This window comes from Acanthaster planci, linkage group LG06 (assembly GCF_054643075.1).
Source record: "Acanthaster planci isolate LZ-2023a linkage group LG06, COTS_SCS, whole genome shotgun sequence".
In the NCBI taxonomy this organism is placed as follows: Eukaryota; Metazoa; Echinodermata; class Asteroidea; order Valvatida; family Acanthasteridae; genus Acanthaster; species Acanthaster planci.
In genome coordinates this window covers 15,737,530-15,809,618 of record NC_141782.1, presented here as the reverse complement: position 1 = coordinate 15,809,618, position 72,089 = coordinate 15,737,530, and the positions used below count along the sequence as shown (strand labels likewise).

The 72,089-nt window shown below is 42.0% G+C and overlaps 3 protein-coding genes across 4 annotated transcripts in view; all 3 read right to left on the bottom strand.

Annotated features, from left to right (window-relative positions):
• The window catches only part of LOC147798880 (scavenger receptor cysteine-rich domain-containing group B protein-like), a 16,235-nt gene extending 4,781 nt beyond the window's left edge, over nt 1–11,454 (bottom strand). The window contains exons 1-3 of one of the 2 annotated variants that reach the window (XM_087138059.1): nt 11,186–11,454; nt 3,218–3,541; nt 2,505–2,819 (exon numbers count right to left, since the gene is read on the bottom strand). In XM_087138059.1, the coding sequence (XP_086994185.1) occupies nt 2,505–2,819; nt 3,218–3,541; nt 11,186–11,249 (703 nt within the window). In that variant the 5' untranslated portion in view covers nt 11,250–11,454. The remainder of the gene's footprint in view (nt 1–2,504; nt 2,820–3,217; nt 3,542–11,185) is intronic. The other variant, XM_087138060.1, reaches the window with a different exon arrangement.
• A 5,967-nt stretch (nt 11,455–17,421) lies between these two features.
• Nucleotides 17,422–63,048, bottom strand: LOC147798879 (scavenger receptor cysteine-rich domain-containing protein DMBT1-like). Its single transcript, XM_087137830.1, has 17 exons — nt 62,827–63,048; nt 54,828–55,013; nt 54,150–54,287; nt 52,855–53,178; nt 49,334–49,654; nt 47,350–47,535; nt 46,713–46,850; nt 45,598–45,936; nt 42,946–43,287; nt 31,002–31,193; nt 30,293–30,430; nt 29,208–29,531; nt 27,723–28,037; nt 21,794–21,982; nt 21,086–21,223; nt 19,963–20,283; nt 17,422–19,221 (listed from the first exon to the last, which is right to left on the bottom strand). The coding sequence occupies exons 1-17, from the start codon at nt 62,888–62,890 to the stop codon at nt 18,893–18,895; spliced, it is 3,984 nt and encodes a 1,327-aa protein (XP_086993956.1). The 5' UTR covers nt 62,891–63,048; the 3' UTR covers nt 17,422–18,892.
• A 4,540-nt stretch (nt 63,049–67,588) lies between these two features.
• On the bottom strand, nt 67,589–71,260 carry LOC147798878 (vesicular inhibitory amino acid transporter-like). The gene is made up of 3 exons (XM_087138471.1): nt 70,865–71,260; nt 69,539–69,690; nt 67,589–68,984 (listed from the first exon to the last, which is right to left on the bottom strand). The coding sequence occupies exons 1-3, from the start codon at nt 71,067–71,069 to the stop codon at nt 67,908–67,910; spliced, it is 1,434 nt and encodes a 477-aa protein (XP_086994597.1). The 5' UTR covers nt 71,070–71,260; the 3' UTR covers nt 67,589–67,907.
• Nucleotides 71,261–72,089: the final 829 nt, after the last annotated feature.

Here is a 72,089-nt window from a genome sequence, read left to right as displayed (position 1 = left end):
CTACAATTAGGAGGGAAAGGTGGTTGAACCAGTTACTCGTGTGATAAGCCCCGCCTCGCTCGTGCATAGTAACCTGTAGGGCAAGCCAACGCCTTTATCTTCTGAACCTCTGTCGAGCTTAGGGCCCTCATTATAGGGAGAGCAACGCAACGGCACTGTATTACCAGCTATCCAGAGCACGGCAAGAAGTTGAAGAGAACCCCTGGAGTTCCTTATCAGATGCGCAGACTTGCAGCAGAAGGTCTGGCTTGTTTCCTCGGAACTGACTGCAGGCAGGTATGAAGCTGAACAGTAAGGGCAATGTTTCTCCATTCCCTACAGACAGGATTCCGCTGCGAAGGAGCACGATTTGTATCCCAGGACTAAAACATGACAAACAAGAAGCTTCCTGAGAGTCTCAACGTAGCAACCAATCATGAGGCAGAACTCCTCCAAAGACGAATGGATCACAACCTTTGACTGTTTACAAACAGCATCACCAACAACTGGATGAACCTAGACCAACCGAAACCTAGGCAAAACCTCACAAAACTAAGTCCTTCAGCCGATGAAAAGTATAAAGGGAATCGAAAACCCAAGTCGCTTCACTCGCCAGTACTCTTCAAGCAAAGAGAGATAGTCCCATCAACAAGCCGAGTATACCACGTCCTCGGGGTGTAGCTTAAAGATTGGGATGTAAAGAGCAAGTGGTTGGTAACCAGTGCTCCCACTGCTTTCGTCGTGGCGTGTTAGATCATTTCATCCCTGATTGTCCCCATTAACCACCCCAGTTAGGAGTCCCAGCGGCAAAAATGAGTAACAACGTAAGGCTACGGCAAAGGTGTGTGCCCATCACACCCCACAACAGTACCAGTGGGTGAGCTTATTCATTGGGAAATGGTGCATAGAGACATATTGTTTGAAGGGGCAGCAAACGAAGGCCCGTGGACGCTGGGTCATAGATCTCCCTTCCCTCTCGCTCATGGTTCAAGAAATACCTACCAAAGGTGCCCTCTCTCCCCATCCATCATCAGCTAAATGTGAGGGCTGTCAATTCGACTCCAATCCCATTTGATGAATGGGTTGCAGTGGGTTTTGATCTCACAATAACATGGAGATGAAGACCAATCTAGCCCTTTGCAGGTACCAATGCTGGTAACGACAGGTGACACGGATGAATCAGTTATTGGAATTAACGTCATTAAGCAAATGCCAAAGACAGTCATTGGGTATTCTGGAGGCAAAGTTCTCTAAGATGAAATCTGCAGCAATCAGAGTACTAGGCAATCTTATTCGTGGCACTGACTCCAAGACAGATTGCGTGTGAACCGTGAGGATGGAGAAGAGAAATTTACTTATACCAAAAAGGAACAATCAAGGCGGTGGTGTGTAAGGTGAGGGCAGGGCCGTTCCATGAAGACACATAAATTCTGTTTAAACCAAATATTGAGACACCTTGGCCAGAGGATGCAAAGACAGGCAACTGTCTGGTGACAGTGAAGGATCGGAGGGGACATCAGCATGTATTTACATTCCAGTCACTATAAACCGCACTGGTGATTAAATTCTCCTTTGGGGCCGCACTGTACTTGGCATGTTGCAGCAGATCAGATCAGTAGTGATTTCTTAGGCCTTCAATGATGGCCTCTATTGTATCTAGTACACGTTGGGCAAATCAAATTTAAAGTCTTGAGAAGTTTCAAGCACTTACTAAATAACTTTTACGTTAAAAATGAAAAAAAGAATTACTTGAATGCCCAGTGCAAATAGACATTTACATAAAATTCCTTTTAAAGGTGTCAGAAACAGTACCCCGGTGTAGGAATTTGAGTTTCTCAGGCATTCGTTATTAAGCATTATCCAGTCTGTGTATAGACATCAATGGCCCTCACAGGTTGCAATATGTCCATCTGTTAATCCATGTAAACAGGAATGAGAATTACGTCCAGTGTTCTGAATCAAATTCAGACTGGTTTATATGTGGTCATGCAAGTCATGGCAAATGTATGACCATAAGGGAAAGACGGAAAATGAGACTGGTTCCCCTAAGTGTGTTTGCCTACTCCACTGTATATGTTTGATTTTTATCATGCCTTGTTTGCGTAAAAACAACAAAAACTAAAAAGAGAACTTTTTCCTCTGCCGTAAATTCTTTCAGGACACCTTCCCTCTATCCAGGAATCATACCCTCATACACCCAGGTGAGCATGATGTGTGCCAAAGTCGTACTCTCCACGCTTTGCAACAGACAGTTTTGCGCTCGAAATATGCAATGTAAAAATTCATGAACTAAGTACATCAGCAAAGTACTTGGAGAGTGAGGGATTGCCTTCAACAAGGACAAAGAGTGATACCAGAAAATAATGCAATAATGCATTCACAGAAAAGCCCTTTTCCCCAACCCAACATGAGAAAGGTTGGTATCTTCCTCATTGAATACCGTATTTATGTTGCGGTTTTCATATCTGTCAGCAGCATGTCAAGTGGCATAATGCTAAAAACCACAATCTTCTTCATATACATACCAAAACTGAGGCAAACCACTCCTGCGTCTTCATAATGAAAACAGTTTTCCACTCCCCATCCACTGTTCGGACAGTCTTCCAGTCTAGATTCATCTCCTGTACAGGCCACATCGTCCAGCAGAATCTGTCCTGTACCTTGCCCGAACTCAGCTTCACTGACGGCTCGTGCGGCACCCGCGAACCCAAGCTGCCTGCAGACGACGTTAGCATCGCTGATATCCCATTCATCATCACAGACGGTGCCCCATTGGCCTTGGTAGTACACCTCCACGCGTCCTTCGTTGTCATTCTCACCACCAACAAGCCGCACCGTGACTGGTTTTGAGAACAAAAGTAAAGGTTTGAATTTGTGATCTTTCAGTCTTTCAAAAATCAAACACCAATTAAGCGCAAAAGAATATATTCCAGATTTCCACACCCAGGTGGGTAGTCGGATCGGGTGCAGATGTGTGTGAAAAGTGCGGTATCTAAAAACGCCGGCTGATCAGTACATGGGAATGGTACTTAGGGGATAACGGATTACCTTAAACAAGGAATGATACAAGAACACAATGCGTTCAACAAGGAAAAGCCCTTTTACTCAGCCCACTATATTTTTGCCGTTTTCATGTCTCTCAATAGCATGCTATATCGACTGAACTTCAGTTTTTATAGAGCCTAGTGGATAACGTCTCCACGCATAAGCTGCAATTCTGGGTGAAACATGTACTTACTAGAACCATGGCAAACCACTCCTGCATCCTCACTATGGTCACAGTTTTCCACTCCCCAGCCTCTGTTTGCACAGAGTTCCAGTCTAGATTCACGTCCTGAACAGGCCACATCGTCCAGCAGAATCTGTCCCGTACCTTCCCCGAACCCGGCTTCACTGACGGCACGTGTTGCCCTCGCAAATCCGAGTTGCCTGCAGACGACGTCCGCATCGCTGATATCCCATTCATCATCACAGACGGTGCCCCATTGGCCTTGGTAGTAGACCTCCACACGCCCCTCGTTGTAATGGTTACTGCCAGCAAGACGCACGGTCACATCAGGCTCTGAGAATGCCAAAGAAATGTTGCAGTTGTGTTTGTTTTTCAGTATTCTCTCAGTTTGATATCAGTGTGAGATTTAATAAGCAACTGTTTCCAGCAACAGAACATGATACAATTGAGGAGTTCAGAAACACTGTCATATGTTTCCCAGTGGCCATAATGTTTGGCCTTTTTGGCCACTATCAACCTGTTGTATAAATGACTCATCAGAGATCTCACTGATACATAACCAAAGAGTGTTTTGTGTTTCGCTTGTGCCAGAAAAGGGGAGCAACTTTTTGTTCCATGTAAACTCGAACCAGAATTATAGCTAACGTTCTGAATCATATCAACTCTCCCTGTGTTAGGGTCCGGGCCAACCGGTCTAACAACTCCCTCATCTATTGACAAATCACACCGAAATTATTTATAAAGCGCAAATTTCATACAGATGTATGCATTGTACAATGAGGACAATGGCATACGAGGCCTTAGGGCGCCTCAGGCAGCAGCCAAACAACCCATATTCACTTAGATAAGAGACAATGAGAAGCATTTATTACAGTTGTAGAGGAAGGAGGAAAACCCCAGAGAAGAAAGTTCTGGGTAAATCTTATGGAATCAGGTACAGATTGAAAAGCAGATCCACATGTGGACCGAGCCGAGAATTCAACCCAGGCTGCAGAGGCGAAAGGAGAGGAGACAACCTCATGCGCCAACCCGACTCCCCAAACTTTAGCGGAATACAACTGTTGCGGCGGACAGTCAAAAGTGGTTTTCAATATTTGCGTCCGCCATCAAGCCTAAGCTTTCAGGCAAAACTGTCCAAGATAGCAGTGCCACCAGGCAAACACTTTCCAGACCCTAAACCTCTGCAGTTTCCACAACCCGTTTTAGTATGTAGACCATATGGGCTTCGCTTCCAAAATCCTAGACTCCACGAAAACATGAAAACTTGCCCGGAATTACTCCAAAACTCGACTCCTCTGCTCAATAAGATAAGATATTAGCGATTAATAGTACAAGAATCCAAACAAACAACGCAACTCGCTATAATCGAAATGAAACTAAAGAAAATTTTCACTCACAACAGAGTGTTCATTCATCTGAAAAGCAATCGTTTATCCTTTATTTTATCAAACTGAGCATAAAATTCATTTTCCGCTCTAAACATTTTATTAAACCAATACAGAGCAATAAAATCTCCTAATTTGCGCTAAATAATCTGGAAAGAAGTTATGAATGAACATGAACACAACCGAATTCTTAGTCCAAATACACGGATGTCGTCTTATTCGTAGTCATGTTACCTTCTGATAAGGAAGCAGACACTCTGCTTCAAAACTTCGGGAAGTAAGCAATTGGCATCTTAGTTATAGCAAATTAGTAATCTACTGTGTATTAGTATTTTCTTATCCAAACTTAAAGGACCAAAAGTTGAAGATAAGTTTCTATTCTTTCAATCTTTATTTTTACGGTCTTCTTTTAATTTTTTTTTCAAATTGGGCCTATGGGGTATGAGCGCAAGGAACCAGACGCAACCATTTTGAATTTCCCCAACTCTGTTTTTAGTACAGTAAATGCAATTTAATGCACATGGAATGTACAAGAACAGTTGATGTTAAGGGTTGAGAAAAAATTTATACCGTAATATTTCAGACATTTTTATAATCAGAAAGGTGACCAAATGTGCCGAACTGTTACCCAAATATATGGTAAGTGCATAGAAAATGATTGATAGAAAATTTTGCGACACAAAAGTTTATCCAAATATAACTTCAAGAAAATAGCCCGACGGCATTTTCGGAATTTCACCTAGCCAGTTAAGCCATATGGGTCTGGCGATGGTCTTATGTGGTCTTATTTAGCTGTCTTAACTACAATATTGCACCTATGCAAGATTTTCACAACCTCTACCTGCACAAACAAATTGTTGAGGCAAACAAATTTGTGTCTAGGCAAGGCAGGGTATACTCATTTTTTTTAATGCATGCTTTCGTGTTCCATTCTCCACACAGTGCTTAGGCATCATTTCAAAATCCTGTTGACTATAGGAAAGGGCCATCTGACCGCTAACAGTGACTTGTGCTGAGTGAATAATGGAGGGGGCGTTGCTTCACTGAAACCACATAGCCTTGGAAGTAATGCAATAAAAAGACATTTATCAGTTGGAATTGGACACTTGAGAACACTTAACCTGAGAGCCAACCGTTAATAAATGTATGGGTCGGACCGTTTTGTCCGACAGCTACCCGATAAGAATTTTGAAATGGTGCCTTATCCCTCTATAGCAAGGTTGCTTATTTGCTTGCAGGAACCGTGTTCTTTTCGTTCTTTTGTTTTTTTTATTAGAAAAAGAAAAACAAAATTTAAAAAAAAAACAATCGTTTAGAAATGTATAATCATGCAACACGGTATGACGAGATGATGGCTGGAATTGCAATAAAATGACCGCGATCGATTTCGCACGGAACAGCATGTCGTGTCTAATCCGCTTCGAAATGGATCTCCTGATCTATACGGCTACCCGTACCGTCAACCGCGTCTCCACGCACGTGCATAATGTATTTCTATCAGAACGGAGACGTAGACCTAGTTCTAGCCAACAGATTTGAATGCAGTTTGCTGCTGTCTGGTTAGTCTTGGATTCAAGCTGATGAACATTTCTCCGTTATTAGCAACTAGTATATATATAATACGCCTGATCACCGCTGCAAGCCCCTAGCTTCCAAGCTAAGAGTGAAAACCACCTCCTTCCATGATGTTTCACGTGTGCATAATAATGCAAAAGCAACGTCAAACTATCTGTATATGGAAACGAAGTTAAAAGATTGCAATTTTTGGATCCTGGAGAGCACGTTACATGTATTTCAGATAAGTCAGAAAACTATTTTTTCTGGATTTTAATTTAAAACTGAATTTCGATTTTCAGTTTATTTTCTTGACCCACCCACCCCCAACTTCCAAAATTGCCGAAAATAAAAAAAAATTGAAAATTTGAGTGGCCCCCAATGGAGTCCATTTTTTGTGTCCGTGAAAGTGAAACGTGAGCAACACAATCTAAAAACGTGCTTATGGAAAGGCGCCATGAGTCTTTTATTGAATCGGCCGGGTTGATCCAGAACATAAGTAGACCTGAGACATAAGCGTATCCCATCACAATCCTGGACACTTCTTCCATCCCCACAAAAACCGGTTTATCTGGGGCATGATTACTGTTTGCATTTGTTCCCCCACTAAAGAAATATTTCGGCCTGTACCAATGGATTGATTGCAGGGAGAAAGTAATTCATATATGACTTACAACACGCTCACAGATGGGCTACTGTGAAGAGTGTAAGCATTCATGCTTTCAGAAGGGTGTACTGTTACTGAACATAATTAGTACCTGACTCCTGTCATCAAGACTTAAATATTATAAATTACCACTGTTTAGTGTTATTTACCGTAATCAAACCGGGAATGGCTGTGTTCTCAAGTAAGAAACTTGACACAGATGCTATTTATTGTTCTCTAAAGTTTCCACGACATCTGTTCATTGCTGTCATGGCCTGACGTTTTATGGCAATTTCAAACTTAGGAAAACACGGTGTCTCGCACACCCGATCCTTTGGGTGATTCGAAACCTGTAAGCGGAATCATGGTAGAATGATGCAGATGGCAGTGTCCTAAAAACGATCAATCCCTGGGTTAACGACATTCGCATCTAAATAAACTTAGTGACGAAAATTTCGCGTGCAGAGTGCAACTGCCTGCAGAGTGCAAGTTTTGCAAGTGCTATATCAGGACGAAATGACACGAGTGTATAATGTAATCACAACGATGTAAAGGGACTCGGGCACTCACCCCCAAAGTGCAGGAGGGGGTACAAATTAAGTGGATGGTGACAAGATATTAGGGGGTTGTCGACTGCTTTCCAAAAAAATACCAGATTTACCGCTGACTGACAGACTGAAATTTGCATCTGTGCAAGGCTCAGTTTGCAGAGCCTGGTTTTAGTTTAGCATGATTGCATGATACAGTGCGACCCAAAGAAACACAACAATACCAGAACAAAGGCTGAATTGAACCAAGTTGTGTGTTGAATGACCATGGTTTGTCAAAGACTTAGAGCTACATGCTTTCAAAGGATACTTTAATGGCTTTCCTTCAATCATTCTTCACCGATTTGGGAAAATGCATGTCGAAAATCCATTTGCGACACCCGCCTTAAGGAATGGTGTTTCTGGGATGGTGAGTAAATGGTCTTCATTTATAACATCTCCCGTCCTACAATTGATGAACCAATCCGAATAACTCATAATTAAGCAACATTGATCGCTCTTTACAAACAACACTACACCATTCTCCACCTTTATATCGAATTTCAGTGATCACCTTCTGATTATTCTCTTTGTCCCCGACTTAACTTTCCCGATTCCCTATTTTCATGTCTAATTACACAGAATGAGCTTAATGACTTTATCAGTAAAATTCAGAGTAAGAAGAGTATGAGTCAAGATGAACTTGACAAAAAAATCTTTTCATGAAGAATATTTCTCCTTTGAACATATTTTGAAAAAAAAATTAAATTGGTATTTTTTTGGATCTTTCTAAGGCGTTTGATACAACTGATCATGATATTGTAATTAGTAAACTTCACAGATATGGTGTCAAAGGTATTGCATTAGGGTGGTATTGCATTGGGGTGGTTTCAAGATTATTTAAAATTTAAAAAAAAGAAAACAATTCATTGTCTGGCACAGCAAAAAGTCTAATTACAAATCAATCACCCGTGGTGTACCTCGGGGCTCTGTCGTAGGGCCGATCATACTTCTTATTTATATTAACGACATTTTGTAGCTCGACTCAACTTCTGAAGTCCATCTTTATTTGCAGATGATAGCAACACATTCTACAGTGGTAAACACCTAATTGATGCTGCTGACTTGATAAATAGTGAGCTTAATAAAGTGTTCGAATAATTTGTTTGCTGCAAATTATCCTTGAATTTTAAGAAAACACATTTGATTACTTTTACTAACTGAGCAGTAGATAAAAATGTTAACATCCATAATAATTGAAAAGGTTTATTCCTTTAGATTTTTGAGTGTCATTGTTGATGACAAATTAAAATTAACATAGAATATGCCTTTCCAGAAAGCTCCTACACTTATTTAACGCAACCTTGGTGTTCTTATTGTATTCTCTTTGCTGGGGTCAGAGCCGATACAAGCCCCAGCTTCTGTCGGGCCTCCCATACTATTACAAAGAGTACCGTTAAAATTTTTCCCACATATATTCAAGTACATATAGTAATAAAAAATGAACCTGAACGTGAATATTCCTTTTAAGTGATTAATGTGCCAAATAGAATGCTACTGTCTTATTTGGTCTGAATAACGATGTTCGTTCCGTGGGACGTGTGGCCTGATTTTACAATAGCTATTTACTTTTGAGACAGTAGGGCGATGCATTGGTGAATGGTATTCATGCACATTTGGAACCATTTGGCCACTTGTTTAGCAACTGTTTGTGACATTACCCAGCTTACCATTGAGCAAAGAGTGTTTGCTGTGGCTTAACTGTCTTAACATAAGGACGTCCGTTGTTAATTCAACGGTTCTTCCTTTCTGTTTTACTTTGACGGAGGGTCGGTCTGTCAGGGTAAAAAAGATGGACAACAAACTACCGGTACTTTCTTTCCAAAGGAATTTATTCAGGTAATCACTTTTTTCTTATAGGAAATCCCGACAGGGTCAGCAGTATTAAAAATGGTATTTTTCTCGATGGGAACTAATAAGGGACATGTATGAGAAATGTGAGCCGTAGGCCTTACCATGGAAACCCTAATCAGCTTATTTCTTGTGTTTCAAAAGGTCATCTTGGATGTGATCATGGTGTCTTACCCTAAGGCATTACAAATAGACATACCATTTTCAAAACAATCGTGATTAGTTAAAGGAATTCCAAAAAACACCTCATGGCACTTTACTCCTACTTTATAGTAAACATAGTTATACCTCGCAACTTGGACCGATTAACCCTTTATAACAGAATCCTATTTGTTTTTCTAGGACACCCTGTACCTAAAGGGACGCATATAGGCCTAGGCTATTGCTGTTAGTTGTTCATGATGTCCAGAAAAAACCAAACCAAAGAAACCCAAGGCAAACAGCGTGTGGATATGGGAAACTGATGGGGGCAGCCAGGGGAATGGGAAATGAAGGATACACCCAGAGAAGATAATAATGCTGAAGGAATTCGAAACTGGACGTAAAGGTACGCTATATTAAAGAAACGTCGACTAGCATGAGCAATCGCGGGAGAATCTCAAGGACAGGACTTTCTCAAAAACTCGTCAACACTACTGACAGCTTCAGTTTTGCGCTCACATAAGAACAACATCTTCACCAGCTGCGCTTCCTTTAATGCTTAGTCACTGGCACACGAGCAGTGCGAGTGGATGTATTCGCTGGGCTGTACACGTTTGTTTTGCTTATATGTCTCTTGCAAGAAATAAATTGAACTGACGTAGTTTTGTTGACAAAAACAATTGTGGTGCGCAAACAGGCATTTATTCCTAAAAGATAGATGTATGTATCTCTATTAGAAACAGAAATATTTCTACTTTTGGATTGGCATGCAAGCCTGAAAGAATTAGAGATGCTTGTCTCAGAAAATAAGAAATATTTCTGTTAACTAGCCTACTTGGTAAGCCAAGAAATATATACACACATAATATTTGTCAGAAATTTAGATTTCCTTCGTTACGGAATGAAATGTTAGATTTGCACAGCATTTGCACAGCATACAGACGTGCTTTTCGCTGGTCGTTATAAAGACTTCAGCCTGAATGCAGAACAACTCGTTTGCCAATGTGGTACAAGTCAAGTCGTACGAGTCTGCAAATTTGGATTTTGAATAGAATTGGTCTGAGTCGATCATTATCGGCTGTAGCTCGATTCGAAAGGTCCTCCAAAGTAGATTTTAGTGGACTAAGCTCGGCTTGGACGCGACAGTGACAGCCTCGAGAACGACTCAGTCATGCGCAGTTTTTGACAGCAATTTGTGGGGAGCAGAATGTACATAGTGTTTGGGAAGACATCTGGCACACCCTTTCTCCAGGCAATGACAAATCCTGGCTTGGGGTAAGAGGTAAAACGGGGATTTTTTAACGACAGTCAAAATTTTTATCTGTTAAGGATCCCCCTAAAAAAAGGGGATAGTACTGTGTTTAAAGTGTGAGAGCTTTCGATTCTTCAGAAAGGCAATAGGTCTACAGGGGCACCTTAAATCCCCCCCACACACACACACGAAGCCAAAAATATCCATTTTCGCTGGCAAATGCGTCAATTGGGGAATCGCAATGGAAGAGGTCATCCTCTTTAGTCTTGCATGTTACAACAATATAGTAATTTTAAAAAATCTGAGTATTGTTTTAATATATACATATTTACACGAATTAAATCCCGCAAATGAATGTAAAAAACATCAAACATGACCCAGGGTACATTTTTATGGAAAATGCAGGACGCAGAAACTCGAGGAAAGTACAGTCAAAATACCAGGAAACGTCGTTGATCCTTTGGTGCGGGAGGACTTTGCTGGCAACCCACTTAAGAAAACCAACACTATCAACGGCTAGTATAGATATCAATGCTACATGTCCCCATTTCTAACACTTACCAGGTATGCCCCCATGTCCAAACACCACTGGAAGGATCAGCAAGAACAGCGTGAGAGTCTTCATTGTGTTGGAGGTCCTGTCTTCGCCAAATGATCAACACAAAAGTGACACTTTACACCAAGTTATGCTCGGAGTTTCTCTCTCCTAGTGCGCCCCAGAGAGCAACTGGCTATAGATCGGAGTTTCTGTCTGGTTTTAAACTATACCTCTTTGCTCGCTCAGGTCAACGATCGTGAACGCAGGCAACAGCCTTTAGCTGAAACATAAATCAATTTTCAGCGTATGTTTCAGCTCGACTTTTCAATTACGCATGCCCACTTCTGGAGGTTATTTGTTTGCATCAGTGGGTTGCTGAAATCGCACATCGGAAGCTGTAGTGTCCCATTCCATGAAATTATCCGGTGATGAGTATTAAAACTAGTCTCAAAATACGTTAGACTTGAATCCAGTCAGACTAACGTCAGTCTTTCCCCAGTGAGCCATCTGTTCACTGTACACAGTGCGCGGTCGTCGCGCTCAGCCACTCGCATAACTTCTTATAAAAGCGCCCTTTTTTAATAGCCGTACGTGTGTCACCAGTCAGTAAGTCAAACTTGACAAATAAGCCAATCACTGCAGACCCCCGTCGGTAATACATAGTTATTCATAATTGCATGTTAACAACATGAATATTCAGGCCTGTACGGAATTTACACCGATCAAAGTAGACAGAACTGGAATTTCCACCAATTAAAGAAGTCCGACTCGTTCATTATAATGGAGGTGTTAACGATGTAAAAACAAGCCTGACATTGGCTCCTGCTGATTGGCTGCTGCCTTTTTTGGTAGATGAGCTAATTTGCTGTTGACAAACGGTTGGCAGATTCGTCAAGTTGGCATTTTTCAACTTTCATTGTCACCCAGTGCACAGATTTTAGAGAAGGAAATGCGTCACACTAAGTCACAGCCAACGCAGTGCATTATGGGTAATTTCTGTCAGCCACCCGCGCTCATTCAATGCGGCGGTTGCCAATTTGATAATTTTTTTTCTACCTCACTGCTGAAAATATTCTCACTACTTCATTAGTTCATCCAAAATTGATCAAGATAACCAATGATGTGAAATATGTTGCTAAAACACACGTGAGCAGTGACACTTGTGAGAAGATAAGTTATCACGCTGTGATTGTACCAAGGCCATGTTTTTGTGATACAGCCGACACTTTTGTCTATACTTTAAAGCATTGCCATTGACGAGCTACAAAGAAATACATAATTCTTCTTAAACAGGAAGTGATAAGTCGTGCACAAGGTAGCAAATCACAGTACAAAGTCATCAGCCCTTCCCAGCGCACTGTTCGGGCATTGGGAGACGAGCAAATTACCAACTCTCAGTAATTAGTGGACACAAGAGGGCGCGAAGCAAATAACACCCCGACAATCGAGGCGATCACACGGCCGGTGACGAGGTTGAGAGATCCACCATAAGCAGGGCGAGCGGGTAGCGGAGTTCAGAGGTTGATATAGAGAATCACTGGTACGATCTATTATGGGTGATAAAGATGAGATTATGAAGAGAGAGAGAGAGACGTCTTAACATCGCTCGATCCCCTAGCTTGCTGGGATCAGCTGGCCGGTCCAAGTCAGATGTAGTAACGGGCACCGCAAACTATTTCAAGATGTACTTTGCGTCGGAAAGAAGTTAATTTTAATTTCAGATTTTGCCCTTACCCGACGTGTATTAATGGGCACTGTATACTCAGTGTATGTCCGAGAGCTTGCAAAAAAGGAGACGCTGTCGGACATGCACTGTGTGTACAGTGCATGTCCGAATATTAGCATGTAGTTCATGTTATCATACTCCCCCTTTTCAGAAAAAAAGAATGAACTTTTAACCGTATAGGCAGATAAATTGCAGTTGCTTTTTGTAATTTCTTCAGTTGCAAAAGCGTGGGTTATTCTCAAATCTAGAATGGTAAGCTATACGCTTGGTTGAAAGGTTCAATGCGTTTCCAAATCCAGTGTTTTGACAGATTAAGTTCTTTATGTCACGGATTATGTGCTTTGCGATTAAAACAAATTTGTTGAAATTATCTTTTGATACATTAAAATGTATGAGATTCAGCTTAGCACTGTTGACGAGATGGATGAACTAATAATAGAGTTCAGAGAATTCGCTAGGTCGTAATGTAAGGTCATGAATATTAATAATCGATAAGCGTCTTCAGAAATTTCGCCTTTCTTCTCACCTTTCGGGAAGACATGCGCGCGAGCGCCAGTCACAGTTCTGCCTATTTTTGTTGGATTTTAGCCTTGTCAGAGGGAAGGTATTCTGCCGTGCGTTGGCTCATCCTTGTTTTCAAGGAGTGCTAAGTATTAATATTCCTTTTAGAATCATTTTACAAATACTTTCATGTGAAAATGGGGAGCTTTTCTTTTCCTTGGTCATCATTATCCTAAGTCAGTCATGTACATGTATATCGTGCATGCATTGCTGTGACACGACAGTGTACATCTACATGTACGCTGTGGGTAATTCGTAACTTTCCCTCACCTCTGACCGGGTTGCTTGCGGTCTTGCCATGCATTACGCATGTATCGGGATTTACTGACTTTGTATGCACATGACCTGTCCCTGGTAGCTGGCCTATGTGGGTCCCATATGAATCTTGGATGCAGCCCACTTGTGGTCCCGTAGGAGACACATATGGACTGGCCCATATGGGACCCATATATATTATTTTTTAAATGCAGACCCATATAGGTTATCTGGGCTAGCCCATGTCGGTACCATACTCTTGGGTGCAGCCAACCTGTGGTCCCCTATGAGACACATATGGGCTGAACCGTATGGGACCCATAATATTTTTTAAATGCAGACCCATATGGGTAATCTGGGTAGCTCGTATGGGTACCATATGAGTCTTGGGTGCAGCCCACACGTGGTCTCATATGGGACACATATGAATAAATTATTTCCCATGTCTTATTTCATCATAATCTAATGCATATTTTATTGTACTTTTTAAGTTCTGTGACGAAAGGCCAAATGAAGTGTAAAGTGAGCCTATAGAAGTAGAATAATTACAAGTGAAGTTTAGTTTGTTCCATATGATTTCCCATATGGGCCAGCCCAAGTGGCTCCCATGTAGGTGTGCGCTTATTTTTCCCATGTACTACCCATGTGCATTGGCCCAAGTACTTCCCATGTGGGTGTGCCATGCATGTTGGTCCTATATAATACCCATGCGGATCGGCCCAGGTGTATCCCACATGTGCCCACGTTTCTCCCATATGATACCCACATGTGCAGGCCCACGGAGTTCCCATGTGGGTGTGCCCACGTTTTTCCTATTATGACACCCATATGGGTCGGCTGTAATATAATTTTTTATGCCTGTGTTCTTTTTTACGAAGTTTTCGTGTTTCATTATTTTACCTCGCCCGGACGCCATCGAACTTTTGCATTCTGTTCGAGTTGTTACGTAATAGCTTCCGCGCCATGCTGTTCCTTTTAGCAAACCCTGTAATTTCTTTTATTTGTCGATATCACAATAACATGTCTTTTGTGTACAATGGTTATGGTAATTCACTGTTTCTTTTTGCGGTCATCGTCTGTTGGTTCCTTTTTGTGGTTGTAATGGACGGTATGTAATGTTCAGGTGTAGATACTTTTCGGGGTTGGTATAAATTGATTGTGTGGAGTGTAGAGTGAGAGAGAACCATTTTGAGAGTCGTCGTATGTCAGTGTGACAGAAGTCTTTGGGTCGCCATCACCCTAGTCACCAGGCGAGTGGAAGCAGCCACCGCAGGCAAGAAGGCCGGCCAAATGCAAGTTGTCGAGGCCGTAAGCCACCGCATTAGGGGTTAATTCAGGGTACAGTTGTACTGAACCCCTTTGCTTTACGACGCTCTCCTAGTCTGACCAGACATCAAGAGCAGTTGGTCGATTGTCCAACTCCTCGATTTCCCCGAATTACCGTACGTTTCATTTTGTCATGTTTAAAGCAAAACTGTTGTTGTTGTCGTCGTCGTCGTTGTTGTTTGTTGTTGCTGTCGTTGTTGGCGCTTTCAGCAACTCGGACTATTTGCGCCAATAACAGTGATTGATCAGCATCACATTACAAAATGCAATATCTTCAAAATGCATCCACCGATTTCAGCCAAATTTGGATTTTGAATTTAGCTTGGCCAGAGTATCATATGTAACGACATGCATGTTTGGCCAATAGTCACCGAGTGGTCGCTAATGGTCATTCTTTTCAAATACAAGATGCTTCTTATACTACAACGCCGGTCCAATTATTGTCAAACGTGGTCAATGATATCTGTGGACCTAGTGTCATAAATGTGCACATAGAATTTGGCTGGTGGTCACCTAGTTGGCACTAACAGTGTTAACTTAAAAATACAAAATAACATTTCTCATCCCAGTCATGACTCAATCAATCTCAAATAAGGGCGGTTACGTCTTTGCAGGAAACACCATGTGGGTGGTTAACCACTTGCTGCCGGTTGTTTTTTTTAACCGTTAACAGAATTTGGCTGATGGTCACCTAATGGTCAGTGGGAGTCATTTTTTCGAAACGTTCTTCTATTGGTTGTCCAAATGTAAAACTTGATCGTTTTTATCTCTGCACTTAGTCTTGGTCAAGACGTTGCTGTGTCGTTGATACGGAGGGCGCTCACAAGACGAATAGCTGGAACGCACGAACCACAGCTGGCCACGCCAGTACGTGTAATATGTAGAGAATTCTGTGCAAAGCTCGTTTCCCGAACCAGACAATACACGATTTGCACAGGCCGCGCCTCTGCAATACGGACCGCAACATCCGTCCAGCTAACTAGCCACCTTGCTATGAACGCTAGACATGGGCGAACCTTGTCATTTCCGCTAGTAGGCCCCTATGACACAAAGACCTAAGCATTCATCAGTTTTAATATGCACGAAAATCTCTGCTCTTAAATCCTTTAGCACATTTCAGCCAGTTTTGCCAGTAGTCACCTTGTGTGCACCTTTAACATTTCCAAAAGCTGTTCACGGCTTCCGTGCTTCCTTGCTTCTGAAGCACATTAGCTCTAGTTGTAGGTTGTTGGTCTTTGGTGTCTAAGAACTGAATCTCAAAAATAGGCTCGGTATCGGACTTCGGGACCAGCATCAAATGGTGTGTATTCCTCTGGCACTCTGAACCTTGTATGTTAATTACATAGTGGTAAGTGGACACGTTTTGCTAAAATACTTGCCGAACGGGACTCATCCTGATTAAGTGCAGAACCAGATGTCATCGCCTTGTTTCTGCTCGTCTGTAGATGTTCTGCACCGTGTCTCCGGATAGACTACAGTCCTGACACGTTTAGGCTTTACTCCATCATCTGCTTCCTTCGATCGCTTACGGCTCGCAAGCTCAGGACAAAGATTGAATGGAAGTATTGGAAATGTGGTGCGCATTTCACTCCCCATCACGATGAAGAAACAGTCAAAGCTGGTATTGGAGTGGAATGGTAGTCAAGGAAGCTTGAACTTGATCTGGTTGTACAATCATTTTGGAAATCTTCTCTCCCTTTCTACTTCCTTGGGGATAGTAAGGGCTGCGGGGATCCAATTTCGTGAAAAAAGACCAAAAGGTCTAGTAACTGATGAAGAATATTTCTGGACCTTAAACAATTTTATATGATCTTTGCCAGAAATAAGAAAACAAACAAACAAATTCTGTTAACGTGTACACAAATAACAGTCATACAATGTATTTTTGAGCTTTGTTACTTTTCACACGCAAAAAATGTTGACTATAATTTTGTAGCAAAATATTTCGTGCATCGTGCGTGCAGCGTCTACAGGTCTGCGGCAGCAGGCATACTGTATTGATAATGTATTGAGGTTAGTATCTTGCACGTTTTACTTTTAGCAGGGCACCTTTCCACAACAAATGCACACAGAAAGGAGTTTGTGTCGGGTACCAAATCCCATTGGTTGACATACAATTTTCAGCACATAGGTTAGCACGCTGTTACACGGATCCCAATTTCAGGGCTGTGCTTGTGATAGCATTATTAAATAGTGCCAAAATTGCTTGGGTAAGAAAAACCACACAAAAGGACGAGTAACATTTGGATACCACTTTGTGGCACTTTTAATAAAACTGGAGGATTTAAAGAAATCAAAGGATGCTTTGACGGCCCTTTGAAGGTGGATGTGCCCTTTGAAGGGCTAGGGAGCTTCCGTAAAACACAAAAACCACGCATTCAAAACCCAATCTCAATTTAAAATTGCCTCAGCTACTTTATTTCCAAACTAAAATTACCATCATTAAAACACAGTCCATAACCCAAATGGAAAACCAATTTGAAAACAATTAAATAAACCAAAGGAGAAAATGACGTCAAGCGAAACAATGATTTCAACAAGAAGGAAAACAAACACATCGCCAGACCTGTGATTAAAGTTGCTGCTTTCAGAGGGGGATAAACCATTTTTCCCCCATGGTTTTACAAAACTGACTAATTGAGGGATTTAGGATTTAGTGCAGTTTTCATTGTTTTTGATGTTTAGACCACTGTTTTGAGCAAAATCGAGAAAAAATAAAGCGACCTTTTCAACAGTTACATCGAAGATCCCGTAAATGATCATGCGAAAAATCCATGAACTACGGAGCGGTTTAAGTAAAGAAACAGCGTATCGGTGGATGCAGGGTTTGACTGTATGCATTAAAAAACAGGTGCTCTTGCCCTTTAAAAAGAGCAGTTTTCCCATGGCCAAGAGTATTAATCAGTAAACTTGCCCAAAAGTAATCCGCCAACAACGGAGTTACTGGGCATACAGTGACTTCAGTCTTGTGCAACCTGTTTTATTCACCCAAAACGTGTGCTGCTGTTGACCACAGTAGCTGGGCAGGGCAGACGTAGCGGTACCAGACCAGCTACACCGTCAACGGACAGAGGCCCTCTGCCGGCCGTATCGCGGAACGGCATGCCTTCGTCCGTGATTACTCCACGAACTGTGCCGCGCAGAGCGATTTTGAATACCCCGCCAGAACTATCGGTCGTTGGCCGATCATACTCGCTGTCCTTAACTATGGTTTTTAGACAAATGACGACTTTTACAATGATCAAGCCTGGAAAATAGGGCCCTTAAATTAATTTCTGAAATTAGCCAATGACAAAATCATGGTTATTTTCGGTTAACGGTGTTTTCAGTTACACATAAACCATACTGTCCTCCATTGTTAATTTCAGCTTGAAAGCGAAACAATTGATAGCATTCCTTAGTTAACCGCTATCAGCTTAAGAACAAAACTCATGCACATCAAAATTTATAGTCTGTACTTTAAAACAGAAATGGTTGAAATCTTGTTTACGGTAACTAAGATCCCTAAACGATGGCAGGGCAACAATCAATAAATAAACAAAACCCAAAGGCTACACTAAATTAATACATCAACAACTTTTCATTCTTAATCGCAGAATTCACCAAAGCTGTCCTAAATGAAAGTTTTCAATTCGAATGTGAACAAATAATGAAATTTGATATATTAGGTTTCATCGAATGTGACATAAATGCCTTAAGTGAATACAAGACTTGTGGAATATACGAGAGTACCATATTGTGAAAAAAACCTCATTAAACAAACTTCATCTCCAAAATACCAACCTGTAAATGCGGGCTTTGTTAATTTCATTTAGGAAGGTGAATTGACGCACTTTTAAAAAGCATGACACCTAGCCTGCATTTAGTTTGAACAGACAACCCCTACGTCCTCAAAGTGTCCACAGTCATTCACTCCCCACCCAGCAAACGGGCAGTCAGCAAGACCAGCCTCGTCGCCTTCACAGTAGACATCGTCCATCCAGATTGGACCCTCTCCCTCCTGGAAGAATGCCAGCCGCTTGACCTCTTCGACCCCGGCGTATCCCAGCTGCCGACAGACCACCTGAGCATTGTAGTCTGTGTACCAGGTATCATCGCAGACCGTGCCCCACTGGCCTGCGTGGTAAATTTCAACGCGGCCTTCATGGGGGCCATTCGGGCCTTGAGCTAGACGGACTGTTCCTTCAGCGACTAAAAATCAAAATATATGTAACAGAAAAATGTGTGAGGCAATCAACATATTCCCATTCGGATCGCTTTGGGATCGGGCATTAGTCGCGTCCATTCTCCTGAGTCGGTATTACACGCACGTTTAAGACCGGCCAAGCACATAGGTATTCCCTTAACATAGCATGTTGCGTACGTTGGGCTCAGATCGTTTGATTATAGATGTTACTACTGGTGGATATTTATCACGACAAACTCTGCATGTTCATTCCACAGAAGGTGGAAAATTTCTTTGTACGTATATACGAAGTCAGGGGGACATACTCTCCACACCTTGGTGTGTATCATGCGCTAAGTTCTAAACCAGATCCTCACTCCCCGCACTTTGTAACAGACAGATCTGTGTGTATAAAGTATTTCCCTTGTAGTTTTCATGTCTTTCAACAGCATGCTCTTTCAAATGAACTTTCTTCTTCCTTGATGGAACATGTTGTTGTTATTTTGTTTTAATGGCGCTTTCAGCAACTCGGGCTATTTGCGCCAATAACTGTACGTTTATTCATACACTTTATTAATCAGCATCACATTACAGAGTTAGGAAGAAGGTCCAGTTTTAGAGGCAAGAGGAAAGCGAGTACCCGGAGAAAACCTGCGAGAGCGAGTATGGACTGGAAACCAAATGCCTTTAAAGCCTGGGCCAAGCCAGGACTCGAACCCAGGCCTCATTGGTGCAAAGCGAGGAAACTTGATGGAACATGTACGTACCAGAATGACAAACCACTCCTGCATCCTCTCTATGGTCACAGTTTTCCTCTCCCCAACCTCTGTTTGCACAGAGTTCCAGTCTAGATTCACGTCCTGTACAGGCCACATCGTCCAGCAGAATCCGCCCTGTACCTTCCCCGAACCCGGCTTCACTGACGGCACGTGTTGCCCTCTCAAATCCGAGTTGCCTGCAGACGACGTTAGCATCGCTGATATCCCATTCATCATCACAGACAGTGCCCCATTCGCCTTGGTAGTAGACCTCCACGCGCCCTTCGTTGTAATGGTTACTGCCAACCAGGCGGACTCTCCCATTAGGCTCTGAGAAGACCACAAAATGTTGCAGTCTCTTGGTATTCTTTCCTCAGTTTAATAACAGTGTGAGATTAAGGAACAAGTGTAGTGTATCCAGCAGCAGGACATGATACAATAGAGGAGGCCACTGCCATGTTTTCCCCTGTGGCTACAAATTTCGGCTGATTCTTGAACACTCCTAACTTGTTTCATACATGTAAATGCATCAGCAAGCGGCATATCACCGAAACAAAATCAAAGCGTTTTTGTGCGTGTTTTGCTTTTTGTGCCAAAAAGGAAAACAGCTTCCGTTGCATACGCTGCAGTATAGTTTTTCATGAGCCTTCAGACGTTTTATGGGTAACTCCTCCCAATTTTGTAAGCAGAAATTAGGTTTATAACGTTTTTTCAGAGATTTAGTTATGACAAATGATACAATATGACATTTTGGGAAATGAAAGTGGCAAATGTGTTCTCCTTTTAACATTCCAGCGTGTATTTTTCATCATTCCTCACTAGCATATGAAAACAGCAAACACTATAAATATTTCATCTTCAGTTTTAATTCCTTAGGAGAGTAACCTTTTTATCCTAGCTTTGTAAGTGTGTTCGATCTCTTTGTAATGTTTAATTATGACATGTAATTTTGTTCTATACGTAAAATTTGTCGAAAGATTATTGACAAAATGTAAGAAAAGGCAAGACTGTCAAGTTCACATGCATTGAACAGGGCCTCTCATCCAATACACCACCTGTCTACAAAGCCGAAAATGGTCATGTTTCTTGAAACAACTTTCACAAAAGTCTTACCTCTAAAACCTTCACCTACCTTCATATGGCAGACAGACTACGCCAGCATCTTCATCATGGTCACAATTCTCAACTTCCCATCCTGGATTGGGGCAATCTACAAGTCTGCTCTCTGTGCCAGCACAAGCAACATCATCCAGGAAGATCGGGCCCGCGCCTTCAAAACAAGCATGTTTGTAATGGTTTTCATCGACACCTTCTTTTCGTCTCAGGCACAAATCATTTCTAGATCTTTTTAAAGAATTTCCTTGGTAACTGTCTTCCATATTTATCCCAAACACAAACCCAAGGCTTGCTCACATTTAAAAAATCTGAGGCTTTACAAGTTGCAGCTTAAAAATCTCTTGTGTGAACTAATCTGCTCCTAGGGTTCAAGTGCATCACCAGAAGACTTCAGGCGAGCCAATTTGTAGATGTCCAAAGGTTAACCGGCCTCTCACGAAATGCCCACCAAACAGTTAGTCCCATCTGATATATAAGTGGACGATAGCCCAGGAGTACAATACCTAATGTTGATAGAGTGCTAAATTCATCACCTCTTTCTAGGTGCTGGACATAGAAAACACAATTGTGGTCCAAGTTTCTCGAGGTAGAATAACAGTTTTCGTGGAAATATAAACAGCCCTTGCATTTTAAAGGCATCAGCGTGCATTATTTGCTGCGGCATAGTTCCCCGATGAGCTAAACATCGTTCCGGTAATTAAAACTCAATCCCACACTAGTGTACCTTCACCAAATTCAGCAGAGCTTGCAGCTCTTGCAGCCCCGTTAGTGAAGCCCAGCTGTCTACACACCACAATGGCATCGTCAATGTCCCAGTCGTCATCGCAAACGGTCCCCCAGATGCCGTTGTGGTACACCTCGACTCGCCCCGCATTGGGGTCCGGGCCAACTAGTCGTACGTTATTCACATCTGCTGACAAATCAGAGCAGAAACAGCTGTCTCATTCATGTCAGCTTGTCTAGCAAACGAATTAACATACAGTACACAAGTGATAAAGAATACACAGGTCCTCGACAGAGTGAACAAAGGCACACCATTTCCCGAGCCAATAACTGTTTGAGAAAAAATGGTACCTTATGTAAATCTCAAACATTATACATCCCTTTTGCTGTTTTGACATTTCTGGTTGTACATAATTGTGGTGGAAAACCGAAACTGGGTTTCGATACTCGCGTTGACCAGAAACCATTTGTCACTGTTCTGCTGAAATGTTGAATCCCTAGATGATCTTCACAGTGAGGCGCATGCCTACCTACAGTCTGCAACTGGAGAGTTTATCTCTGCTAAGATTATGCACTGAGGTTGGCCTTGAAGGAGATTCAACGACGACCCCTGCCCTTCTCCAGCATGTTTGGAGATACCTAAGCAGTGATGAGGTGGAAGTAGATGAAGGTCTGTCCGTACTGCTAAAGATGCTGCAAGCGCTGACGACAACCCGAACCACTGAAATATTGGGAACTGTTAAGCCAGTGGAAACACGAGATTGTAGCAAGAAGAATGTTTCCACACTCAGCGTAGATGTGTCGACTGAGCCAGTCTTCCATCGGGAATTTACGTTCTTCGGCTAAATTGGATATACGAGATAGAAACACAAGATCACATTTCTGTCTCTCATGCATCAGACAGCGGCAGGCCCGTCAGGGGCTACAATTAGGAGGGAAAGGTGGTTGAACCAGTTACTCGTGTGATAAGTCCCGCCTCGCTCGTGCATAGTAACCTGTAGGGAAAGCCAGCCCTTTATCTCCTGAACTTCTGTCGAGCTTAGGGCCTCATTATAGGGAGAGCAACGCAACGGCACTGTATTACCAGCTATCCAAAGCACGGCAAGAAGTTGAAGAAAACCCCTGGAGTTCCTTATCAGATACACAGACTTGTTGCAGAAGGTCTGGCTTGTTTCCAAAGAACTGACTGCAGGCACTGAGTTCAGGCATAAAGTATGAAGCTGAACAGGTAAGGGCTATGTTCCCCCACTCCCTGCAGACAGGATTCCGCAGCGAGGGAGCACGAACGGACATGTACGAACTAATACATCTCAGACAAGCTTTCTGAGAGTCTCAACGTAGCAGCCAATCATGAGGCAGAACTCCACCAAAGACGAATGGATCACGACCTTTGACTGTTTACCAACAGCATCACCAACAACTTGATAGACCTTGACCAACCGCAACCTAGGCTAAACCTTCCAAATCTAAGTCCCATAGCCTATGACGTACAAAGGGAATCGAAAACCCAAGTCGCTTCACCCACCAGTACTCCTCAAGTAAAGAAGTATAGTTCCATCAACAAGCCGAGCATACCACGTCCTCGGGGTGCAGATTAAAGATAGGGATGTCTAGAGCAAGTTGTTGGTAACCAGTGCTCCTACTGCTTTCGTTGTGGCGTGTTAGATCATCCCTGAATGTCCCCACCAGGCAGGAAACGAGCAGGAGTTCTTGCCAAGGGATGGGCATTGACCATCCCAGTTAGGAGTCCCAGCGCCAAAATGAGTAACAACGTAAGGCTACGGCAAAGGTGTGTGCCCATCTCACTCCACAACGGTACCAGCGGGTGAGCTGATTCATTGCAAAATGGTGCATAGTGACATGGCGTTGTTTGGCGGGGCAGCAAACGAAGTCCCCGTGGACGCTTGGTCACAGATCTCCCTTCTCTCTCGCTCGAGGCTCAAGAAATATCTACCGAAGGTGCCCCCTCTCCCGAAGCATCAGCTCCCGAGGGTGATCAAGCTAAACGTGAGGGCTGTCAATTCGACTCCAATCCCATTCGATGGATGGGTTGCGGTGGGTTTTGATAACACTGTAACATGGAGATGAAGACCAATCTAGCCCTTTGCAGGTACCAATGCTGGGAACGACAGGTGACACGGATGAATCGGTTATTGGAATTAACGTCATTGAGCAAATGCCAAAGAAAGTCATTGGGTATTCTGGAGGCAAAGTTCTCTAAGATGAAATCTGCAGCAATCAGAGTACTAGGCAATCTTATTCGTGGCACTGACTCCAAGACAGATTGCGTGTGAACTGTGAGGGTGAGAAAGAGAAATGTACTCATACCAAAAGGAACATTCAAATCATTGGTGTGTAAGGTGAGGGCAGGACTGTTCCATGAAGACCCAGAAATGTTTTTAAACACCGAGACACCTTGGCCAGAGGATGCAAAGATAGGCAAGTGTCTGGTGACAGTGAAGGAGGGGACATATCAGCACGTATCTACTTTTCAGTCACTTACTGCAATGGTCATTAAATTCTCCTTTGAGGCCGCACTATACTGGCTGGTTGCGGCAGATCAGATCAGTCCTGCCATGCCAGACATACAGCTATCCTACCGGACAACAGCCTGGACCTCATCCTTGGATTTGAATCATTTAACAGTTGAGCAACGTCAGGCTGCTGAACGGATAATGAGGGAGGAAGCTGGAGCCTTTGCAAGGGATGAGAACGACCGGGGCTGCATCAAACATCTGCAAACCCATATCCGGATTCATCATGGCGCCTAGCCAGTTCAGAAAAACGTGTGCACAGTTCCGAGTCCACTTTATACAGACGTAAAATCAATCCGCACGACGTAATCAGCAAAGGGTGATTTGCCAAATTAGCTCCCCTTGTTCCTCACCCGTCTTGTGGGTGCAGAAGGTTTAAAAGCTGATCTAAGGGAGCAAAACGGATCCCGATCAACAGCCCACGTGCATTCCTCGGATTCAAGGCGTCCTTGACAGCAGAGGTTTTTCTACCTTGGATCAAGAAAAGCCTATTACCAAAGTTTCAAGAGAGAGAGAAGAAGCAATCTACAGCTTTCATTACACCATGGATTCTGTATGAATGATTCAGGATCCCTTTAGACCGACGAATTCCCCAGCCGTTTTCCTCGGTGCGTGGAGACTTGCCGTGAGGGCCTAACAGGAGAAATAGCTGCCATGTACTTGGATGACAAACTGGTATAATGTACATCGTTCGAGGCCCACTTGGCAAACCTTCGTCGATTCCTCCTCCACCTGCAACAGCATTGCACAAGCTGAAAGCAGAGTTGAAACGAGTAACTTCAATTTTTTTGTGACTCGAGTCGAGTTTTAAGTCATTGTAACATAGTGACTCAAATAGAGTCGAGTCACTGTAAGGTAAAAAAGTCGAGTCGAGTTTAGTATTTAGCCCAAGTCAATTCGAATCACCAATGTTTGAACACAATACGATAAATAAAACAAATGAGAAAGTCATTTGGGGCATTTAAAATTTACTTCTTGGTTTCTGCATAGGGTCGGTCACATGTAATAATGACATGAACATCATAAACCTCCACTGTTAGTCACTGCATTTGTTTTAAGAAGTTTGCTTTCATTTTTGAGACTCGGGTCTTATTAACTTTACTAGATTTGGGTCTTCTGTTGAAGATTGCAGTTGCAATAAATTTTAATTTAATTGGCTCACAGTGACTGGAGTTGAGTCATTTGTCCGTCGGGACTTAAGTCGAGTCGCTAAAGCTTGTGACTTGAATGGCCGCGAGTCGAGTTATCGACTCCGGTCGTTATAATTCTGGACGAAATTTCGAGCTTTTCCATACCAAGACTTTCATACTATATGCCGACAACAACCCCCTCACGTATTTGCTTTCCTCTGGTAGATTTAGTGTCACAGGATACCACTGGGGGGTTGAGTTGTCAGACTTCCATTTCAAAATCAAAAACAAACCAACCGTGGAAGTTGACACACTTTCAAGGTAGCCTCTGGACTTTGAAAAGTAGATGTCGATTGTACGATCGGAGACAACTCCTGCTACAATGCTACTCTCAACGCAGTCGCCACCCAGATTCCAGAAATGTCATGGTTTGCATTGGTGTCAACTACAGCCCCAACCGAAGAAGTCATCAATAACAGCTGGACCAAACAAGAATATCCACACCGCAGCAAGCTGATCCCGGGGACTGGCAAAGCTGGGCATACATAGCATACAAACACATCCCCTTCATGAACGGTGGGAGCTGATACTCAAAAGGTGGGACGGGTACCATGATTCTATAAAGAAGCATCACATTATTGAGTTGATGAGCGCTGTCATTCCAACTTAGAAGGCATTAAAGAGTTAAACTTTACCCAAAGGGGTCCAAAGCGTGGTGACCAGAAGCCCTGATAATGAAATTGTTTATCTGTACTTGAAGTTGACCAAATTAAATAGAAACTAGTAGGGCCAAGAACATTTTTTCTGGTGCATATTTAATGAGTGCTCTCTCAATCCAGTATTTTTTTCAACGGCTTCTTTTAATTTAACTTGCGTGAAAACACAGACCAGCGGGGAACAACAATTCAAGTGCCATTGTATCTGTAACCTTGTTTCCTGAAATTGTACAATCCATCTGGTAACTTCCTTGACGTTGTAATTTCATTTTCTTTTCGAATGACAATGATTGTTAGATAGATTTTATTGATGTTGCATTGCAATTGATAGATTCGTTGTTAATGCAATCAACAACTTGTGAGCAGCGTGTGGATAAACACCATCTGTCGGGTTGTATGCAACAAGCCTATGTGTGTATCACTTCTCCTCTTTTTCCAGGAGTTAAATCCCTTCCGAAGCTGGGTCTACATAAATGCAGTGCTATTAAATGGAGGCAGACAATGTAAGGCTATACCAAAATGGCTGACTGCAACTTGCCGGTGCCAACACCACTGATCTCCAATAGCTAGCTACTTATCACTGCACTAAAAAGACACATTCGGGGCAGGATTTCGTATAGGCTTTAAGGGATTGCTGCTATTGTTTCTAGTACACGTTATGTAATTCAAATTTAAAGTCTTGAGAAGTATTAAGCATTTACCAAATAACTTCTAGGTTAAAAATGAAAAAAAACCTTTACTTATTTTACTTATATTACATTACTATTTGCCCAGTTCAAATAGAAACTCACTTAAAATTCCCTTAAAGGTGTCAGACACAACAGCCCGGTGTAGTATTTTGAGTTTCCTAGAAATTCATTATTCAGCATTATCCAGTCTGTGTATAGACATCAATGGCCCTCACAGGTTGCAATATGTCCATCTCTTATCCATGTAAACAGGAATGAGAATTACGTCCAATGTTCTGCTGCACATGCAGATTTTTTTTGAGTGGTTATGCAAGTCAAGGCAAATGGTGAAATACTGCAAAGAGACTGGCTCCTAGTGTATTTGCCTACTCCATTGCATTTGTTTGACTTCTATCATACCTAGTTTGAGGAAAAACAACGAAACTAAGCGAGAGAGCTGTTTCCCCTGCCATAAATTATTTTCTGAGGATATCCTCTCATCTCACAATAACGAAGCTGGTTTTGTCCCTGTATCCAGTAACCACACTCTCTACATCTTGGTGTGCATGATGTGACCCAAATCCCTACTCCCCACGCTTTGCAACAGACAGATGTGCGCTCAATTGTTATGCACTATGGAAGAAAGTCATGAGGTCAGTACATAAGCAAAGTTCTTGGACGGTAAGGAATTGCCCTCAACAAGGACAAAGAGTGATACAATGCGTTCAACGTGGAAAAACCCTTTTCCCAATCCATAACGAGGAAGGTTCTTATCATCCACATTGCATTCCATACTTCTGTTGCAGTTTTCATAACTGTCAGCGGCATGCCACTTGATAAAGTGGCACGCTCCTAAAACCACCATCTTCTTCATATACATACCAAAACTGAGGCAAACCACTCCTGCGTCTTCATGATGAAAACAGTTTTCCACTCCCCATCCTCTGTTCGGACAGTCTTCCAGTCTAAATTCATCTCCTGTACAGGCCACATCGTCCAGCAAAATCTGTCCTGTACCTTGCCCGAACCCGGCTTCACTGACGGCTCGTGCGGCACCCGCGAACCCGAGTTGCCTGCAGACGACGTTAGCATCGCTGATATCCCATTCATCATCACAGACAGTACCCCATTGGCCTTGGTAGTAGACCTCCACGCGTCCTTCGTTGTCATTCTCACCACCAACAAGCCGCACCGTGACTGGTTTTGAGAATAGAAGTGAAGAGTTGCAGCTGTGATCTTTCAATATTTCAAACTTAAACACCAATTAAGCGCAAGATAATATACCTAATTATTCCATACTTCCACAGAGATCTTCAAGTACAGCTGGTACAACAAAGGTCCGAATAACGGACAGTTGCAGATCACTTGATTAAAATAACACGAATTACTTCCAGTCTGCAATACAGCCCCTTCCATTGTAATTCTAAAGTCACTCATGCAGGACGACATTGGACTATCCGTGGTGGCCCATTGTGAGGGTGACAGCAAATTTGCCAGTTCCCTCGCTATATTGATCCCTCTAAACTGACTTGGCCCATATGGCTGAGCACAAACAAGACACCTGTGGGGCAGAATTTCTTGGGCCTTCAAAGATGGCTGCCACAACATTCTGTACTACGGAATGTGCTAATGAAACTGTAAGTTTCCAAGTCTTTGAGCAATATCAAGCAATTACTAAATAATTTGTGATTACAGATATGGCAAAGGTTTACTTTACTTTGCCAGTATGAATTTAAAAAAAGGCAGGAGACTCACCGCCAAGTCTGATTCACTTGCAGACTGACTCACTTGCAAGTCATGGCAAATTGCACGACCACAAAAGGAAGACTGCAAATGAGACTGGTTCCCTTAAATGTGTTTGTCTACTTAAAAGCACATCACGCCTCGCTTCCATGACAACCCCCCCCAAATACAAATATATTATCGCTTTGTTTTTGAGAGAGCTGTGCCCTCTACCTTAAGTTTGCTTGAGATCAACTCCCTCAATCATCAGGTTAGATTTGCTCCTCTGTCGAGAACCCATACTCTCAGCATGGACAAGGTACGAGCCAGATCACTCTGTTACACTCAGTAACAGACAGATGTGCGCCAAAAGTGCAGTATCTAAAAAGCCTGCTGATCAGTACATGAGCAAAGTACTTAGAGGATATTGGATTGTCATAATTAACAAGGAATGACACAAGAACACAATGCGCTCAACATGGAAAAGCCCTTATACTCAGCCCATCAATAGAAAAAAATGCGTATCCACATTGCATATTTTTGCCGTTTTCATGTCTCTCAATAGCATGTTATATCGACTGAACTTCAGTCAGAGGATAACGTCTACCAGCACAAGCTGCAATTTTGGGTGAAACATGTACTTACCAGAACCATGACAAACCACTCCTGCATCCTCACTATGGTCACAGTTTTCCTCTCCCCAACCTCTGTTTGCACAGAGTTCCAGTTTAGATTCACGTCCTGAACAGGCCACATCGTCCAGCAGAATCCGCCCTGTACCTTCCCCGAACCCGGCTTCACTGACGGCACGTGTTGCCCTCTCAAATCCGAGTTGCCTGCAGACGACGTTAGCATCGCTGATATCCCATTCATCATCACAGACGGTGCCCCATTCGCCTTGGTAGTAGACCTCCACACGCCCCTCGTTGTAATGGTTACTGCCAGCAAGACGCACGGTCACATCAGGCTCTGAGAATGACAAAGAAATGTTGCAGTTGTGTTTGTTTTTCAGTATTCTCTCAGTTTGATATCAGTGTGAGATTTAATAAGCAATTGTTTCCAGCAACAGAACATGATACAATTGAGGAGGTCAGTGTTTCCCGGTGGCTTTAAAGTTTGTCTTTTTTTCCCACTACCAACCTGTTTTATAAACGAATCATCAGGCGAGATCTCACTGACACAAAACCAAAAGTGGTTTTTTTTGTTTTGTTTTGTTTTGTTTTGTTTTGTTTTTGCTTGTGCCTATAAAAGGGAGGAACATTTTGTTCTTTCCATGGGGACTGGAATCAGAATTACAGTCAACGTTCTCAGTCATATTCAGACTGGGTTTTTGAGTGATTTTTTGAGTACCACAAGACCACAAGGGAAATTTGGCAAATACATGTGGTTTTTCACTCTGTATTCTCCTAATCAAATACTTGTGTGATTTTCATCATACATAACTGGCATAACAAAAACATTTTACATTTAATTCTGAGGGGAATGAACTTTTAAACTTGATATTTATGTTTCAGCTTTCTATTTTCGTTTGGCCTTTTTTGTGACATGTGATTTAGCTTTATAACTAAATATTGGTTGAAATAAAAAGATTTGAATAAATTATAAAATATTTTTGGTAGTGTTCACATGTATTGAATAGGATCTCTCCCGTTGTACACAAAATGTCTAGAAATAGTCATATTTCTTGAAACAACTTTATACAAAGTTTCTCTTCCAAAACCTTCACCTACCTTCATCTGGCAGACAGACTACGCCAGCATCTTCATCATGGTCACAATTCTCAACTTCCCATCCTGGATTGGGGCAATCTACAAGTCTGCTCTCTGTGCCAGCACAAGCAACATCATCCAGGAAGATCGGGCCCGCGCCTTCAAAACAAACATTGTTTTTGATGATTTTCATCCTTCTGGTTCGTCACGGGCACAATTCATATCCAGATCTTTTTAAAGAACTTCCTTGGCAACAGTCTTGCCTATTAATCCCAAGCACAAATCCTCGCTCACTTAGGCTAAATCTGAGGCTTTACAATTTACAGCTTAAATCCCTTGTATGGTGACACCTCTTCCTACATGTATTATTGTGGTGAACCACCATGGAAATGGTAGGCGATTCGTATACCCTAAGTCTATATCTGCCTTTTCCCTAAATGGCCAATTCCGATAAATAGCCTGAGTGGCCCATTGCAATAAATAGCCTGAGTGGCTCCTGAATTACAGTAAGCAATAACGATAACGTGCCAAGTTCATCACCCGTTTCTAGGTGCGATACATAGAAAACACTAACTTTGATCCAAGGTTTCTCAAAGCAGAAAGAACTGTAGCTTTTGCAGTATTAAAAGGAACTGGACTGCATTATTTGGTTCAGCATAGTTCTCTGATAAGAAAGACACCATTCCTGATACAGTGATGCAAATCAAAACTGAATACTGCAACGGTGTACCTGCACCAAAGTTGGCGTCACTTGCTGCTCTTGCAGCCCCGTTAGTGAAGCCCAGCTGTCTACACACCACACTGGCATCGTCAAAGTCCCAGTCGTCATCGCAGACGGTCCCCCAGACGCCGTTGTGGTACACCTCGACTCGCCCCACATTGGGGTCCGGGCCATACAGTCGAACATCTCCCTCAGAAAAATCTGACCGGAATTATTTATAAAGCGAAAATTTCATACAAATACGTTTAAATGCACTGTACAATGAAGACACAAACGGGGTTGAGGACGCCTTAAACATCCTTGCCCCCACCGTGAAAAACATGAACACTCGTTCCGAAATTACCCCAAAACTCTACTCCTCTGCTCATTGAGATAACGTGAAGATATTAGTGATTAGCAGTACAAGAATCCAAACAACCAACGCAACTCGCCATAATGAAAATGAAACTAAAGGAAACTTCTACTCACAACAGATTTTTCATTCATCTAAAAACCAATCATTTATCCTGTAAGATGAAATGTAAGCACGAAATTAATCTTCAGCTCTAATACATCCAATTGAATTAATACAGAACGATAAATTCTCCTAAATTTCGCTAATTGGGAAAGAAGTTATTGTAGCGTGAACTAGTGGGATCTTGTCCTCCTAATCAGTAACACCAAAAAGGGGGACACAATTCACAGGATTTACGACAAAACTTCCTCTTTAATCCATGAAAAAAAGAGCTTGCAAATTTCCGCGCTGTGGTCAGAACAACCACTGGCAACTTATTAATATATTAGGATATTAGTAATCTATGAGCTTTTTCCTATGCAAACTTAATCAAAGGACTAAAACGGGAAAGAAATAAGGAAAAGATAAGTTTATATTCTCTCATCTTTAGTCCTACAGTCTTACATTAAATAAGGAAATGATCTTTTTTTTTCAAATTGGACTAATGGGGTATGAACGTAAAGAACCACGCAGGGAAACATTTTGAATTTTCCCAAATCTTATAGTACAGAAAATGCAATTTGATGTACATAGAGTGTACAAGAACAGCTAACCATAGGGGCTCACAGAAAACAGTGATATAAAAGAAAATAAGTTTTATAATAAACAATAAAGTTGGACTCATTAGATAGAACTCTACAGGGCGGGGCGTCAATGGAGAACTAGCCTTTAGTCAAGGCGCGCGTGGCACCCTGGATGCTCAGCTCTGAACACCAAAAAAAAAAAAAACAGTGCGAGTGGCGAAACCACGAGCACCTTTAGGCCGCGTCTAAATCACTTGGCTGTGGCTTTAAGTTACGCACAACTTTATGGGAACTGGCTGTGGCCACAACCATATGGTTAATTTTTCTTCCGTTTTTCTTTTCCAGACATAGCTTACCATGCAGTTAATTTCGAATATATCTGGATACAGTTAATTCTATCGTGTTAATGTTAACGTCTGTACTCACGAGTGTTTTATTTATCGTCGGGCTTGTATGGTAGAGTGATTTATCATTGAAATATTCCCACGCATAGGTATTCCATCAAATCAGAAACAATTTGGAAACATAACCTGTAATTAAAAGAGTGCAGGGTGAGGTCTTCAAAAATTACGAAACAGGTTGAACGACACGACTAAGGCAAGAAATCTCGATGTAGGTATTGCAGCCTATAATTCGTCACCAACATCACGAAGTAACACAAATCTGTAGATGTGAGCCCGCTTCAACGTGTATTTTATAGAAATGGGATATTTTCGTTTCCACGAAGAGGCACAAATGTCTTGCGTCACGTGCTCCGTGATTTGCCGTATTCAGAAATCGACATTCTCCTTAATTTACACAGTTACGAGTATTAAGAGCATTTTATTCAGTTTAGTCACCCATTTGCGGGTAAAATAAAATGATTTTAGACATTTAAAGCTTTTTTTTTCTGTGCTATATTAACAAAACACACATTTGTTTTAAAGATCGTTGCGTTTACCCCCGCGAGTTGCGGTCTAGAGTCACGTATGGCCAAATGGGTCAATGAACAACTGAATACCCCCCAACTGGCACCATACTAGATCGCGCTGCACATATCGCGGGAAACGCCGCTCAGGATTACGAAAATCAATTATTCAAGTGCATGTTTTTTCCTCTTTTGTGAGGTTTGTCATAATGAAAATACCTGATTCGAAGAGATCATAACCTGCTCTTTTACATGACATGGAGCTTGAGTTTGGGAAAGCTTAATACTTCAGCCATAAAATTCGTCCTGAAAACGAGACCTCGTCAGTGACTGACGAAACTCTTGTTGTCGTATCGGAGATCAAGTTTCGCGCCAGTCTTACCGATATTTTTCTGTTTCGAGGATCCATTACATCAAGAGAACTCCTGTAAATGAACTTCTGCGAAAGTAACCGCCCCAAATGTAAATTTTCATGAAAACACCCAGATTTTTGAGGCCCCTCTTCGTCGGGTCATTACTAATGAATCATGTGTTTTGTTTGACCTGGCTTCAAAAGTGGGACATGCGCACAACCATATTTCACTTTTTACAATAAAACACCGCCAAAATAGCGGTGGGGGCACAAATTTTAACGTCATTATCTCTCAGCTTCTGCACTTTTCCCATTTTTGTCTTCGATTCAACGCGACAGCGTAAAACAGCCACAGACCGAACGCACACCTACCTGTTGCCGAAATATACGTTCAGTCTGCGGCAAATTATACTCGACTCTACAGGTAATTTTGATTCGATAGTCATTCGTTGCAAGAGTTTATATGACAGTACAGAGTATGGAAAAATAGGGAATCGTGTGTTGAGAATAACGTATACCGCCCTCCAAATTTTTTACTCCTGTGATTTTTGACAAACGTCCGAACATGTCAAAGAACACCGTCGGAAATCTGACCAAAATTCCTTTTCTAGATATATCCTGAAAATTACATTTGTAGAGTAAAAAGCTATTTTACTTTTCAAAATGAAACTGAAAAATACTGCATTGCCAAACAATACCAGAAGAACAGTTTTCATTTCAATCGATCAGGAACTTGGAAAAACCAGTATATTTCGCTTGTGGTTTGGAGTTGCTAAGTCTTTTTAACGAACAGGAGGGTTCACCTGAAATACATATATAAGTGTATCCCATCACAACCCTGTGGACACCTCACCCATCCCCGCAAAAGCTGGCTTTTCTGGAGTATGATTACTGTTTGGTTTTTTCCTCTACTAAAGAAATATTAACGCCTAGGAGAAAGTAATTCATATAGAATTTATAATTTTATTTCAAATATGGATTTGCGCCGTGAAGATGTAAATTAATTGTGGATTTTTGCCCGCCCGACGTGTATTTTTACACTGTACGCTCAAGTCTGTGTCCCATAGGCTTGTGAAAAACGACAAACGTACCAGTACCCGGTGGTTTTTTTTCACAAGCCTTCGGGGGCACAGTATACAGAGTTAAATTACACGTCGGTACAAAATTGACTTATAATTCATTCACAGATGGGCTTCTGTGAAAAGTGTAAGCATTCATGTTTTCAAAAGGGTATACTGTTACCGGTACTGAACATAATTAGTACTTGACTCATCTATAATACGCAACAAGTCAAATTTATGTGACATAAGATTAAGACCAAGTTAAATTACCATTGTTTTGTGTTATTTTAACGTAATCAAACTGGGAATGGCTATGTTCCTAAGTATGAAACTTGACGCAGATGCTATTTGTTTTCTCTCTAAGGTTTCCATGACATCTGTACAGCACTGTCATGACCTGAAGTTTTATGGCAATTTAAAACTTAGAACAACACGATTCTTCGCACGCTCGGCTTAAAAATGGGTGATTCCATGCCTGTAAGCGGAAACATGGTAGAGTGATGCAATGCACAAGCTTGAAAGGAGGCAGTGTAATAAAAACGATCAGTCTGTGGGTTAACGACATTTGTGGTATCTTCTCTTCCCAAGCATCTAGGTACAACGTCTAAAACAATTTAATGACGAAAAATCTGCGTGCAGAGTGCAACTTTTGCAAGTGCTTTATCAGGACAAAATGATACACATGTATTATGTAAACACATACGAGACTTTCACAACCATGTAAAGGGACACGGGCACTCACCACACAAAGTGCAAGGGGGTGCAAGTGGATGGTCATGAGATAATTGGGGGTTGTGAACCGCTTTCCAAAAGTATACCAGATTACCGCGGACCGACTGAAATTCGCATTTGTGAAACGGCTCAGTTTGCAGAATCTGCTTTTAGTCGAGAATGATTGCATGGTACTGTGCGACCCAAGGAAACAAAGCAATACCGAAACAAAAGCTTAATTTGACCACGTTGTGTGTTGTATGACTATGTGTTTGTCAAAAATTTGGAGCGAAATGCTATCAAAGGATACCTTGGTGGCTTTCCTTCAATCAAGCTTCACCGATTTGGAAAACTTTATGTCGAGAACTCACATGCGACACGTAAAGGCTAAGCCATTATGATCACATTCAAACACAGCATTAAACTGAAACAATTTTATGGCGGGGGTAGTGAGTAAATGGCCCCCAGTGACTTATTTTTCCCGCCCTAATTATAGATGAACCAACCCAAATAACTCATAATTCAGCAACATTTATTGATAAATAAAGTTAGAACCTCCTCACATTTATCAACTGTAACATACCAGGGACAACTACTTAGAACCACATTCGATAATTATGTCCGTTGACGCTAAAGATCACTTTTAAATATTATAAACATCTACTTCTCAGTGTGCGTTATGAGACGGGTATATAAAAAGAGATAACTGTCACTGTGAAACTAAGTTGTTAACACTTTCAAAATTGGTTGAGGATGGCCAGTGTGTACATTTTAATCTATTATTTTTCTAAGATTGCAAATTCATAATTTGTGTTTTAACACCCATTCCTTATTATTCTTATATTCATTTCACTTAATTATGATTGTATACACAATATATTTTTTTTGCTGGGCACAGAACCAATACTGACAAGCACCAGCTTCAGACTGACCTCCCCATACAGGTACAAAATAGTACCGTTAATTTTTTTTCAACATGTCATCACGTAGGTCTACATATAGTGTGAAAAGTAAACCTGACCCTGAATATTCATTGAAGTGAAATGTACGGAATGGAATGTCACTGTCCTATTTAGTCTGGATAACAATGTTCATACAGTGTGATTATGGACAGATTGTGCAAAATCTATTTATACTTGAGAAAATAGGGCGATGCATTAGTAAACGGTATTCACATTTGGAACCATTTGGCCACTTGTTTAGCAACTGTTAGTAAGATGGCCCAGCTTACCATTGAGCAAAGAGTGCTTGTTGTGGCTTTACTGTCTTATCATTTAATGGTTCTTTCCCCTTTTTTTACTTTGAGGGAGGGTCGATCGGTCAGGGTAAAAAAATGTGGGGAACAAACACCAGTACTTGCTTTCCCAAGGAAACTCTTAAGGCAATCACTATTTTCTTATGTAGGCCTATAGGAAATCCCAACAGGTTCAGCAGCATTAAAAAGGGCATTTTTATCGATGGGAACTAAAACTCGCCAACACTGCTCACTGCTTCAGTTTTGTTCATAAATAGAGACACACCAACAGATGCACTTCCTGTTGCTATATCATCGGCACGCAACCATTGTGAACGCACGTATTTGCGGGCAGTACACACCTGTTCTGCGTATGTTGCTTGGAAGAAATAAATTGAACTGACGTAGTTTTGTTGGCAAAAACGTTATGGCATGCAAACAGACATTTATTCCTGCAAGAGAGATGTATGTATCTCTATTTTTGAAACACGTGTATATATATACGCCTGAGATGAAATAAAGATGCTTGTGTCATAAAATATGAGATATATCTGTTAATAGGGATTAAAAGTTCTACTTGGGAAGCCTTGAAATATAAACAAACATATAGTTGACAAAATTGAGACTTGTTTTTATTTTTGGAGGAAATGTTAGATTTGCACAGCATATAGACATGCTCTTTTTGCTAGTCACTAAACATCAGCCTGGGGCAGAACTTGTTTGCTAATTTGGTATACAAGTCAAGTCGCACAATACAGGTAGGAAGTCTGCAAATCCGGACTTTGAATAGAATTGATCTGAGTCGAACAACATCGGCAGGAGCTCAATTCTGAAGGTCTTCGGAAGTACGGTAGTCTTTTGTGGGCTTAGCTGGGTTTGGACGTGACTGCTACAGTCCTGATAACGGCTCGCTCATGCGCGGATTATGAAAGCAATTTTGTGGGGAGCAGAATACGTGGTACCTGGGAAGGCATAGCACACCCTACCTCCAGCCAATCGCAAATCCTGGTTTGTGGCAAGGAGCAAAATGGGGATTTTTAAATGGCAGTCCAATGTTTATCCGTAAAATAATCCCCCCTGAAAAAAGGGGATAGTACTGTGTTTAAAGCGTGAGCGCTCTCGATTCCTTAAAAAGGCAATAGATCTCCAGGGGCAACTTGAATCCTCCACATCCCCCACACGAAGCCAAAAATATCAATTTTTCCCTGGAAAATGCGTCAAATGAGGAATCGCAATGGAAGAGGTCGTCCTTTTTAGTCTTGCATGTTACAACCACAGTTATTTCTAAAAAATCTGAGAATTATTTTAATCTATATATATTTGAAAGAATTCAATCCCCAAATAAATTTTAAAAACCACCGAATGTGACCCAGGGTACATTTTTATGGGAAATGCAACGACACAGAAACTCGACAGTTTTCAAGATAGTGCTTTCAAAATAATAGGAAACGTCGTTGATCCTTTGGTGCGGGAGGACTTTAGTGCCAACCCACTTGACAAACCCATGGCTCAACGGCTAGTATGGATATCAATGCTACATGTCCCCATTTCTAACACTTACCAGGTACGCCTCCATGTCCAAACACCACTGGAAGGATCAGCAAGAAAAGCGTGAAAGTCTTCATTTTGATGGAGGTCCTGTCTTCGCCAAATGATCAACAAAAAAGTAACACTTTAAATCAAGTTATGCTCGGAGTTTCTCTCTCCTAGTGCGCCCGAGAGAGCAACTGGCTATAGATCACAGTTTCTGTCTGGTTTTAAACTATAGCTCTTTGCTCTTCCAAGCCAACGATCGTGAACGCAGGCACCAGTCTTTGGTTGAAACATAGCGGTAAATCAATTCTCAGCGTAGCCTATGTTTCAGCTCGACTTTTCAATTACGCATGCCCAGTTCTGGAGGTTATTTGCATACGCACAACGGAAGCTATTGTATCCCACTCCATGAAATTATACGGTGATGGGTAAACTAGAATCATAATACGTTAGACTTGAATCAAGTCGGACTTTTTTCCCTGTCAGCCACCCCTTCACTGTACCATGGAGCTATTAAACCCAGTGCACGGTCGTCGCACTTGGCCGGTCGCATAATGTCTTATAAGGCACCTTCGTTTGATACCCATTATGTGTGCCACCAGTCAATAAGCCAATCAGACCCCGGTCCGTGATATGTAGTTATTCTTTATTGCATATGAACGACATGTTCTTGCGCAATGTATACCGAATGAACACCAATCAAAGTAGACAGAACTGGCATTTCCACTAATCAAAGTAGTCAGACTTGTAGACTCGTTCATTATAATGGAGGTATGAACGATGTAAAAACAAGTCGGGAAATTTGATTGGCTGCTGCCTTTTATGGGAGATGAGCTAATTTGCTTTTGACAAACGGTTGGCAGATTCATCAAGTTGGCAGTTTTCAACTTTCACTCGTCACCCAACGTCCGAACAGGGCACTGGGACGGGCTGATAGCCCTGCACAGATTTTAACGAAGGAAATGCGTCACACTAAGTCACAGCCAACGACGCGCAAAGCATTGTGGATAATTTCTGCTAGGCACCCGAGCTCGTTCAATGCGGCGGTTATCAATTCGATAATTTTTCTTTTCCTCACTGCTGAAAATATTCTCACTACACTTTATTCTTTCATCACAAATTGATCAAGATGACGAATGATTTGAAATATATCGCCAAAAGACACGTGATCAGTGATACTTAGTGAGAAGATAAATTACCACACTGTGATTGTACCAAGTTCATGTTTTCATGATACTGCCGACACTTTGCCCATTGCCATTGGTGAACCAAAAACTTTAAAAAGTCTTCGTTGACAGAAAGTGACAATCTCGTGATCAGAAACCGTGCCCAGTGTAGCCAATCACAGTGCAAAGCTATCGGCCCTTCCCAGCGTCCTGTTTGGGCGCTGGGCAACGAGCGAATTCTCAACTCTCAGTAATTAGTGGACACAAAAGGGCGCGAGGTAAGTAACGCCCCGACAATCGAGGGGATCACACGGCCACGGAAGAGGTTAAAGTGATCTACGTAACGCAGGGCGATGAATTATGGATGGCAAAGATGAGATTATGAAGAGAGAGAAGGAGATGTCTTAGTGTCATTCCATGAGAATGGGGCACACTTTGTGACAGTGTCAATTGTTACATGGGTTCTGTTAAATAAACAATTGTTTCCCTGCATGTGCTAAAAAATGCTGAGTATCATTTTGTAACAAAATATTTCGTGCATCGTACGTGCAGCCTCTACAGGTTTTTCGTCAGCAGGCATACAGTGTATTATCACGTATTGACCTCGCCCCCAAGGTCTCGAGCAGTGCAGTCCATGGCTATGGTGGACATGAAGTAACTATTGGAGGAGAGGTTAGTTCCTTGCACATGTTTACTTTTAGCAGGGCACCTTTCCACAACAAATGCACACAGAAAGGAATTTGTGTCGGGTACCAAATCCCATTGGTTGACATACAATTTTCAGCACATAGGTCTGCCTGCAGTAACACGGATCCCAAATTCAGGGGTGTGCTTGTGATAGCATGATTACATTATGCCAAAATTGCTTAGGTGAGAAAAAAACACTGGATACCACGTTTTAACAACTGTTTAAAAAATAAATGCTGAGGCCTGCTACTGTGTGAGAAAGGCGGACTTGTGAAATAATACATTGCACTGACCGACGCTGAAAACACTCGGTCTAACGTCCAGGGGTTATGTTAAAGTTAAAATCGTACTTGTAAGCTCTAAGCAAAGTGTTTGAATTCACTTTGGAGCCGTGGACCAGTAACCGTTACAACCATGTCTGTGTCACCGCAACACGCAGTCTTCAGTGTAGTTGATTCCTGAGAGAGATGTTGTCTTGTGAAGGTGGTAGACCAATAATTTACAGCATAAATTTTTAAGAGTGTGTAGCCTGAAATGTCCTAATTCAGTAAGTACTCTTGAGGGATTAATTTGCTTCAATTTCAGCACTTTTCATAAATCAAAAAGGAGATCAAAGGATGCTTTGTATGTCATCTGGGCTCTTTGACGGTAGCTGTGCCCCTGAAAGGGCTGGGGTGCTTCTATAAAACACAAATAATGTGCCTTCGAAAACTCAATCTCCATTCTAATTGCCATAGTTACTTTATTTCGAAACTAAAATAGCCGTCATTTTCAACACAAACTATAACCCAAATGAAAAACCAATTTAAAAACAATTAAATAAACCAAAAGAGATACAATCTTAGGAATTCAAAAAAACTTCAAGCAAATTAATGATTTCAACAAGAAAGAAACAAATACATCACCAGAATCTGTGGTGAACGACCACTCACAAGATTGGTAAGGATGAACATTTTAAAATGATTCTTATAAGCAAATGAAAGAAACGTAGGCCTGTGCTCTAAAGGTTTGGATAAATAAAATGGAGTAAATACATGTAGGTCTAACAGTTTTTCAAGAAATTAAATTTGCACACATTAGGAAAAAGAACAAGAGAATATGGGATAATTTTGAACTTCATATATTAAAACATGAACAAGGCTCAAAGTGCTTGATTTAAGATGTATCCCGATAAAAGCAATGTAATTTTTTGAACTGAAAATACAAGAGAGACAAAATGCACACCACCCGCTATTACATGGGCAAACGTTGCTTCTTTATAGGGAAGATAAACCATTGTTTTCCCTGTGATTTTACAAATTGATTAATTCGGGGGGGGGTAGTGGTGTTTCCATTCTCCTAACATGATGACCTTTTCGACCACTGAATAACTTATTGTAGGCACAGAGGAAATTAAATGTGAAGCACAGGTGGTTAACATCTCGATATCGTATTTCTGTTGACAAATAGCCTCTAGCCGTGCTTCTCGCCAGGCATTCATTAACGGCAGCCATTAATGCTTGCTCGCATGGATACTGATGAGATCACAACATTTGCGTTAAGAAAATCCCTTTTCCTAGATGAAAACTGACTTCGAACTGATCTAATTTCTATTTGACTCTATACCTCAAACATATTTTCCTCTTCTATCAGATTTCGAAGGGTTTTGTGAATTTCCACCGGCTGTTCTTGCTTCTTTAATATTAGGCAAATCAGGCCTTTTCAGAAGACTTTCTGAACGATAGTTGGCTGATCATCGTAAAAAAGAGAGCAAAATATCTGGGTTTTTTTAAAGGCAGAAATATTTTACAGATTGAGCGAGAAAAGTTTTTTTTTTACTTTCTATCAAGTGAGAAATTCAAGTGAGTTAACCAATGGTTTTACCTACCTTGTGTAATTCAACGATGGAGGATATTTTTCTGCAACGCGTTTTATATTGTAGAGTAGACCCATATATTTCTCAGAGATAAAGTCTCTCTCTTTTTTTACTGTTTACTTGTAAATGCTCAACCAAAGTTTGAGAATTGGGAGTCCGGCGGTTTCGGTTAAATTTGGCCTTTAATCTTAATTCATTAAAAAAGGTGTTCATGTGAGTCGGAGTACCTACAACTGTTTGACGTTGAAGCACATATTACAATACTGTTGGACGCTGAGGCTGGCAGACCCAGCGTCAGTGGTTTTCCTGACAGCGACGCCAATGTTCAGTCGGTTGCTTCTGATGATGTCAATAAACAAGTTGACGACATCAACAGCAATAAAATGGTTTTGCCACATCAATTTGAGCCTGAACTTTCAGAAGAAGACACCTTCAACAATGGCGTTGCAACATTCCAGCAACGTTTGTCGGGGGGGGGGGGAACTAGACAAGACAGCAGAACGCCGACTGGTATGTATTGTTTTATTCCTCCATGATTAAAGTGACTTCGGTCTTGTGCGACCGATTTTACCTACCGGTACCGCATAAGTTTGCTACCCATGACTGGGCTGGGCAGATATACTAGCCCAGGTACATCTACAACAGGCAGAGGCTCATTGCCTGCCGTATCGCATGACGACGTCATGCATGATTGCTACACGGACAGCGCAGCGCGAAGCAATTTTGAGTTCCCAGCGAAACCTACTTAGCGTCTGTGCCTGAATTCGATTCCCACGTTCGCGTCATAATTTTGGCCTATCACATTCACTTGCTGCCCTCAACGACGAAATTTGGACAAACTTATAATCCAGCTGGGAAATTAAGGCCCTAAAGTTTTTTTTTTTAAATAACTCAAGGACAAGAATGTTCGATTAGTAGTGTTTTGGGTTTACATATAGGACGAATAATGTCCTTCATCGTTTTAACTACATCTTTAAAGCAAAACAACTTGTTACAAAGCTAGTATAACCAACACAGGCTTAACAACAAAACTTATGAAGTTCAAATTTAAATCTCTGTAATTAAAAAGAACTGGTTACAATAGTGTTTGCAATAATTGGATCCTCCAAACAATGGCAGGGCAACATTCAAAACTAATCAAAACTAAAAATCCGAAGGGCTTCATCAAATTTATTCATTCTTATTACTGACTCTTCATTCTTCATGGCAGAATACAATGAAGCTGTCCAAATGCAAACAGATGGAGTTAATCTAAATGTGTAAAAATAATGAAATTTGATTTGTTACGTTTTCATGGAATGTGACATAAATGCATTAAGCTACGAGACGTAGAATGTTCAGGCGTACCGTATTGTGAAAAAGGTAAACCAACCCTCGTCTATAGAATGCCAACACATGTGCTTGAGCATATGACCTAGTCTGTATTTAGTATACTGTACCTGTCAAACAGACAACCCCTACGTCCTCATAGTGTCCACAGTCATTCACTCCCCACCCAGCAAACGGGCAGTCAGCAAGACCAGCCTCGTCGCCTTCACAGTAGACATCGTCCATCCAGATTGGACCCTCTCCCTCCTGGAAGAATGCCAGCCGCTTGACCTCTTCGACCCCGGCGTATCCCAGCTGCCGACACACCACCTGAGCATTGTAGTCTGTGTACCAGGTATCATCGCAGACCGTGCCCCACTGGCTGTCGTGATAAATTTCAACGCGGCCTTCGTGGGGGCCATTCGGGCCTTGAGCTAGACGGACAGCACCTTCCGAGTCAGCAACTACAGAACAAAATAACAGAAAAAATTGCTTGAGCCAATCAAGGTTGTTCAATTTTCTCTGTTTTGCGATGCTGTGAGTTCCTTGAACTCAATTAACCGCTCGAAGAGACATAACTCAGGTCTCCAAAGTACCTGAGACAAATATATTACACATTGTCTGAACCAACCCAAAATGTCTCTTTTCACTTTCCCATCCCACCATGATATTGAGAATTCCTCCGTTCTGTCCAAATCTGGGCTTTTGCATGTTCTCACAGGAAAATAAAACCACTTCAGTTTCCTCTGTAACTGATATTGGTTTTAAAAAATTTCAGAATGTCATTTTTACAATAAATTGTCTTAGGGAAAGCGTTGGCCTATATGCATTTAAGGGTGCCATCTTTGAAACTCTCCAGATCATTAATGTATACCCCAAGGAGTTCAAAACCACTTGATGTCATTGTTCTTAGCCGTTTATGGATGCGCCAGGACTTAAAAGTAGTAGTAGGGGCTTCACGGGCAAAAAACTGTTTGGATAATTTACCTTTGCGCACGTTTGGACAGCTTGCCTTAGTGCTATAGGCCTATATAAAAAAAAATATTTTAAAAAAACCCTGAAATTTGCCCCTTTAGAAGGCGGGACCATACTGATACAACCGGAGACAGATTCACAATCAAGCTACAATGGGCAATTTGGGTGTTCTTACTTCCATTGCTATCCAGTACAATGAACTGCGTGTATAAAACCTGTGCATATCACATGCACGTATTTGTTTTGTTTTGTTCCCCTTTGGGGCGTGTCACACGTTTCATAAGAAGGGGCAAGATTATTTTCTTGTGAAAAACAGCAGCGATTTTCCTCGCAGGCAGCATCAATGACATCAGTCGCGTGTTCACATTCCGTACCACGCAAGGGACGCTATATCGGCGTGCGTGCAACCCATTCACGCGTACAGTTGACCGTTTGTGAAACTGTCCCAATAGCGAATCTTCTTATACAATCCAAAGGGGACTGATTCCCACTTAGTATGCAAGTCCTCATTAAGTTCATTTATACAACAAAAGTATGAACAGTTGAAGGACAAACGGCCGACAGGAGGGAGTTTGTGCACGTACCTCCGTGGACCTGAGAAAAATAGGCTATTAGGAGAACATACTGCTCAACTCAATTCACTGACAGACCATGTTTTGTTATGTATGGCCAAATCTAAGAGATTGATAAGAGGTGAATGACGTTTCCGCAACGCTTGTCAACTGCAGGCATTACCTAGCCCCTGCTGAAGACGCTGTAAGAAACACAATTTGGCACGGCCTTAAATTTTAGCAAAACATAGCAGCTACAAGTCAGTGCACGGGGTAAAGACCTTGCAGCGTAGGACCCAGCGAAAGGTTGAATTCCAGGTTCTCTGTGGTGCTATCTGAGGCATTCAGTACTTGCCCCTTTCTTCTGATTCTTTCAAATTTGCTCATGTTTACATTTTGAAACGAAAGCAAGATTTGTGGGGTGAAGGGGCTGGACAATAAATATTTTAAGGTGAATGCAGTATTATTACATGTTGCATAGTTTGCGCCCAGGCTGTTTGATTCTAAATGACACTGCAATACTGCGGGCAAACTCTTCATGTTCATTCCACAGTATGTGGTAATCTTGTTCGTACTTATATACCGTGAAGACAGTGAAGAATCGGGAAAAATCTAATGGAAAAATGTAAAACATTATTTTACGACAGCAAAAATATAGTGTGTTGGCATACACATTGTGCCGGGCAGCCCAGTTTTTTATTCTAAGTGTCATACACAGATGCAACACTAGGATTGTAGTCGGGCATGAAGTCTGTGTTTGGAAGCATCAGTAATTAGCAACTGTTACTATGGCAGCAGACCTGTGTCCTTTGTCTTGGGTTCTGTTGCAATCTCACCAAACCCCTCTTTGCCCCTCTGTCCAGGAACCACACCCTCCGTCTATTATATAGGTGTGCATTATGCATTAAGTTCTGGACCACATCCTCACTCTATACACTTATAACAGACAGATATGTGCTCAAAAAATGCAGTATACTAGAAAGTCTGCAAGTCTATACCTGAGGAAAGGAGTTGGAGGGCAAGGCATCGCCTTTACCAAGAAATGATACGAGAACACAATGTGTTCTACACGGAAAAGCCCTTATTCTCTGCCTACCATGATAAAAGCTGGTATCCACGTTGTATATAGTAATTCTTTTGCCGTTCTCATGTCTCTCAACAGCATGCTATCTAGAATGACCTTTTTTTTGCTCGAAGATAACTTCTTCCCGCATAAACTGCATTATTTTTGGCGGAAGATTTACTTACCAGAACTAAGGCAAACCACTCCTGCATCCTCCCCATGCCAACAATTTTCCACTCCCCAACCTCTGTTTGGGCAGTCTTCCAGTCTAGATTCATCTCCTGTACAGGCCACATCGTCCAGCAGGATCTCTCCTGTACCTTGCCCGAACCTGCCTCCTGGAACAGCCTCTGCGGCACTGGCAAATCCAAGCTGCCTGCAGACGACGTTAGCGTCGCTAATATCCCATTCATCATCACAGACGGTGCCCCATTCGCCTTGGTAGTAGACCTCCACACGTCCTTCGTTGTCACTCTCGCTGGCAACAAGACGCACTGTCACTTCAGGCTCTGTCACTTCAGGCTCTGAGAATACCCACAAATATTAGATATTCACTCCTCCAATTAATCACGGTTTAAGGACCAAGTGTGTCCAGCATCAGAACATGATACAATTTAGGTGGTCAGCAATAATGTCATGTGTTTCCCGACGGCTATAAATTTTTGCTGCTTTTTCAACACTCCAACGTGTTCTAAAAATGCATCAGCTAGAAAACACAACTTCTGGTGCACATGCTGCAGTAAATATTTTTTCATCAGCTGAGCCTTCAGAAGTTTTTAGAGTAACTCCTTGCAGTCCTGTAAGCAGGAATTAGATTCACAACGAACACTCCGGGTCATGCAGACTGGATTTTTGAGTGATCAATTAATGACAAATGGTATCATAATGACCAATGGGGAAATAAACACGGTAAATGTGTGTGTTCTCCTTTTGTGTATCTTAATGCTCCAATGAGTGTGTAGTTTGAACCATGCCTTACTCTCATAAAAACAGCAAACACTATGGAAATTTTGTCTTAAGTTTTATTATTTCTGGAAGAAACCATTAAATTTTTATTATTCTTCATCCTAGCTTTGTGTGTGTGATCTCTTGGTAATTCTGAATTGTGACATGTAATTTAACTTTATTGCTAAATATTGGTCGAAATAAATACATGTGTCTAAATATAAAAAAACAAGGTTGCCAAGTTCGCAAGCATTGTACGTGGTCTCTCCTGCAGTACACCATGCTGATGCTAGTCAGTCATTTTCTTGAAAAAATTAAAATACACAAAAGTCTTTCTTCCAAAACGTTTACCCACCTTCATTGAACAGACAGACCACACCTGCATCTTCACTATGGCCACAGTTCTCAACTTCCCATCCTGGATTGGGGCAATCTACAAGTCTGCTCTCTGTGCCAGCACAAGCAACATCATCCAGGAAGATCGGGCCCTCGCCTTCAAAATAAACACGTTTATGATGGTTTTCATCGACACTTTCTGGTTCGTCTCAGGCACAAAAAACATTCTGTTTTTTAAGAACTTACTTATTTATCCCAAACACCACATTAAGAAAATTTTAGGTTTTACAATTTACATCTTAATTCTCCTGTGCGATCTCATCTGCTTCTAGTGTTCAAGTATATCACCAGGGAAACTTAAGGCTAGGCGATTCATATGCCCCAAGGTGTACTGGCCTCTCCAGAAATGCCGACGAAACACCTGGTCTTTCCGATAAATAAGTGGCCAATGGCTCCTGTCTCTAATTGATTGACAAACAAAGCCACTAATTTTGGTCCAAGGCAGAGAAAAATGGTTTTCGTTGGAGAATAAACAGCCCTTGTGTTTTATAAGGCATTGGCTTGTATTAGTAGGTAGGTTTAGCATAGTTCCCGATAAGCTGAATGTCGTTCCTGTACTGCGATGAAAATTAAAACTCAATTCTACACCAGCACACCTTCACCAAATTCAGCAAAACTTGCAGCTCTTACAGCCCCTTGAGTGAATCCCAGCTGTCTGCATACCACATTGGCATCGTCAATGTCCCAGTAGTCATCGCAAACGGTCCCCCAGACGCCGTTATGGTACACCTCGACTCGCCCCGTGCCAGGGTCCGGGCCAATTAGTCGTATGTTGCTCACATCTTAAGACAAAGCAGAGCAAACATAATCATCTTTTTCCTGTAATGTCAGTTTTTCAATACATTACGATAAAACGATGGTAAGGAATAAAGGTCCATTTCGACTGAGTTCAACACAGACAGACCATTTTTCCTAAGTGTTGGAGAAAAGTTGTTAAAAATTGTTTCAGAAAAAAACCTATACCGCAAACACTATACATCCCTTTTGCAGTTTTGACATTTCTAGCTGAATATAATTGTGGCGGAAAACCGAAACTGGGTTTCGATACTCGCACCGGCCAAGTTATTTATTCAAGCCTAAGCGCACGGGCAATATGATCCAGGTCCTAAACCTCCGGAGTTTTCATCACAGCGGTTTGGTATTTCTTGGTCTTAGACGGCGTTTGCTTTCTTAATATATAATTCAACTTTCTTTCCAAAAATCCTTGACTCCACGAAAACCTGATTCTCCATCACTAGTTCGTCCGAAATTACTCTTTTACTCCTCCTCAGATTCTTGATAGCTATCAACAATAAGTATTACAAGTACACCCAGGAGCTACAACCCAAACAAGTTGACAAGGGTATTAGTTTACCGTGTGTTCCCATTGGATTTAATATTGTAATTCTACAGGAAAGTCCCAGTAAGTTAATCAAAAAAGTCCAGTGGTAACACAATTTTAATAATTTGTAAATGTCCGAATGTACGAAGGAAACAACTCCTGCCACAATTGATGATTCTCTCAACACAGTTACCACCCAGATTCCAGGCCTGTCATGTATTGCAGTAGTGTCAACTACAGCCCCAACCGATGAAATCATCACTGAACAACTTGCTGTCTCAAGTAATTCCTTGATGAGCAACGAATGGATAAACACCATCTTTGGGGTTGTATGCAATAAACCTGTGCGTACATCACTTTCTGTCTTTTTTCTTAGTTAAAATCCTTCGCAGGCTGGGCTTACATAACTGAAGTGTTACTAAATGCAGGCAGACAATGCAAGGCTACCAAAGTGGCTGACTGCAACTTACCAGTGCCAACACCATTGATCTTTAAAAGCTACCTGCTCATCATGCACTTATATAAGTGCACTAAAAAGACACCTTCGCGGCTTGATTTCTTAGGCCTCCAACTGAAATTTGTAAAACCGTAGGCCTATTTGCCATTAATTTACAATCGTCATTCACATTCAAATTAGATCAACGTCCGATTTCAGGCACGAGCTCATTCTTCATTTTCCGGAGACGTCCTATTAATGGCATTCATCCCATCTCCGTTCTTTTACAGTTTGTCAACTCCAGTGCATGTACAAAGTTTATCATGCCTTGTTTGCCAAAAAAAATACAAAAATTAAAGAAAAGAGCTTTGTCCTCTGCCGTATGTTCTTTCATGACACCCTTTCTCAATCATGAGTCTGGCTTAAATGTCTCTCAGTCCAGGAACCATACTCTCCACATCCAGGTGCACACGATGAACTAGCTTTATAGGCAAATCCTCATTCTTCATGCTTTGCAACAGACAGCTTTGCACTCAAAATTAAGCACAACATAAGAAGGTCATAGGGCCAGTACATAAGCAAAGCACTTGGAGGGTAAGGGATTGCCTTCAACAAGGACAAATAAGCGATACAAGAATACAACACATTCAACATGGAAAAGCCTTTTTTCCAAGTCCTACCCCGAGGAAGGTTGATACGTATCCAAATTGAATACAGTGTTCCCTTTGTAGTTTTTCGTGTCTGTCAGCAGCAAGCCACTTGGGCTGAGATTCATTCGGTTAGTGCGCATAAACCACCATCTTGTCCATAGGCCTATACGTACCAGCACAGAGGCAAACCACTCCTGCATCTTCCCCATGCCAACAGTTTTCCACTCCCCAACCGCTGTTAGGACAGTCTTCCAGTCTAGATTCGTCTCCTGTACAGGCCACATCGTCCAGTAGAATCTCTCCTGTACCTTGCCCGAACCTGGCTTCGGGAACAGCCTCCTCGGCACTTGCAAACCCGAGCTGCTTGCAGACGACGTTAGCATCCTTGAGATCCCAATCATCATCACAGACAGTGCCCCATTCGCCTTGGTAGAAGACCTCCACACGTCCTTCATTGTCATTCTCGCCACCAACAAGCCGCAAACTGACTGGTTCTGAAAATGGAAGCAAAGAGTTTAACTTACGATCTTTCAGTGCATTAACACCAATTAAGCTCAGGAAAACATATCTATTTATTAAAGATTTATAAAGACTTCAGCACAGATCTACAAGTACAGCTGGTACACCAATGTTCCAGATCATCGACGGTTGCATATCACTTGATTAAAAATATTGTGAGTTACCTCTGGTTACTGACCCCCCTTCTTCATAATTCTAAATGTCACTTATGTTAACAGTCAGGGCTATCAGTGATGGCCTTAAATTGAGATTGACAGCAAATTTACCTGTGCCCTCACTTCTGATCTCTTTAAGCTGACTGGCTAACATGTGCCCATATGGCTGTTCATAAACAAGACACCTTGTTTTGAGGGTCTTCAAAAGTAGCTTTCACAACATCCAGTACTTGACAATGTGCTTCCGAGTTTTTTACCAATATCGAGTGATTAATAAGAGATTTTTGTATTACAGAATAAGCAAATTTTTACCTGAATGCCCAGTATGAATAAAAATAAACTGAGTTCTGATAACTCACAAGTGTTCAGGCACAACAGCCCACTGTAATTAAGATTGTGAGTCTCCAAGAGAGTCTTTATTATGCATTTTCCAGTCTCAATAGACATTCAGTGGCTCTCCCAGGTAACAATGTGTCCATCTTTTAATGAGCGTTCCATAACATGTAAACAGGAATGAACATTGCTGCCCAGTCTGATTCAAATGCAGACTATTTTTTTTCAGTTTTCATGTTCGTTATGGCAAACTGTACGACCACAAGGGAAAGGCTACAAATACGTCTTGTTCCCTGAAGCGTGTTTGCCTACTCACGTGCGTGTATAATTTTTATCATGTCTTGTTTGCATAAAACCAAAAATTTAACAAGAGAGCTTTGTCCTCTGCCGTAATTTTTTTCAAGACATCAAGACAATCGCGAGCTGGTCTCTGTGTCCAGGAACCGTACTCTCCACACCCAGGTGCACATGACGGTCAGTAGGTTGTGAACCAGATCCTCATTGTCCACGCTTTGCAACAGACAGATTTGCGCTCAAAATATGCAAAATGTAAAAAGGTCATGAGGTCAGTCTGGTTAAGAAAGTGTGCCGCGAGGCCCTTTCCAAACCCGGAACAACAATCACGGCACTTCAGAACAACTTGGGTGAGAAGGGCACCAAGGTTTTAACGCAGACAATCCGCCGCACACTGCACAAGGAAGGTCTACATTGGCATCGTCCAAGAAAGACCACTCTCCTCACTCACAGGCATCGAGAAGCTCGACTTGCATTTGCCAGAGGGCTCCGAGAAAAGAATCGTAGTTCTGTGGTCAGACGAGACGAAAATGGAGCTTTTTGGCCACAGAGCTGTTTCCTTTGTTTGACGCAAGAAAGGTGAAACATTCAACCCAAAGAACACCGTGCCAACCTTAAAGTTCGGAGGTGGGAGCATCATGTCGGGTTGTTTCTCTGCAAGTGGGCCTGGCAATCTCGTAAAAGTAGAAGGAAGTACGAAGAAGGAGAGTTACATCCAGATTCTACAGGACAATCTCAAGCAGTCAGCAGAAAATCCCCATCTCGGTCCCAACTGCCAACAGGACAGTGATCCTAGACATACGGCAAAGACAGTCAAGAAATTGCTCCAGGATTAACAACGTGGAGGTGCTACCACCGCCACGCCAAAGCCCAGACCTTAATCCAATCGAAAACCTGTGGAAAACTCTCAAAGACCAAGGTGCATGCCCGCAGTCCCTCCAACCTGGAATAGCTACAGGTCTTCGCCAAGGAAGAATGGGCCAAGATCCCCGTGGAGCTGTGCCAAACCCTCATGAACAACTACACAACCTGCCTGGATACTGTTATCAAGAACAAGGGCTTTACAATTGACTATAGTAACTGTGATATTAACTCTTTTGGGTTGTCACGAAGTGAGATTAGTTTGTTCAAGAGAAATAACTCTTATTCTATTTACGCATGGGAGCCAAACATATAAGATGACATGAGTGTGCGTTGAAAGAAACAAATTGTTGATTTTATTTGGCCAGTGTTTCCATGTAGTATTTTTATTTAGTTTTAGTTTCGCGGGAAGAACAGACAAACCCCATTGGATAGCTCGACTCTTGCTTGAGTAAGTCCTTTATTATGAGGTCACCAGGGTCACACAACAAAAGGACTGAGGGTGTCCCAGATAGAAATTTGGCAGGGTTTTAAAAAAAATTCGGGGTGTAAAGGGGACTTGCGTCGGAGAGTCCGAGGAGAGGGCACGTCTTGCCAGCCCCGATGGCAAGAGCTTAATCAGCCTCGAACTTAATGATTGGAAGCTAGTGAATCGGTGAGGATAAATTCCGACCGATACGCAAGGCGGAAAAATAAAACTACTCGAGACGCAAGATTTCCCAAGAACAAGGTGTCTACGCAACCTGGTTCTACTCTGGGTATGGGACTAGCAGTCCGATCCAAGGGCTGGCCAGAGACTCAAGGAACAACTCAAGACTCGGGGTCAACTCAAGACCGCTGCACGAGAGAGAAAGTCAGGATGGTGCCGCGAAGGCTACTCTGCGGTGAGACAGCCCGAGAGTTCCTGGCCAAAACGTGAACCAGTCATCGCTGCAGTGACAGAAAGGATCCTTTAGAATTTTACGTTCAATTTAAATTGTGCAACTACTGCGTTCAAAACTTCAAAAGTCCTGGGCGTATTTCATATCAAGTCATATCAACAAAACTGTAAATATTTTCTTTTAACAAACCATAATAAATTTGTAACTAGGTCTCTGTAAAACAGAAGATCTTGTATCAGGTGTCTTATTTTGCGTGAAAGTGCAAATAACTGCCGAAGGTTATGTCCACGGGGTTAGGGTAACCGGGGGATGTGACATGGGTAAAGGGCATGAATAAATCTGGACATGTCACAATTTAAACAGTGAAGCATTCTCTTTGTCACGCAAATGAGGTAAAACCAAAGCCATTTAATAGTCATTTGCACCTGACAGCTAAAAGTATTCAACTATATATGGCCCAAATCTCATGTGCCCACCTCTCATTCTTTTGGTTACGACGTCTTTAGAAAAAAAATAATAAAATTTATAAGGGGTATAAATAGTTTTGTCGTTAACTAAATCATCTAATGAGCCCATTAAGATTATCTTCTTTTGTTTCGTGGACAACTTCTCCTGGAATAAGCTTCAATTTTTGCTAGGACATGTACTTACCAGAATTAAGGCAAACCACTCCTGCATCCTCCCCATGCCCACAATTCTCCACTCCCCAACCTCTGTTCGGACAGTCTTCCAGTCTAGATTCATCTCCTGTACAGGCTACATCATCAAGCAGAATCTGTCCTATACCCTCCCCAAACCTGGCTCCTGAAACAGCCTCTACGGCACTCGAAAATCCGAGCTGCCTGCAGACAACATCAGCATCGCTAATATCCCATTCATCATCACAGACGGTGCCCCATTCGCCTGGATAGTAGACCTCCACACGTCCTTCGCTGTGATTATCACTGCCAGCAAGTCGCACGGTCACGTCAGGTTCTGAGAATGCCAAAGAAATATTGCAGTTGGGTTTGTTTTCCAATATTCTCTCAATGTTGTAACAGTGTGAGACGTAATAGGCAGTTGTTTTCAGCAACAGAGCATGATACTATTGAGGAGGTCAGTGTTTCCCAGTGGCTGTAACGTTTGCCTGCTATTTGTCCACTACCAACCTGTTTTATTAAAAAAAATCATCAAGCGAGATCGCACTGATACAAAATCAAACAGTGGTCTGTGTTTTGCTTTTTGTGCCAAAAAGGGAAGTAAGTTTTTGTTCCGTTTTCCGAATTTTAATTACAGCCAACGATCCAAGTCATATGCAGACTGAGGTTTGAGTTTGTGAGTGATCAAGTAAAGCAAAAAGTTCCACAAAACCATAAGGGAAATACGGCAAATATGTGTGTTCCCCTCTCCTAATGCAATACATATGTGATTTTCATCATGCTGTACTGGCATTACTAGAACAGCAAACAATACAGCCATTTTACACGTAATTTTACGGGGGATGAACTTTTGAAATTCAATTTGTTCTGTTTTTTCCATGTATGTGGCCCTTTTTAATTGTGATGTGTAATTTAGCTATATTGCTAAATGTTGGTTGGAATAATGATTTGAATAAAACATTAAATATTTTTGTAGCGTTCACGTCGATGAACAGGATTTCTCCGAAAGTAAACAGTGTCTATAAAAGTCTGGCAATAGTCATATTTCTTGGAAACAACTTTGCGGCGCCAGACCTCGGGTGGCTGCGGGTGCAAGTGTGGGGCAAGACAGAATCGCATGGGTACAAATGATCCTTCGCTTTCCCTGGGTTATGGTGCGGAGTCGTAGAATGAAACGGTTGATCGCCCTGTTTACGTGACAAACATTTTGTGGGTGCAAACGTGGGTGTAAGCACCTTTTCAGTGGGTGCGTTTTGCACCTACGTGACACCACGTAGCGCCGCCACTGCTCCCAAAACCTTCACCTACCTTCATCTGGCAGACAGACAACGCCAGCATCTTCACTATGACCACAGTTCTCAACTTCCCATCCAGGATTGGGGCAATCTACAAGTCTGCTCTCTGTGCCAGCACATGCAACATCATCCAGGAAGATAGGGCCTTCGCCTTTAAAACAAACATGGTTGGGCCCTATGATGATTTTTATCAACACCTCGTCACGGGCAAAAACAATTTCTAGATCTTCTTAAAGAACTTCCTTGGCAACAGTCTTGCTTAGTTATCTCAAGCACAAATTCTTGCTCACTCTTGAGGCTTTACAATTTACAGCTTAAATCCTTTGTATGATGACACCTGTTCCTATTGTTAAGGTGAAACACCAGGGAAATATAAGCGATTCGTGTGCCCCAAGGTCTACCTGTCCTTTCCAGAAATCACTTTGTCCTTTGCCGTAAATAAGTGGCACCAGACTCCTGGCTTACAATAAGTAACATTGATAATGTGCCAAGTTCATCACCTATTTCTAGGTGTTGTACATAGAAAACATTAACTTTGATCCAGGTTTTTAGAGGTGGAAAAATGTTTTTCATTGAAGCACAAGTTGCCTTTGCATTGGACTGCATTTTTGGCTCAGCATAGTTCATCGATAAGCTAGACACCTTTTCTGTACAGCGATGCAAATCAAAACTGAATACCGCAACAGTGTACCTGCACCAAAATTGGCACCAGTTGCTGCTCTTGCAGCCCCGTTAGTGAAGCCCAGCTGTCTGCACACCACACTGGCATCGTCAAAGCTCCAGCCATCATCGCAAACGGTCCCCCAGACGCCGTTGTGGTACACCTCAACTCGCCCTGCATTGGGGTCCCGGCCAACTAGTCGCACATCTCCCTCATCTATTGACAAATAAGACAGGAATAGTTTTCTTAATCCTGTCAGCTTGTCAACACATAATTAACAGTACAGGCGTGGTAATGAATACAAAGTGCTATCTCGACCATGCGTTAAAGGAGTTGAACACAGACAGGCCATTTTTACAAGCCAATCACGAGAAAAATTGTACAAAATCGGCATCTCAAACGGTAGGCACCCCTTTGCAGTATTTTACATTGATAATTTAATCAACAATATTTCCTTTATTTTTAAAACGCAATTTCATACAGACATGTTAAAATTCACTATACAATAAAGATACGTAGTCGAGCGAATGGCATACAAGGGGGCCTCAGGCAGCCGCCAAACGACCCACATCCACCTACATCAGGAGGGAGGAAAATCCCAGAGAAGAAATTTCCGGATAAAACCCATGAAATCAGGTAGGGACTGAAAACCCACGCCACAGAGGTACAAGGTGAGGAAAGACCCACTTCGCCAACCCAAACTGTGGAGGAATATAAGTATGACAGCAGAAACTGAAACTGGATTTCGATACTTGCGCCAGCCATCAAGCCTAAATTTGTGGGCAAAACTGTCCATGATAGCAATGCCACCAGGCAGGAAATTTCTAGACACTAAACCTCTGGAGTTCGATCCTACTACCCGTTTTAGCATTAGAAGGTTTGCTTTCAAACTCCTTGACTCCACGAAAACATGAAAACTCGCCCGGAATTAACCCAAACTCTATACTCGTCTGCTCAATAAGATAAGATAAGATATTAACGATAAGCAGTACAAGAATCCAAACAACCAACGCAATTCGCCACAATGAAAAATAAACTAAAGAAAACTTCTACTCATAACAGAGTTTTCATTCATCCAAAAAAGTAATTATCATCCTGAAAGATGCAACCTAAACATGAAGTCAATCTTCAGTTCTAATCCATTCAATGATGCGGTGATCTGGGACATTTTCAACACATTAATCGGTTTGCATTATCTTCTTTTCTTTATAGCTTCCAAGTGTACAAACAAGTTCGTAAGTTAAAAACCCCAAAAGACAGTATTTTGAAGACTTATCCGTTTGTGTGTTTTGGAAGCTGTTTTTTAAGTTGATTCCTCCAACTGATATTCTCAAAACCTAGTTTGATCAGACGCAAATTCCTGAAGAGTGAAAACGCTCTGAAGGGACACCCATCCCTAAAGTAAATCCACCCTGAACTTAAACTAATAGTTCTTACCAGCTGTTTTGCTGACATTACTGACACTTAGAAGATGACACTGACAAGATTTACAATAACCAGTTTGGAAATCAACGCAAATTGTCGGCATGTCACATAGCTTGGTCCTAGTGCTTCATTCGTTTACTGAGATAGCTTCAAGTTACTGTCCACCGAGTATGCTTTTCAACTATAACTCTTGTCGGTTATTTTGGGTAAGTGCAAAATTGTATGATGGGCTACGTACGGTACATGTACATGTAATGAAAATGTTTTGTCGGTTCTAGTTCAAAATGATTTCAGATCTTGAGATGGTAAAAAAACTCATTGCAGTGGATAAACCCTTGTGCATACCAAACAATGCATGTAGTCAAGAACAGAAAAAAAGCCTTTTTAGCTTGTTATAATTGACCCCTGAAGACAAATGACACTGCGTTCGATTTGGATGCTTCCATATTTATTTGAACAGATAAAATCAGAGAAAACAGGTTTTCCTTTGAGGTGCTCTTTAAGGTGTAAGCGCTATCGCTTTAGCATAAGGAGCAGCAACCTCTACTCCATAGGTTGCGTGAGCGTTCCTGCACGCTGACTGGTTATTCAGGATGAATACCAAGCATTGGTCTCCATTATAACGAATGGATAAGACACGGCGCCCTCCATCTTGTGCACGTTTTATCGGTGAGGGTTTTAAAGTTTAAATTGCGGTCGTCACACCAGACCGGCGCGCGCACATCACGTATACTGCGCATGGGGAAATTAGTCTGGCTGAAGAGTTTCTTGCTCCAGTTTCTCTCTCTTTTTAAGGGAACATTATTGAAAAATTGTTCGGACTTGCACAGCCGTTGGATGCCCTCAGTCTGGAGTGTCTATAATCGCGCAGCTGAACTTGCCTTTCAGCCGTAAGTTTCATTTTTTAAACAAAATTTATACAGATCACAATAGGCCTACCAAGAGTGACAAATATGAAAGTGATTTTGAATACTATACTATTTATTGAGTTTTCATAATACAACAGGTTGTCCAAACAAAATACATAAACTTATGATCGGTTCCCAGTCAAATTTTGGAACCTAGTAGGATCTTTTTATTGGAAACTATTCATTTTAGGTATATGCCCTCAGTTTTTTCATTGACATTATTTGTTTTGTTTGTTTATCTATATGCATAGAATTCCAAGAAACAAACACATGAGGACTGAGACGTATTCACTCGGCAAAGACGAATAATTTGGAAGCCATGATGCCCTGTTTGGAACACTGCCTACAAGAGTGCGTCCATGATGAGTTCGTGTAAGGAGTAATTCAAATAGGGTTTTGTTGAATTGGTTAATCTGTTATTATATATATATATTTTATAATCGGTATTGTCGCTCATTTGAAACAAACCTTGAGTAAAGTTGTTTGATTTTGATTTGATCTTCCAAGTGAAGAGGATCAACTAAAATCAAACTGATCCTGCTATTAAATGCATAATGTCCTAAATTTTGCCCACGTGTGAGATTGTTAGCTTGTTTGGTCTATTATGCCGATTAATGTCAATGCTCATTTAAGTTGCATATCACTTTTAAAAAAATTTTAACAAACCGGGCGGGTTAACCCGAAATACAGGTAGGTGAAGTGTCAAGGGTTGTTATGAGTGTATCACATCACAACCCTGGACACCTGACCCATCAAAACAAAAACTGGTTCATCTGGGGTATGATTACTATCTATGTTTTTCTCCACTAAAGAAATATTTAATCCTATGCTAGTGGATTGCAAGAGAAAGCAATTTGTATATGATGTATAATCAACTCACAGACGGGCTACAGTGAATGAGCAAGCATTCATGTTTTTAGAAGGGTGTGCGGTTACTGAAAAACAATTGGTAAGCGGAAATATCTAATGTGTAACACGAATTACTTTGGTGACGTAAAGATTAAGTCCAAGTTGAATTACATGTAGGCCTACCGCTGTTTATTAATGTTATTTTACCGTAATCAAACTGGGAATGGCTGTGTTCTCAATCAAGAAACTTGAAGCAGCCGCTATTTATTTTTCTTATTAAGTTTCCACGACATCTGTTCAGCGCCGCTGTGACCTGAAGTTTTATGGCAATTTAAAACTTAAGACAACACGGCGCCTCGCACGCTCGGTCGAATTTTTGGGTGTTTTAATATAGCAAACGCGGAAACACGGTAGCATGATGCCGTGCGCAACCTTGAAGGAAGACAGTGATCTAAAAATGATGAATCATTTGGTTAACGGTATTTGCGGCATCTTCTCTTCCCTAGATCCCTACGGCATATAGGTACAACGTCTAAAACAGTTTCGTGAGGAAAAAGCTGAGTGCACCTTTTGCACATGCGCTGGTGTATCTTGAAGAACTGACGCACATGTATAATGAAGACGCGTGCAAGACTTTCAAGACATGGGAACTCGCCACCCAAAGTGCAGGAGGGGCTGCAATTAAGTGGATAATCACGAGATATTTTTGAGGGGAGCTAGGCGGTGTTGTCAACTGCTTTCCGAAAACCGCTTAGTCAGCTTAGACTGCAGCTCTGGGTTCTTTTCACGGCGCTGCTTAGCATGCGATTTCCCGCTTACAGAGGCTCCAGATCGAAAAGCAGTAAGCAGTACGCACAACCAAAGGCATATTGCTAACCTGCGAGGAAAGATTTGCTTAAATTTAGTAACGTAACAATAGAAATCGCTAGGCGCAAGCAACCGACCGTTAGCACAACCATGCCAAGCACCACAATGAAATAGTGTTTAATTAAGGTTAACCAACTTTTCTGCCAAAGTTAGCACAACCTTTTTGCTAACCGTTAAGCAGCAAAATTGGGTGGTTTCATTCTAACATACATTATTAGGTTTAGCGCGTCCCGGGAGACATAATAAAGGGTTGATTTTACCAGGTTGGGTGCTTAATGCTTTCAAATGATACTTCAGTGGCTTCCTTGACTCATGCTTCACCGATTTGAAAAATGGCACATCAAAAACCCATTTGCGACACGTAAAGACAATAAGCGATCACCTTCAAGCTTGGTCAATTGAAGGAATTAAGTAAATAGGCTATATATTTTAATTAAATAAAATGTTTGGATAGAAGGTTTTGCTTGGTCGAGAAAACAATTTTCACACAGTGTGGATGGGATATTATTATGAAATATGAATATATTTTGGGGCAGTGGGTTGATACATTGATAAAATGTATATTCACAGTTGAAACCATTTAGTCACCTGTTCAGCAACTTCTTGCTTCTTGTGTTTCAAAAGGTAAAATTTCCCAACTTGGATTTAATTGTGATGACTTAACCTGAAGTGATGACAATTGTGACCAGAGGAATTCCAAAAAGTATCATTTCACGGCTCTTTGCTTCTACTCTACGGTAAACACAGTTATACTTATATATCGGACACAACTTGGCCAAATTAACCTTTATAACAGAAACCTGTTTGCTTTTCTTGCACATAAAATGACTCACGTATTGGCGCTAGTTATTCATGATACCCAAGGAGACAGCGTGTGGGTAGAAAACTGATGGGGCCGGCCAAAGGGGAATTGGAAATAAAGGATACAACCACAGAAAAACAATAAGGTTTAAGGAATTCCAAAATCGGGCGTATAGCTAAACTATATTTGTATCAATGAAACGTCGACAGGCCTGAGCAAAAATCTCAAGAACGGGAATTTCCCGAGAACTCGCCAAAACTGCTCACTGCTTCAGTTCTGTTGATAAAAAAGCGACATCATCAGCTGCGCTTTCTCCGATACAACATCATCAGCACCCGACCATTGTGAACGGACATATTCGTGGGGCAGTACACTTTCGTTCTGCGTTTGTCACTTACGATAGATTACTTGAACTGACAACGTTGGTGCGGCGTGCAAACAGACATTTATTCCTGAGAGATGTCCTGTTGAGAATCACAAATGTTTGCATCTCTATTTTTGAAAAAAAAATTGGGGATTGGCATGCACGCCTGCGCCTGATAGAAATGGAGATATTTGTGTGTCAGAAAGTGATTAAAAGCTTTTCTTGGCATGCCATATCCGTCAGAAATTGAGAATTTTTTTTTATTTCGAGATGAAATTCTAGATTGACACCTCATACATAAATGTGCTATTCGCGAGTCACTATAGACGTTAGCCCAAGGTATCACGACCGACCTCAGGGCCAACTCTTCCGCCAATGAGGTACATGCGTAGGTCAAGTCGTGCAACACAGCAAGGAGGTCTGCAAATTCGGAAAGGAAGACACTTGACTGAGTCCAACATTATCAGCTGTAGCTCACTCCGGTAGGCCTTTGAAAGTAGTCTTTGGTGAAGTGGACTTGGACGCGATTGCAACAGATAACTTGACAGCGACTTGTGGGAGCAGAATGTAATGCTAGGGAAGGCATTTAGCCCACCCGCACCTCAAGGTGTTGGCAATAATTTCTCATGGAACTTCACGTCACTACCCGTTTGACTTACTAATTCTGAGTTCATGCAACGCTATGGCCTTTCGAATGAAGCCAAGTTATGTCAGATCGGGGTATATTTAATACATTAAAAAAATTTCACTTTCCCATTCAAATGTTTCCACCAAAAGCCGTCGAAACTTATACACATCTCTTCAAATCAGACGCCTTGTGGATTTAAGAGCATGCAGTTACTTTGTCTCGAAAAAAAATCCGACCATTTTCACCACCCTCACATCCTCCTGACGAAAACGACTCAAACGCATCATGCACTTCGCGTGCGTCAGGAAATGGCTTACCGCAACCTCGACTCCCGTAGCGCAGCGTATACCCACTCCCGCCAAGACACACAGAGCTGTTGCGCAATGAAAACAAGATTCCATTCTCTCGTTTCCGAAGGGCGCACCCCATAGATAGCCGAAATATATGTCCGCCGAGCTTATTTATGAAAGTTATACACTCAAGATATTCTATAGGCCTATTAGAGAGTCCCGAGAGCAATGGAACATTGGAGACTTGAAGAACTGGTACTGACCCGTTAGCCTTGACTTAGAGATCTAATTCTGAGCAATTTGAATGCAATCAGGTCCGACTGTGGCACAATTTAGCTGTTTTGCAGAGGGATGCTTTTCAAAATTACTACTTTCCCGATTAGGGTATTCTTGGTTTTAGGGGTTGTATGCTTTAGGTACGAATCTCTCAAAAAGTCATAGGTCAAACAACCAAACTTGAAGGGAAAATATAAGACGACATGTTGATCATCATTTTAGCGGCCACATACGGCACATAGCGGCCCTAACACCTGAGAAAGTTGTATTTTTAAAAGTATTTTGTCGTATAGGGATTTATCTATGGGAATTTACTTACTGGGGTGCACCCCGAAAATGGTCTAGCCAAGGGCAAGTTCAATTAAGGATCACTAGTTAACTAGCGGTTGATTCTTGACGCACCCAGCGCATGTGCAGTGAAGTTGAAGTGCGAACGACCCCAGTCAACCGTTGTCAGGTCATTAGGCCGAAGGGGAGAAAAGGTGGCCGCAGGAAAGGGCAAAATATCAAAAATAAGGTGAAAAAATAAGAAGAAAAGTTTCTTACAACTGGTCCTCTCTGCACTGTGCTATTAAAAATGATTTGTGGCAACCAATGATACGACCAACCCAGATAAGCTGGTTGCGAATAGTTGACAAGATCAACCATCCTCGACCAACGTGCGTTCGATCAGAGCTGGTCGAACTAAGGTTAACTATGGTAGTTGATCGAACTTAACTTGCCCCAGGCTACATGACGGTTGGCCATCAATCCGACGCACGCATACTGTGTGATACACGCGAAGTGTGCAATGTGTTGAGATTGTTTTTGTCAGAAGAATGAGATAATGGTCACCGGTGATAAGTAAAAGCTCAGATTTTCTTTTCAAGAAATAGTCAGTAGCATGGTCTTAAAGCCGTACGTCATCAAATTTAGAGAGATATGCATCAGTTTCGACGGCTTTGGGGGAATTTTATTAAGAAAGTGGAATTTTTTAAAACGGAAATATATCCCGATTTGACAGAACTGAGCTGCATTCGACAAACATAGCACTGAAAACCCATAAGAGGTCCTAGGGTCGTACAATAGCATATCATTTTGGATACAGGGCAAAAAGGAATTTTTTTAATGACAGTCCAATTTTTTTTTTTCTGTAAGATACTCAACCCCAAAGCAAGGAGATAGTACTGCGTTTAAAGTGTTCGCGCTTTCGATTCCTAAAAAAGGGTCCATCATTGCCAACTTGAACCCCCCTCTGCACACACCCACACCCACACCCACACAAACACAGCCAGAAATGTCCATTTTCGGTGGAAATGCGTCTATTGGGAGATCACAATGGAAGAGGTCATTCACTTTTATCTGGCATTTTACCATCGCGTAGTTCCGTAGTGATTAAAACAGCATGAGCGTTGTGTTTGTCTAATATATACTTCTAAGAATCTCAATCCCTCAAAAACGTTTAAAAAACTTCAGACCTGGCCCAGTGTACGTTTTTATAGAAAAATGGAACTACACAAAAACTCGGAGACAGTGCTTTTAAGATACCAGGAAACATCGTTGATCCATTTGTGCGACAACCCACTTCATAAACCCAACACTGTCAAGAGTATAGCAATACTGTCAATTTGTAGAACTTACCGGGTAGGAACCCATATCCAAACACCATTGGAAAGATCAGCAAGAAGACAGCAAGAGTCTTCATAGTGAATGAGGTCCTGTTCGTCCCAAACGACCAACACAAAAAGTAACGCACTACACCAATTAGTTGTAATCGGAGTTTGTCTCAGGTTGCGCCCCAGACAGCAACTGACTACAAATCGCTGTTCCGTCTGGTTTTATCATGCTCTTCCAGGTCATTAACGAATGAATGCAGGCAACTGTCTTCAGTTGGAACATCATCAATCGATTATTCATGTATAGTTCAGTTGGACTTTCAATTACGCCTGCCCGATTCTTTGAAAGTAAAAGGGATTTCAGTTGGCACAACGGAAGCGTGACCTGGTTTGTCAGTGACTGCGTCGTCATAAACAGATTGCAAGCTTCCATTGGATGGGCGCTAAAGTATGATGAACGTCGTGTGTGTGAATTTCAAACGTCGTGTGAGTTCGAGTATCGTGCTTGTGAGTTTGAACGTCGTGTTTGTGAGTGGTCCGGGCCAATTTCATGAATCACTAGCGTGATTTTTTTCCCTTGATATAAAACTAGATTAACAACCAAAATGTTCATGTGTTTTATATTGCTTGTGACTGGTGTTCAGCTGATGTTCGCTTATCATAAAATGGCATGGATTTTTGGCTGGTAACCTGTTTTTTATCTGAGCAAGACAATACTGTGCTATGCCAATTTTTGTGCTTAGCAGCGTAATGAAATTGGCCCTGACCGCTCACAAACACGACGTTCAAACCCACAAACACGACATTCAAACTCACACACACGACATTTGCCTGTCCGCTTTAGAACACCATACTCAAGTTGCAAGTTAACTTCCAGTTGCATGGAGCTCTATGTGCTGGTGCTATGTGCATAGTTTGAGCTGACACGACGTCACACTTACAAACCGGTGTCTCGCTGAGTTACTATACGTGTTAAACGTCAACATTAACTAAAGAGTAGCATGATTTAGTTCTAAATCACTCAAGTTGGGACCTTGTTATTTATCTTATAAGTCACTCTTTGAGACAGTATTGCATTCCAATTGGCTAAAGTAAAGTAGTATAGTTGTACAAACTGTATAGTAAAACGGAATACGGGACATTCATAATAGCGCGCCTCCAAGAGCTTGCCACGTGTTGGCCAATCACAATGCACGAAATCTGTTCACCTTCTCGCGCATTGTGATTGGCCAAAGCATTGCAAACTCTTGGAGGCGCACTACTGGAAAACACCCGTATTGCACAAGATGTGTGGTCAGTCTTAACACCCATATTTGCATGTAGATCATTATCGTAGGGAAATAAAATGAAGTTGCTTGTTATTTCTTGAGTACATGTACTTATGCACCACTTCGTATTTGTTCGCCCCCACTGCCCTCGGGAAGGGCATATAAGCCATAGACGCAAACGTACAAAAGCACTGTCAGCTACCTACTGCCGTCGTCCGTGCATGCAAATTTTGTGCGCACGCACACGCGCATGTGTAAGTGTCGACCCATGTTTTTGTTTATGATTGGATTCTACCTCACCACCCTTGGGCGTTTGACAAATGCGCGACGTAATTTTTGTCGAGCACTCGTTGGAATTCGGAACATGAGTAACGCGGGTCAACACCGTTATGTCATGTTCATTACACGTGTGCAACCATAATAGTGCAACTCATGCAGATTATATTATATGCGTTGATAAGGACAGCCGACAGCAAGTAATTCACAATGCTTTGCATGTTGTAGCTGTGACGTGTTCCTTCATGATTTCTTTTTAATTCTGTGATGCTAGGAAAGAATGTGAACTTTTGTTACTAATATGTGATTTTTAATGCATGGCAATATAGTCATTAATTAACATAAATTCTCACGTGCAGCTGCAAACTTATAGTTTATTCAGATGTTATTATTTAGAGTCTTCTTTCATATATATAAAAAGCCTCTAATTGTCAGAACTTTATATAATTCAACTAAGGAAACTATGAGACTTTAATAATTACAAAATATTCGTTGATAAGCCTGAAAAGGCTCGTATAGATTGGAAGTTAAATGCAAACATGTTCAATAAATGCTTCAAAACCTGATCAAGAAATCCACACAACAATTGTAATGGTTTTATCAAACTTCACAGAGAGCTAAAAATGCACTGGACAGCAAGTGTTAAAACATATGAAGGTAAAACCAACTATCTATCAATGCCTACGGTTCTTAAGACTAGTTTTCCCATCACAGCCAAGGGGCAGACTCAGCCCCCTCAAATTTCAGCTTCATTAATTATAGTATAGTGCCTAGTTGGTGCAAGCTCAGAATCATGATTTGGTTTGAAGGCCAACAGGTTCAAAGTTGTAACCGAATCTGTCAAACATTTCTTTAACGGTTGCCACTACTATTTTACAGTGTGCTGTTGGTGATGAAGTACCCTACCCTCTCTATTAAGAAGTGAAGAAAGAAAAGATCGAGTTTGCACGATTCTTGGCGTCCAGACTTGCATGAGATTGCAAATCTCGTGAAAATGGTTATCACAGTGTAAGTGACAAAGAGATATTACTTCAAAAATTCATGAAGGCTCATTGAAAGTATCTAATCGAGGAGGATATTTCCCGTCAAGCTCTTTAAGTTGTGGACAGAGATGTGGCTGATAATTTCCAAATTTCTAGACAGTCCTGATATAAAAATTGGTTGATCCCTGACGTCTGGGGGTTCTCTTCACTTTATAGACTGGTTCCTGCCCCGTACGTTGTCTCCAGATGTCTTAAGCCTGGTTTCCATGTCGAAGAAACGCAGACAGCAGCGCAATCAAGATGCAAACTGCAACGCGGACATATGGAAACATGCCAAACGGAGGTGTCGCCAACAACACAAACAAAAGTAAACCAGCCCGCGAACGATTTGCAAAGTTGAGCCAGTCAACTTTACCGACTGTCTGCGTCGAGTAGCCGTGGTATCCCCATATAAACACACATGCTGGCATGACCGGTACGGTGTGCAACGATGCCTCTCTCGCTTAGTTCCACAAATTTTGCCCATTTTCTCCTTAATGCTTAAATATTACACCCTTATGGTCAACTAAGTAGCTGACCATCAACGAAATTCATGAAACTGGAGTACAGGTTTGGCATTATGAGCCGATACAGTAAATCTAAAAGGGTATTTTCCACAAAAAATCGCAGAGTTTCGGACGCAATTTTTTTCATTTTTTGGTTGGAATGTAACCTCGTTTCAATGGGAACGATCTTCCCGCGCCAGTTGGTTCCCACCATGCCTTGCGCGATCTAAGCCTTGGTATTGTATAATTTAAATATCCCACTACTTGGGATTTTTAAATTAAGACTAGTAAGTGTGTTTACGAGCGACGCAGATTTTTGCGTGCGTGACGTGCAAGGGAATTAATCCGGTTCGTAAGTGTGACGTCTCTTCTGTTTAAACCACGCCCACTGCACATAGGGTTACATGCGTTGATCGCCGTCAACATGGAACCATGGAACCGGAAATTAACCCGCAACTTCAGCGATTGTCCAATGAGAGTCTGCAAATCGTGGTGCGTCCACCTTTGTGACGAAGTCACTTACAAACCGGATACGGCTGGGCTAGTGAAGGAACATTACGCGTGCAGCCATGGAGTCGAGGTTGGGTGGAATGATGTCATGTACCGTTAAAATTCTGTTCGTGCCTGGTCTGCGTCTTCACGTCTTGCAGACCGTCTACAAACGATTTATGGAAACCAGGCTTTACAGACGTCCTCCGAACGTAGGGACCTGTAGTGGATAATAAATCAGGCAGAATCCTGCCGAGTTTATGTAAATGAGGAAACATTGCCCGCTGAATGCACAAATCAAACAGTAGCTGATAACATATTGGGTTTTTTTTCTCTCCTTTGTTGCAGAAAATGACTTCACCGTAAATTTTTCTTTTATCTAAAATTCAAAACAATAACCGCTGATTTGAAATAAAATGATTTATTGACGATAATCATTGAAAAATACATTACCACATTGTGATTAACAGAGGCTTAGCGAGGATGGGTATACTTGTGTTTTATTCGCCTCGATCCCCGCCGAAATATAATTCATGTCAAAGCATTGCTTTTGGTCTGACAAAACTAAAATATTCAGCATGCAAATTGACAGGGCTAGTCGCACACGTCCTATCGACGCAGCCAGGCCATACGCTGACTCACGGGGAACTTAGGATTTTGAAATACCGGACTGGCTCATTATGGTTTACTTCTTGTCGCTATGTACAATCAGTCGGCGCAGATCACGCGTACACGGGTGCTGACCTCTCGTTGCTGTTCAGGAGAACTCTAGGCAGTGCGTGTTCCACACAAAAAAATAATAAGACAATCCAAAATATCCAAAACACCGTCGAGCTGGACCAAGAGAGGGCGCTACTTCCGTAGCAACGGAGGTGCCGTAGATCGTTCTCGAAACGAGTGGCAAGTGGTTGCGGCTTAGACTTCAGTTTCGCTGGTGCCAGTCGGAGGTGGAACATATGGTTTTGAACACTGCTTCAAAATGGCTGGGACCAGCGAAACAAAAGTCTAAGCCGAATCCACTCGTTTTGAAACGGTTTTAAGGGAGTAACTGCGCATCGCTGGTTCACAACCGACTATGAAACTCAAGCGTTGCAGTCGGATTGTTACCAGCAAAATGAATACTCCCAACCAACGCAGTTCTATTCAACCGATGGGGGGTTGCTTCTGATCGATGCGGATTCATCGGGCGCGCCTCATCAAATGCACTTTTATTTCTGACTGTTGAGTAATGCGTGTAAGTTTCGAGAAAACACATATACAACACAGAAATATCAACTCTTTGCTTGTGGCAACGTGGTCACTAATTATCCATTAGCTACAACGTCAACGTAATGTTATTTCAAAAATTGCAGCCGGACATAATAATTCATTACTGTTTGCCACTACACGTCAATGTTTCGTGTATACATGGTGTATACACTGGTGGTCTTGAAGACAACATTAGATAGACTCTTATAACGGTATTACATGGCAGGCAATATCTGAAATTATCTGAACATTTTCCAAATGGGTATTAACTAAATCTTAATCTTTTCCTAAATTCATCTAACTAAAATCTTCTGCGTAAGCATTCACTAATGCTTTCATCGAATAAATCAAACCAACTACGCCTCCTACAAGCCCCACCCCTACAATGACCCAATTTATAACCACTTCCCACCATGCAAGCGACTTCCTTTTCAATTTCAGGTAGAATAGACAGGGGAATATAAAGTCTAGCCACGGACTCGTCAAGCTGCCGGTGACACCCATCAGAAGTGTAAAATGTGGCACGACTACAGCAAGAAACAACGTGAAGAGGACGAGGAGCGCACGAAATATCATGGCCCATGCGGGCGGCATGCGATCGGGGGTCGCTCCGCTGCAGGGCGGTAGGAAAGACAGCTTCATGGAGTCCACAGAGTTGACGATTAGAAACAGCATTAGAGGATAGGAAAGGAGGGACTTGATGACAAACAACATGCTAACAGCTGCCTGGAGCGGTCCCAGAGGCATGTTGTAGGTGATAAACTCTTTCGTCTCCAGACCGAATGAAAGGTACGCGAATAGGGCGTAGGCGATGTTCAGCACGCCGGTGATAAAGTAAGTGCAGTTGACCATGCGGTTGAACTGGGCTCGGTTCCTCATGCTGTCCTCCACGCCGGGCATGATGAATTGGGTGCCAAAATTGAAGAGGATGATGGAGGCGCTGACCGAGTACTGCTGGAGGTTGAAGGCGGGCACGCTGGTGATATCCCACACAATGCTCTTGCCAAGACTGTACCACACCACGCTAAAGAACATGATGACTAGCGATAGAACCGCGAAGCAGCTCAGCCACGAGATCTTGGTCAGGTGCCGGAAGAAGATGGTCGGCAGGAGCAACACGCCGCACAGGACGGTCCAGGTGAGTTTGGAAAGCCCCGACATGGAGAAGGTGTCCACCATGAGCGACCCCGCCAGCTCGAGGTAGAGCGCCGCCACGGCTATGACGTCGATTATTTGCATAATGTTCAGAACGGTGCCGCCGGATTTATAGCAGGCGTCCGCTACGTCTGCATACGTCTTGCGCACGCGCACCAGATGAGGTTTTTCCCCCGACTCCAGGTTTAGCTGATCTTCATAAAGACAGTACACTAACACCTATTAAGGAAAACAAAAGAACTATTTAGAAACGACTGGAAATTAGATTTTTTTGTACGAGAGTAATCCACAACTACCGGGTCACCAACAACCACGAGCGTCACCAGGAGGGGAATAGCTTTTCCAAGTGGGGCTGGAAGGTCAGTCCACAAAGACTGCAAACTGACAAACCAGCAAGTGCGATGATGCCCAAATATTTTAGTGGAAATTTGAAAAAAACAAGAAATGACGCATTAAATCGGTAAAATATCAACAGTTCCAGAAGTATAAAGTTGGTGTTAATTGAAATACAAAGTCGGATTCTCATGGGTTCATACAAAAAAACCTCACAAGCTTACTCAGGTGGTACTCGAAACCACGACCTCCTGCTTACTAGTGCAGATGTCTTTACCACTCGACCACCGAGCTCACCGGGGTCGGTTGGCCGGTACGAGTCAAGTGAAGTAGCGGGTAACCGCGAACTATTTTCAAGATTTTTTTTAATTTCTTTTCTTTAGTGGGAATAGCCTCGAAGACCAACTGAGTGCTATATATAGTGTCCGCAGAATCGATACCTTGCTTGTGTAGTTGCCTATGATGAGCACCACTGCCATTGTAATGAGGGCAGCCAGCCCGCCCTCTTTCACCATATAGGGCAAACTGAGCATGCCGATGCCCTGCATACAGTTGGCTACATTCCAGCCTGCCTGCCATACTGAACTCGTCCCTGCACACACGAAGAAGGGCGGCAAATTTAAGTCAGATTTCCACTTTCAACAATTATTTAGAACATGGATAATCATCAAGAAGTATTTCAGCCACGGGAGAACCAGGGTTGCTATTGTGCCATTAAACTAAAGATTTTTTTCGCTAAGAAACACGAGGCGCTCTGCTGAGATTAGTGCCATCCCATGCTTCCATTAAGCAGTAGTCACGGACGTATATTAAAAAAATCTGGACCCGAAACTCTCCTGATTAGTTGAAGCCACTGGAGGTCGTGTGGCGGCCATTTTACCGTGCCCAAAGTTTCTAAACTAATCAACATTAAGCTAAAGAAGAGTGCCACGATTTTTTATATTTTAGTGGAAAATATTCAGTAATTTCAGTGCTCTACATTCAGTAATTGATGCAGATGATGTTCGTGTCAATTAGTGATCTCCAAGGAAAGCGTGAATTTAAACCCAAAATTCAGTGAAAGCGAGTACACGTATTGTCGTTCAGCATCTGCTCATCGGTATTCCTCACTCTATGCGCTTATTCTGAGCAGGTTTTTCTCCAAAAATTGTGTGCAGAACCAACTCAACAGATTTTTAAAAGATTTTATTTTTTTTTAAATTCTTTACAATAGGGATTTTCTTTCATAAGAACTGAAACACAAGGAGGGACACGGACATCATCTGCTAGAGTTATTCCTACTCGCTACCCGTAACCCCTGGGCAGTAATTGAATGCGGTGCACTGAAATTATTGGATATTTTCAAAAATCGTGAAAGTCTTCCGTAGGTTAGTGTTGATTAGTTTAGAAACTTTAGGCACGGTAAAATGGTCGCCACTCTACTTCCGGTAGCTTCAACGACGTCCGTGTCACGAATGCTGCATTGCAGGTCCAGATTTTATTATACACGTCCGTGTATAAGCAGTTCTCAGTAACTGGGTCATCTTCTTTACCTACTCAAATAGCGAACGGGTCTCTTAAAGATGTTTATATTTCTGAGCTAGGTCACCATCGAGTTCTCCGATCTCAAGAAGAATTCACACACATTTAGGAGATAAAATAGTTTGCCAATCGACGCTTTACCTTCTTGAGTCTCATTTGTAATAATTATCACACATACACACTCAAAATGCGTGCGTGTCCCCTCCCCAAAGTATATTTAAAAATGATTTTGAATCTACATGTACCTGCCGTGTCCTGATTCGGTGGTACACCGTCTCTTTTCGTATCGGCGAGATTGATGTGGCCATTGGGCTGCAGACTCCCCTGTGTGGTCTCGCCGGCTTTGGAACTGCATAGCTCGATGTCCTCCCCTTTGGCCTCGTAGATAGGCACCCCGTAACGGAGGATGGAACTCCTCAGCTGGTTACCGAGGGACCGGAGATGGTTCATGGCGGAGGCGAGGGGGCTCGGAGGAGGCTGAGAGCACTGTGTGGAATCTGGAGAGGCTGATAAGTTGTTCCTTAGGTTGAAATCCTGAGGAAGGGCGCTACTGTAAATTGAAGTGACACGTACAGCTTCTAGAAAAAGTATTGATAGGGGATCAGCTCGATAGTCCGAGGGTTCGATAGTCTGAACCCACCAAAAATATATATAGCCGAGGGTGCATTACTCTAACAATGAAAAAGTCCGTTAATCCGAGCATTAAATTTTAGAGCAATAGTCCAAAGGATCATCAGTCTGACGGTCCGAAATCCGAAGGTTCATTTGCCCCAAGGTTCCAAAGTCCGAATTTGAAATACATGTAACTTTATTCATGTGAGGGATTAAAAGCACGAAGGTTCACCGATCCGAATAGCACCAAAGTTCAAAAGTCCGATAACTACTGATGGTGGTTGTACATAATTTGTACAGTGTAATTCGACAACCAGAATTAGAAGCCGTTACTTGAGGTGGCGGCGCAAAACTCCTGGACAGGTTGTACGCGCGCGTTGCATGTTTCTTCAACCAACAGGATGTCATGATTTGCCAAAAGCACGCGCTCGTCAAGCAGAAGAATGTGCGTATGAGTGAGGTGCCAGTTGTGGTGTATAATAGAATTAGTCTATCCGCCTTGAGCAGAAGAACCCCCTTGTTCGTCGGGAGTGCTCAATTTGTTGCTAGCGATCCGACCGTAACGTGTGCGTTTCCTCATCGTTCGTGAACCACCAAAGCTCAGTTCCGACCAAAGGAGAGCCAACCACCGTTGCTAAGAAAATTGCGCCCTCACTCGGTCAAGCTCAGAACTCATAGACAACCTTCTATTTTTAGCCACAAAAGGCATCTCCTGCGACGATCAAAACTTGTAACTTCAAGTGATAATGTATAAAGGCAATAATATTCAAACAAATACCCATGCTTAAGCACTAAATTTGCTTATGCATGAAAAAAAAACTTGCTTGACAAATCAGGTTACCAGCCCGAAACTCCAAG

Excerpts from the sequence above, each read along its gene's own strand:
- LOC147798878 (XM_087138471.1), bottom strand. The coding sequence starts at position 71,069 with ATGAACCATCTCCGGTCCCTCGGTAACCAGCTGAGGAGTTCCATCCTC. Across the intron at positions 69,691-70,864 it reads ACCGAATCAGGACACGGCAG|GGACGAGTTCAGTATGGCAG; the intron begins GTACATGTAGAT and ends TCGTGTGTGCAG. Across the intron at positions 68,985-69,538 it reads TAGGCAACTACACAAGCAAG|GTGTTAGTGTACTGTCTTTA; the intron begins GTATCGATTCTG and ends TTTCCTTAATAG.
- LOC147798879 (XM_087137830.1), bottom strand. The coding sequence starts at position 62,890 with ATGAAGACTCTTGCTGTCTTCTTGCTGATCTTTCCAATGGTGTTTGGA. Across the intron at positions 43,288-45,597 it reads AGTGGTTTGCCTTAGTTCTG|TTGCTGACTCGGAAGGTGCT; the intron begins GTAAGTAAATCT and ends TTTGTTCTGTAG. Across the intron at positions 30,431-31,001 it reads TGACGCCAACTTTGGTGCAG|GCGCGGGCCCGATCTTCCTG; the intron begins GTACACCGTTGC and ends TTTGTTTTGAAG.